The sequence below is a fragment of the Physcomitrium patens genome, chromosome 2 (assembly GCF_059467195.1).
Source record: "Physcomitrium patens ecotype Gransden chromosome 2, ASM5946719v1, whole genome shotgun sequence".
In the NCBI taxonomy this organism is placed as follows: domain Eukaryota; kingdom Viridiplantae; phylum Streptophyta; class Bryopsida; order Funariales; family Funariaceae; genus Physcomitrium; species Physcomitrium patens.
This window is the reverse complement of record NC_143411.1, coordinates 20,019,044-20,089,661: the sequence shown is the minus strand read 5'-3', so window position 1 is coordinate 20,089,661 and position 70,618 is coordinate 20,019,044. Positions and strand designations below refer to the sequence as shown.

The window sequence follows — 70,618 nt, the reverse complement described above, 5'->3', positions numbered from 1 at the left end:
TTTAAAAAGGTTATTTTAATACTATATTATACATTGATATAGTCTAAACAGTGATGTTTTACTTGTATGAACAACTTTATGATTCCATTGTTCTTTATTTTTATTGTATACAAAGAGATAGGATATTTAATGAATATAAGAATTTCCAAGAAAGAAGACATGATTTGAAGACTTGTAATAGAATCAAGAATTTTTAAGGAAATAAAGTAAGTAAAATCAGAAGTGACTAAAATAAGAACTAAAGTATGGATGCCATGGCCTTTGAGTGCAGCTTGTAAATAAACACACATTTGTATTGCTAAGTCAAAAAATGAAGAAAAAAGACAAATGCAACTAAGATTATAATTGGACAAAAAATAACAAAAAATACAAGAAGAAAAAAATACAAAATCTTTTTTTCACTATTTAGATTTCACAAGTATTGAAATAAACTAAATAAAAAATAAATTAGAATTGATGAGATAGGGTTCGTTGTTGGTGAATTAGGGTTTAGCCTCGATCCCCCCCCCCCCTTCAGGATCTGAGTTGTTTGCTGAGAGGTATTGAGTCCAAGTCGCATACGAAGTGCTTTCGTCGCTGACGACTGCACAGCTATTCCAATCGCACGTGGAGGGTAGCTCCATTCTGAACTTAAAACTGGGGTCTAGCAAACTGTGGCAGCGGAGTTTTTTTGAAAGAAAAGCTCTATTTTATGAACGGATTGGGTTTGGTTTTTGCTTGCTTGCAGGGAAAGACTAAGCTGATTAGAACACCACCAGCATGTTGGCTAAGATTTGCTATTCTCCTTTAAAAAGATTTTCAGAAGGACAGAATTTGTGGGAGGATTGGCTCAAGATCGTTGTCTTCCTGTTTGCCGACGATACCCCTGGAATATGCCTGTCTACCTAATGCTAATCCTCTTTGTCTACAACACAGCTCAATGTGAGATGACACACCTTGCACATCAGTCCTTTCTAAACTTGCAAGCAAAATTCTCACTAATCTTGTCGCAGGCCAGTATTGGTTTTGAACAGTCCAAAAGTGGGCAGTTTTGGATTTGGTTCTCTGCTGAGGCTCCTGCGATTCAGCGCGACGTCGTGAATGAGGGCTACTTTGCCCTCTCCGCGTTGTGAAGCATAGCTCAAGAGCAGATCTCGACTATCGAGCATGATGAGAGGAGACGATGGAAAGGTTATTATTCTGGAATAAAATGGGGCCTTCCAATTGGGCTTCTCAGAATTCAAGTCGACTAATAGATCTGTCTGTAAGGAGAAATGTGGAAAGTCATCGAAGTCAGTTCCTCTTAATGGTGCAGTAAATTCATTCAGATGAAATTAATTCTTTAGAGATTTTTTCAGAGGATAGCGATGGTGCAGTGCTCTTCACATCAGCCTGAATCTAATTCCCCATGTTAAATCCTTCGCTGCCTTCGATTCTTTCGTCGCACTTCCATCAACGCCCTCCATCGCCCGCTTCAATTCCTCTACATATCCTTCGCAACTGCATATTCCTTCTGTGGAATTCGAGCGGTTTCTGGTGTGGTGCGCAGTTCGTCCTTCGGTGCAACGAGGTGACTTCTTGAAAGAACTGATGTCTAATTAGCACTTACGATGTTTTTCAACCACGTGAGATTCTGTTTACTTTACATCTGAATTGCTAGTGTTGTTGGTGCAACGTCTTCAGATATGGTTTTCTTCTTTAAACATGAACATCTCGCTCTAGTGCTCCTGAGCTTACGTAAGATCCATTTACTCTGAAGTTCGACAATCCTTGAATCTTTGTATCCCATGAGAAAGGACGAACTATGTCGAGTAGCTTTGCTTGCCAATTCTTCTGTTAATGTTAAATTCATAGATTTGTAGAGAGCTCTTGGAAAAGAAATTGGCTTTTACACTGGTCGGGTTCTGCTTACCTGCGTATTCGTTCCATTGAAGACACTCACCATCCAACTTGTGAAAGTCGGTAGCAGTTTCATTTCTTCGATGTCCTTGTTGGCGTTATTCCTTTTCTCGAGGAATTTGCAAGAGGTTAGCCATCGGGGTCAATTAGCATAACTGATGCCACCTACCAACACCGAAATTTGCTTTGCTGCAACAGAAATGGCTCCCATCGTGACGTTCGGAGAACTTCTGGTCGATTTTGTGCCCACAGTAGCGGGCCTCTCTCTCTCCGACGCCCCGGCTTTCAAGAAGGCACCCGGCGGCGCGCCCGCCAATGTGGCCGTGGGGGTATGCAGACTGGGTGGGATTGCGGCCTTCATTGGCAAGGTCGGCAAGGACGAGTTTGGTCAAATGCTGGTGGATGTGTTGAAGGAAGAGGGGGTCAATGTCAGGGGGGTGCGGTTCGATCCAAACGCGCGCACTGCTCTCGCCTTCGTCACTCTCCGCACAGATGGCGAGAGAGAGTTCATGTTTTACCGGAACCCATCCGCCGACATGTTGATGGTTCAAGCGGAGCTCGACATGGATTTGATCCGCGGAGCCAGGATATTTCATTTCGGCTCGATTTCTCTCATCTCCGAACCGAGCAGATCCACGCACCTCGCAGCACTGAAACTGGCCAAAGAAAGCGGGGCGTTGCTATCTTACGACCCCAACTTGCGACTACCTCTGTGGCCCTCTCCGGAAGCTGCTCGCGATAGAATCATGAGCATCTGGCGTGAGGCGGACATCATCAAAGTCTCAGACGAAGAGGTAAAGTTCCTCACCAACGGAGGGGACGAGAAGCTAGACGAGGTCATCATGAGCTTGTACCACCAAGCTCCCAACCTCAAGCTCTTCCTCGTCACCGACGGCCCTGATGGGTGCCGCTACTACACTCCCGATTTCAAAGGCCAAGTCGAGTCGTACCCGGTACAGATGATGCTCCGTCCTTCCATCGCCTCACGAACCTTCTCAATTTGTGGTTTCATGTTGAATTCTCGTAATGTACCGACCTGAGTCAGTCGTGGGTTGGCCGTGAACAGGTCGAGACTGTCGACACCACGGGTGCTGGCGACGCCTTCGTTGCGGGCCTGCTGAACAAGCTCGTGCAGGACAAATCCTTGTTGACGGACGAGGCAGCGCTGCGATCGGCGCTGCAATTTGCGTGTGCGTGCGGGGCGATCACCACCACGGGTCGCGGAGCGATTCCTTCCTTGCCCGTCGTCGACGATGTTCTGAAGCTCATTAACAACGTCGCCGTTTGAGTGACGGACGCCGCGGCGAAGGCGACGCATCGGCAAATTAGTGTGGTCCAGTTAATAGTAAGGACGAAACTAATAATATACCCCAACAAATAACTGCTCCACTAGCTGTCTTGTGATAACGACGAGATAATGTATAACTTAGGTTACGGAATTAGTAGACAATTCAAATATTATATGGGGAAGGGGACAACTTCATTATCCGCGACTTTGAAGTATATGACGAAGTAATATTTCATTTTCTTTATTTAAATTTCACATATATAAATATATGTTCAAGTTTTGTTAACTTTTAGGTAGTTATTTGTCAAAAATAAATTGGTTTCATTGTGTCTGATGTTAATGGTTGCTGTGGTTGGAAGTCGGTGCTTTGATTATGTAACTTTGATTATGAAGGAAATCTCTTTATATGGTTTTGCAAGTACTAATATATTTGGTTTCAATTAATGTTTTGTTAGAGAATATATATATATATATATATATATATATATATACACGTACTTATAATAAATTATTACAATAATTTCATTTTTTGGTACATAGTTATTGAAACTTTTTAAAAGTTGAAAGAAAATTTTAATGTGAAAAATGGTTGAAGGTCTTTTAACTTTTATCGAATAAATGATTGCAAACTATTTTTAAAAAATATCTAAAATCAATCCAAACTATTTTAATTCCAAAATTTCCAAAGAAGAAGAAATTATGTAACAAATGTTATATTAGTAATATACAAGTCAAGGTTTAGTTATATGCATTCTTTGGTTAAGAAGCCGTTTAGTTTTGACAATTGATTTTTCATGAATTTTTCAAATAAGATGCTTGTAATATTATATTTCTAAACCATTCTTTATTTTATTTTATTTTTCTTCCAAATTCTTTAATATTCTGTGAATGATGTTCTTCTTTTTAATACTTTCAACAAAAAAGGAAAAAAATTCATACTGATTACCTTAAATTCTGTAAATTCCAATTCAAATTTTTTATGGTATTGTATCATTCACATGCATATGTATATACCAGAAAGCTTAAAGTTTTAAATATAATTATAATTATAATTATAGCATCTTTTGTTTATGTAAAAATAGTTAACAACAACAACAACAGTAATAATAATAATAAATACCATATGATATTTAGGCTATTATCATATCAGACTTCCTTTATTCTAAAGAAGTTTAACATACTTGTGCATATATTTACCCATACAAACAGAAGGTCATTAAAGTGAATTTTATTTGTTTGTTTGGTTCTTATACATTTTGTGAGCCTAAAAAGATTCATGAGAGCACAAAAGTATACAAGAGCAAAAGTATAGACAAAACCGTGATTTTTACCGCACAGAGATCGACAATTATAAGCTGTGAGAACTGGAACAGAAGAGAACCGCCATTGCAAGCATCGTTCTCCACGTAGTAATGATTTTCCAGTCTACGAGACAGTTCAACAAGACCTGAGCCTCGATCAGGTGGACTGCCGTGCGTTTCAGCAGCATTGATGCTTGATTAAGTGCTTCCTGTAGGGTTCCAAACGAAACCCTGAATTACATACTCTTGCGCAGTGACTCTGCAGATTCCATTCTCTCTCTCTCGAAGACATGATTTCCAATGACAGCGAAACTAATACAACCATGTAATTCAGTGTGCACAGACAATCTAATAAGTGAGCGACTGAGGGATTGATCTGGTGGGTTACTCCTCTCTGCTCCAGCATTGAGACTGAAATCACTGCTCCTGTATTAGCAAGATTGGCTTCCCGTTTGTCGGTGTCGTCAGAAAATGAACTCTCGTACAAATATTGCGTAACCCTAATAGAATATCTCGGTACCATTAGCAAAAACGAGTCCACAAGTCGCTGACAATTGGATTGATATGGTAAAAATATACACACATCACAAGAAGACAAAGAAGTTCAAATGAGGGAAGCGGTTAACAAACAATCCGTGATTGATCATGGATGAAATTCCAATTCTACAACAACGCAGTCGGAGACTGGCGATGTGGATTGGCTTCTTGCATAATGATACACTCAATTTCTGTCTCAATGCCTTTGAATAGGCACGGTTCACCTAAAACTCTTGAATGAAATAGTCTCCAACCTAAATTTCAATGTTCGTGAGGACTATAAATCGTATTGTATTGAAAGAGTATCAACTACCAAGAACTGGATTGAAGCATCAGAAAAGAAAAACAGAGCGAATAATGTTCAACCCCCAATGAATAATCCGCATCATGAAGCCGTCGAAGTCGGTTTCTTGGAAACCAGCGACGTCAAATACCTTTTCCATGGAGCGTCGTCCTGGTGTTTCACCCACGACAGAAAGGCGCTATCCAACAAGCAAAACACATTCACATATAGAAGCTGGTGCCTCACAGGAATCAATCGGAAATTCGCCACTTGCACGACTCCCCACCCTAATCCCTCCGTCATGTACGTGGGAATGAAGTCCCGCTCCACGTCGCGCTTCACCGTCGCCCATGGCACCCCCGACATCAAGCCCATGTACGAGAAGAAAGCTAGCAAGTGGATGGGTCCAAATACAAGAACATCACATGCCACTTTCGTGGCGATGAAGCTTACCGAGTTTACCCTAAGCTTTAATCCTTTCATAACAAATGTCTCTAACCCCTCATACCACAGGTGTCCAATGGGTCCGACAAATCCAACCCCGAAGGAGCTAGCAAGAGCAACCCTCTTCCAATCTGTGCTCTCCACCACCTTCTTCTCGCTGTCCACAGCAACCAGACCTTTCTTCACCACTTGTCGCCGCCCAATATCCCGACTAATCGATTGCGCACAATAATCCCCGGCTGCCCAAAGAACTCCCGACGTGATCATCTGAGTGCGAACAGGCGACTGCGCCAGCTTCGCCTGGTACCACCCCCAGGCTTGTCCTAATTTAACCAAAGCGCCCGCCATCGCAAAATGAACTCGCAAACAACCTGGAGCGAATGCCAAACCCTAACAAACTCATGTGAAGGAGACGATCAGGAAGGCGAATTGCTAAAAGTTCTCTGAAGGCCTGAGCCTCGGCGGAGGTATTTCCTGAAGCTTCAAGCCTCAGCCTCTGGTTCGATGGTTCACATGAAAGCGACACAAACAAACATAGGTCCTGAGGGCACCATGTGCAAACCGGTGCAGAGCCTGCAGAAGCGGGATGAATGCCAAAGCGGTGGATGAAGGCGTTCGCCTTAATCAGAGGTCGCCAAATGTGAAGCTTCTGCAGCTCCCCAACTCCAGTGCACATGAGCTTCCTTCCAGACTCACACGATCTCTACTTATTTAGAAACTCATTTCAGACTATTAAATACAGAGAATTGACTGTATCCCGCTTGATTCAAAGCCGTTGTGTGGCGCACATTTACTATTTTGACGAATATGTGCCACGCACGATGAGCACCAAGTGAGAAGCTCAGGGACGACATAGGGATGCCTTTCTTCAGAGCTTATAACTCAGATTTAGAAACTTGAGTCCTCAAATTTCAGGGGGTTGCGAGAAAGAGAGAGGGAGGTGTGCGGTGTAATTTGTGGGGTTGGAGCAGGAGCATCAGTAACGGAAGTGCGATGCGAGTTGGGGAATCAACATAAAGCGATTACGAGGAGCTGGAAAATAGCAAGAATATATGGAATCTTTCGATCTTGTCGTTTTGAAGACCAGAACTTCGATGCCGTGGCAGAGTATTGACCTTCATATCGGCGTGGTCTCTCGCTTCTCCGGGTGAATTAGCAGAAGCAGTCTGACGTGTTGCGGCGTAGCATTGTCAAGATGTGCAATCTCACACAGCTCAAGAGTATCGTCCACCGCTGCGATCACCTCATCCACGGAACAAACACCGTCTCGACGCTTCCGACGTGCCCCAATCGACGAAACATGTGGCTGCCGTGAATGTCGACGTTGACAACGAGGCCACCTTCCTCGAAACCGGTTAAACCCTAAATTTCCAGGTTTTTAAATCCTAATTCTAGTTTTCCACTGTTAATTGAATTAATCAAGAAACCATTCATTGCAAGATGTTGGGCTCCAATCCACCTTGTTGAATGTATGCCATTGAACATTCTTTGGACCTTATCTACATTTACTATGGAATTGAATAACATTCTTCTTACCATTTCTTAAGTCATTTATATTTCACTGATCTCTATCTGCACATGCTTATAGGGCCACCAATATTCTAACTTGTCAATTGGATTTGAGTTGTGAAGGCCATTTTTGTATTGACATTAATTATTGAAGATAGTGTTGTATTTGTGTATGAATGGTGGTGGTGGTGGTGGTGGTCTTATGTTTATGAGTAGAGCAATCAATCCTAGTACAACATTAGATCTAAAATTCTTATTTTCACATGTGAACTATTTAAAACAAACAAAAGAAATGTACAAATTTTAATGAAGACATGAACAAGTTACATAGAATACAATTGTAATAAAGATAAAGACCAATAAAAGAATGTAATAAATAGTTATGATAATTTTTAATATATATAATAATAATAATAATAATAATTATAAGATTCTTTTATAATAGCAATAATATATATATTTTTTCTTAATCTTGCTAAAATCAAAGTTTTGAGCAATCTAAGCATTGTCTTGTTTAAATCCTCTATCTAAACTTATTTTTAATCCAAGGCCTTGATATTAACTTGCTTTTATTATCTTATTTTTGTAGATTTTATAATTTGAATAGAAATAATTATTAAAAAATCTTAAGTTCAAAAAATCATAATATCTTTCATAAATTTGATAGAATAAGAATAAAACAATAAAGATTATTTAAGAAGTACAATTATTTTTATCCTTCCATTTTTTTTTTCACTTCTTGAGAAAATAAACACAAAATTATCTTTAAAATAAACATAGAAAAATTATATTTATCAAAATTTAAAAATCCATACAAATAAGATTGCAATTTTATCAAATTATAGATAAAAGCCATTGAAATCCTAAAAGGTTGATTAAAACAAATACTATAAGCATCTATCAAATAAGATGCATACATTACTATAAGACATGTTGATTTCTATTCTAATCATTCTAGAGATGCTAGAATAATGTCTCTTCTCTTTTCCAAAACTTCCATAATGGTAGTTTAATAATATGATATGCAAACCTATTTCAATACAAATGTAGATTAAGGCAAAATATAAGACATTTTTAAAACATGGATATCTCAATTAATTAATCCAAATGGGATTTTTAGTTGTTTGATTGATTAATTAATTAATTAATTAATTAATTATAATTCTTTAGAATATGCTTAATTTTTATTATTTATAAATATAATTTATAAAATTATTCAATAAAATTTGATATATATATATATATAAAAATTATCTTCTAATAATATCATATGTCTATAATTTAAATACATTATTCTTAAATCACTACATACATTGATCAATTATTCTGAAGACAAAAAGAGTGTAAATCCTACAAATAGATCTTAATTAGATTAATTGTTAATAGTATAGTTTATTTGAATTATTTAAATATAAAATATTAAGACTAAAGAGTGTGTTTGATTATTTAAGTATTTATTAGAGTTTAGAAGTCTATATAGATTACAAGAGTCTTATGAAAAAAAAAAAAAGTCAAAAAAATGAAGTCTTAGTATGTCTTTGAGGCAAATATTTTCATTGATTTAGTATTTTTTTATAGTGAGTATTAATATTCAGGTATTGAATGTAATATCTATATTTACCTTATATCTATATGTAATATTTATTAAAATCCTATAAAATTTTAATTAGTAGATAGAAAAAGTATAAGAAAAAATCTTATATATTTTTTATTATTAATATTAATAATAAGATTTTCAATTGAATTATTTTAATTTTATTACCATGAACATTCACCTAGATATGAAAAAATAGCTTTAAATTAATAATGGTATTCCAAAAATATTAGGTTTTTTTTAGAATTTTTTTAGAATATACTTTTTTAAAAAAATTAACGGATTTTTAGAGCAATTTTAAAGCTTTGAGTAAAAAAGAAAATTTACCACCTTCGAAGATCATTATGAAGAAATTGAGCAAAATTTGAAGGCTCACCTATGTTCATAACTAATTGGATATTTTGAAAACTACGATAAAGTCAAAAATATGAAACAATAGTTTTTAAATATAAAATAAGAGAATTTGTCAATGACAAGAACTTGAAGAATACAAATAAACAAATGAAATGTTCTTTAAAGAAAAATGATCAAAAAGAAATTAGTAAATATGTTTATTCAAGAAAAAAAAAAATGACTATTGTCAAATATAAGAAAACTAAAGACTTAAAACTAAATTAAAAGCAAGAAAGAAGCTGACAAGAATAAGGGAGGTCTCACATTTGTTTCTATATATACTATCTAACTAGGAACTATATGCTGACATTCTTTTTGACCTCTAATGTGTACATAACTTGTAAAACAAGTTTCTTACATGTGTACCATGTAGCCAACTTTTATCACAAGTGTCCAACATGTACAACATATGGCTAATTTGTTGGCTAAGATTTCAACATACAAATCACTTATAAAGACGTACAAAAGCAAAGCCACATCTCTGAAGCTTCTAAGAAACTTTTCTATAAGTAATTAGTATATTACATGTATAAAAAAGTGCAAAAGTTCCATATAGATTGTAGTACCTTGGATGTAAGTAAGAAGATAAGACTAAGGCCTTATGGCCTCTTTGAAACAGTTATATATACTACTTGTGACTCTGAATGAGATTTAAATCTTTGCTTTTGTAACCAAATTATTTTTGAGATAAAATATATTCATATAATTTTTTTGTTAATTAAATAAGCTCTTTCTCTCTTTCTTTCTATTTTTCTTTATATATATATATTTGTAGAATTGATACAATGACCAAAGTTTTCACAAAATTATTTGAATTTTGGTTACTTGACTTAAGTTTAGATATAAAGTTCTTTAATACATACAATAATGTTATAAATACCTTTATCAGTAATAATAAATAAACTTAAAAAAATAATATAATTGTGACTATGGTTACCAACGTTTCAAATTGCTATGATTAAAAATTATATTTTGATCATAGAACAAGATAATTGCAATAATCATGGTTGGTTCTACAATACTACTTACAATACATGGATTAGATATTCTAAAGAATGTATATAGGCAAGGCATACTTATTGATAATGCAATTGCATATGAGTAAGAAATTATTATTGTTGGTATATTTTTTGCATGCTTGAATTATTTTGTAGCTGCTTTCAAAGCATGATGTAATATTTAATATACTACTTTATAATACATAGAATTGGAATGCATGGCCAAATAGCATATGGTGATAAAAACAAGCTTATGTCAAACTTTGGACAATTGAGCATTAATGGCCAAACTAATCTTCTTAAATATATCTTTGTAATTGCACACAAATATAATGATTTGGTTTTTCATTGTATTATATAAATTTGCAATCTAAAATGTGATATGATAGCTATAATGGCAAATTTTATTAACTCAAAGTTTTAAAAACTTTGTCCAATATGGAAAAACTGAACAATATCAATGTATTTCATTACAACACTATTAAAAGTGTATTTGATGCCATTTACAACTTATTTGTACTCTATTATTGGTTGCTATGATGACTATGTTCCATGTATTTATAAGGCATTGAAATTAATAACATCTTAGATAATAGGCTTGATATTTGAGAATACATTCTTTTCAATGTAGTACAAGCAAAACAAGTGATGCGTGTAAGTATTTAAAAAGATAATGTCAATTATATGCATTAGTAATAACTTGTAGTTGGTGACAAAAATAAATAAGAGTGCTGATACAAAGACAATTTGTATCTATCGTAGAGCCCTACATGGTTGTTTTCTTTTTCTACTTGCAAGATTTAAAAACTTAATAAAAAAAAGTGATCTTTGCTTGTGCTAGTAGCAATATGAAGTAATGCATTTAAAAATAATTTGTCTTGTATGTTGTATTTAATAGGAAAACATCAAGTGCATATCTATATTAATATGCAAGTTAAATTTCCTTAGAAGGCACAAAAAATAAGTAAGAAAGCTTACCATTGTTGTACAATTTTTTTTTATAAAAGACATTGTTGCTCTCTAATTTATACGATAGTATTTCTAAAAGAATTTTTCCATCAAGTTCTTCTCTTCATAGGATATTTTGAAGGTTGTATATATCTCTTTGCATGCATCTATTATTTTCAAGGACAAGAATTTGATGAAAGAAAATAAACAAGTGAGACTTTCTCAAAGAAATATGACAAAATAAAAATAGAGAAGTATGTATATGTCATAGACAAACTCATGTAAGCCAATAATTACATATATAAATAAATAGAAGTAATTAAAAGTAGATAAAAGTAAATTAATTCTATAATATTTGATATAAAAGCTTCCTAGAAGCTTCATAGATGTTGCTTTGACTTTATAGGTGTCTTTAATTGACGTTTTGGATTAGAAACGTGGTCAACAAGTTAGCCATGTACCACACATGTTGTTAGTTTGAAGACCAAGCTAACAATGTAGCCTACACATAGAAAAACGTGCCTTGTAAGTTAAGGCATGTGTCCTACAAAGTCAATACTTATTGGAGGTCCTATAGAATATCGCCATATAGCCCCTAGTTAGATAGTATATATAGAGACAAGAGTGAAGCCTTCTTCACTCTTGTCAACTCCTTTCTTACTTCCAGTCTAATTTTAAGGGTCTCTAGTTTTCTTGTCTTTTGGCTATAGCCATTCTAATTTCTCTTTCAATATACATACTTGTTTATTTATATTTTGTTACCTTTCTTTGAGTGAATGCTCACTTGACTGAATTACTTTTTCATCGAGTTCTTATCCTTGATAGTATATGAAAAATGAAATTGGAATGGCTATTGCAAAAGACATGGAAATTAGAGACTAGAAGGAGCGGTAATCACATGTTGAGGAAGTCTAAGATACGACAAATTGTATTTGCTACATACTTTAATCTTTGCTCCCTTTGAACGTAGTTAATATGTCCTCTCAACTATTAATAATGTATCATTTCAAAGTAGGAAGATCATCCTATGATTTGATCATTGTTGAAACCTTGTAACTTCCTTCAAACAAAATATTTATAACACTATCAAGATTCTTATCTACCTCTAATAAAATCACTAAACATTGAGAGTCTCTTCTTAGATCATGATACCAAATGTGTTGTATCTTGCCATCTATTTGAAAAAGAACATATCGTTCTTGAAGGACTTCATCTCTATTATATTGTCTTAAAGGCTGTGATAATTACAATGTCTCATTTGGTAATTCAACAAATAATGGCTCTTAAATTGAATGTGTTGGTTGTTGATTCTTCATCTTCTTAATACCACAATCATACAAAAACTATAAAGAAAGATAGAAAGAAGAATGTAATCTTTCCTAAATTATATTTATTTTATAGTAAAGATTTGCTATCCTTCATTTTTATTTTGATGGATGTCATTGATGAAAAGCTTTGACCTTCTCTATTACATTTGTAAGATTTTTTGCCAACTTCCATGTATGTTTACAAATATTATATTTGCACTGATGAATAAGATATTCTAACCTATATTAGCATCACCTTGAATCTAAAACTTCTTTCATCTTGAATTCTTGATTGTTATCCATTTCTATAAGAGGCGGTAGTATTTGTCTTCTTTTCAGAATATTGACTATCTTATATGGCTCTAAAAAAGACACGTGAAATACAAGATGGATTTTCATAGACTTTGATAGATGTAATCGATAAGTGACTAGATTGACCTGTTCACAAATGAGAAATGGTTAAAGTCTATGATAATCCATCTTATCACAAGAACAAATAATTTTAATATTACAAAAAAATAACCATACCTTATCACTAATGTGAAAATGAGGTTGTTCTTTGTAATAAACATCTATGCTTATCTTTTATTGTTCTTAAGCATTTTTTAGTCATGCCTTTATTATTATATGTAGCTTAAGTAAATGATTTTTTAAATCTTTTGTTATATGATTATCAACTTTTTAAAAGTCAAAATATCAAGTTATAGATAATATCTATAATTTTAAAAAATATATATTTACATAGAAGTATGTATCATATTATTATAAATAAATTCTACTAATGTCAAAAGAATTGTCCAATCATCTTATTGATAGTTGATGATACATCTCAAATATTGCTTCAAAACTTAATTTATATACTTTATTTTTCCATCAATTTGAGGATAGAAAGCTGAAGATAGTTTAATTTTTACTTTTAAAATATTGAAAAGCATTTTTCAAAATCTTGATCCAAACTGAATTTGCCTATTTGATATAATATCCTTAGACAATCCATCATAGCAATAGATATTATTAAAAAAAAGCTTGGCTATTTTTTCACTTGTGATAGTTTTTGTACATAGTATAAAATATATCATCTTAGTGAAACGACCTACTATCATGAATATAGAGTCATAAGAACTTGAGATTGGAAGATCTCTGATAAAATCCATAGAAATAAAAGACCATGATTGTTTTGAAATAGATAAGGATTAGAGAAGTCCATAGCAAGGATGACAAGGAGTTTTTGATCTTAAACAAATGTAACATGACTGGACAAAGTCTTTCATTGCCTTTCACATTTATGACCACTAAAAATCTCTAGATAGAAGTTTTAAAGTCTTGTTGTATCCAAAATGTTTAGCCATTGAAAAGTTATGACTTGCTTGAAGAACACATAAACATGCTTCTCATTCACGAATGTATAGGCATCCTTCAAAATAAAAAATCCTCTTGTTCATGATATAAGGATTTTTTTTTCTAAGTCTCATCATACTTCTTTTTGCTTGACAAGGATTGAATCAACAATAAACGTTAATTTTATTGCTCAAAGATGAAAGTGCTCTAACTTCAAGAGAATCATTCTTTGTTAATGAAAAGATACATTTCCTTCTTTTGGTGCAAGATAAGAATATTTAAAAAAGACATTTGACAAATCATATTATTTTTCGGATAAATAAGTGATTTTAAAATCAAATCTTAATAAAGACATGCTCTAATGGGCTTGGCGGTGATTCAAATTACGTGCTCACATAAAATATTTAAGTTTCTTGTCATTGATATAAAAAATAACTAGACTAGAAGCACCTTTTAGATAATGGGGCTATTCTTGAAACAAATCCACAATTACAAAAAGTTCTTTATTGAGAATCTCACAGTTGATCTTGGCTATTCAAAGCTATCCAACTCTAGGATCAGAAATTAGATTCATTTATATATATTTTTTAATTTTAGCATTATCATAATTTTCATCTTTTTTTGAACAACTAGATCTAATATTGGATAATTTAGAGGCTTTTTTGGTGGAATTTTGATCTATGTATGAAAAACATGATGTAATTCATGTTACAACCAATAAAATTTATATTTTGCAACAAGACAATCAATTGATAATATTATATGCTTCATAATTTTAATACCTTGCAACTAATATCAAGTGAAATGATATTGCATTTAATAGCCAATTTCTCTATTGATTACAATACGAGGTAAAAAAATTGATGCTCAACTTACTTGATCTTCAAACATTGAGTCAAGCAATTAATTTTGCTATGAAGTTTGATAATTGACTTTTTGAATTTCAATATGAGAGTCACACAAGTACATTTCAATGCTACTATAATTCAATGACAATGCCAATGTCTTTTCAACATATGAAATAGATAAAAGACAAAGCTTTGATATTGTGAGTACATTCTTGTCAATCTATTAAAGACAAGAACTTGATGAAAGCAAATAAACAAGTGAAATCCTTTCAAAGAAATATGAAAAAATAAAAATAGAAAAGTATGTATATTAAAAAAGAAATTAGAATGGCTATTGCCAAAAGACAAGGAAACTAGAGACTCTTGAAACTAGACTAGAGGCAAGAAAGGAATTGACAAGAGTGAAGAAGACTTTACTCTTACTTTTATATATACTTATCATGGATATATGTATCTACTATAATTATTACCTAAGTAATATGAATAGATAAAATTAGATAAAAATAGATTAATTTTATAATATCTTTTAGAAAAGCTTTTTAGATGCTATTTTGACTTTACATATATTTGTAGTTCATTAGTAGGTTAGAAATTTGGTCAACAAGCTATCCATGTGTCATATATATTGATAGCTTGCAGAATAAGCTAACTATGTAGCGTCTATATAAGAAACTTGCCTTGTAAGTCAAGATATATGTCATGCAAAGTCAACACCTTTTTGGAGGTCCTATAGAACGTCGCTACATAGATCCTAAGTAGATAATATGTATAGAAGCAAGAGTGAAGCCATCTTCACTCTTGTCAACTCCTTTCTTGTTTCTAGTTTAGTTTTAAGAGTCTCTAGTTTCTTTGTCTTTTGGCAATAGCCATTCCAATTTCTTTTTAATATACATATACATATATATATATATATATATATATATATTTTTTTTTGTCACTTTTTTTTTAAACAAATTTTCCAAATTTATGCATCTTCTTTTAATTCATTTTATTGATAGATTGATAAGAATGCACTTATAATATTAAAGCTTTGTCTTTTCTTGATTAAGAGTGGATTATCCCTTTTTCTTCATGAGACATAAGCATATTAAAAGTTATGGATTGTCTTCTTCTAAACAAATATTATACTTAGTATTTTCTTTATTCTCAAGTTCTTTCTTTTATTTATCTTAAGTAATATTAGATTTTTTTTATTTTATTTTATTTTTTAAGTATTATCATGGCAGATTTTCTTGAAATGAAAAGTGCAATGGCATAAATTTAAGAACAATTGAGAGAGTTGATGTTTGTGATGCATCAACTCAGTTTATTGCTATCTGGAACAACAAAAAGGATAAGAAATGAAGATATAGACATGATTGTAGCTGCTTTAATATCTACACCAAATCACATCTCTTTTCTTATAATAGAACACACTTTCAGTATTAGAAAAATTAGACTTGTCTTATCTAAGAAGTTTGATGGCACAAAATCTAAGTATTGAAGATTTATCAACCAAATACAACTTGTGATTGAACTCCAATCTTAAAGCTATCCAATCTCGAGATCACAAGTTAGATTCATAACTACACTTCTTTCAAGTTTGATATTATTATAGTTTTTATGTTTTTTTGAATGACAAGATTCAATATTGGATAATCTAGAGGCTTTTTTGATAGAATTTTGATATCCTCAAATATTGAGTCAAGCAATTGATTTTTCTCAGAAGTATGACAATTGATTTTTTGAATTTCAATCTAAGAATTGTGTAAGAAAATCTCTATATTATTACAATTCAATGATAATACCAATAATTTTTTAATCTAAAAATTTGGAAGTAGAAGACATGCAAATTAATGCAGTATGTTTTAAATCTCTTACTGAACATGAAAAGACTTGCCATTGTCAAAAAAGACAGTGTTTATGTTGTAGAAAAGTTAAGCACAATACTCAATATTGTCCAAAGAAACGATGCAACTATAAAATGAAGAGTAAAACTATCAAAGATGAGAAAATATTGAAAAATAAATTTGTCCAACTACAATAAGGACCATGCAGCTAAAATCTCATACAACTAAAGGTCCTATCTTTGCTTCAAAATTCTCTTATTGTTTTACAATAGATGTGTATTTAGGACCTAATAATCACAAAGCCTTTGCCTTAATAGATTCAAGAGCCTTAGTTTATTTTTTAGATGAAGTATTTATTAAAAGCCATAAACTACCATTAATACAAAAAACTAAATCCGTACATATAGAAATCATAGATGGCCATCCATTATCTTTTGGAGATATTACTCATAAAATAATTTTTATAGATATAGCAATAAATGGTCATAATAGCTGCATAATTTTTAATATAATTAGATCTCCTTTTAATCTAGTTATTTTAGATTTATTATGGCTAAAAAAGTATAATCCTCTGATAGATTAAATTTCTTATAAACTTGACTTTTTTTAGAGCATTATTAAGAGTTTTATGGAAAGCCATGAGTCTAGTGTAGCCAAATCTATTCTTGTAGGAGCAAAAGCTTTTTTGCATACTGTAAAAAAAAGACATGACAAAGAACTACTTGCAAACTTAGATTCTTTTCAAGAATGGCATCATTATCTAGAAGGTGCTTCCAATCTAATCACCATATATATAGATCACAAGAATCTTGATTATTTTATGTCAGCATGTATTTTGAATCATTGCCAAGCTTATTATAACATATTTTTGTGAAGATTTAAGTTCAATATCACTTATTGGCTAAGAAAATAATAAGATTTGTCAAATGTTCTTTCTATACATTCTTATCTTATAGCAAAAGAAAGAGATGCAGCTTTTAATTAACAAAGGATAATTTTATTGAAAGCAAAATAATTTCATCTTTGAGTAGTGAAATCAATACTAATATTGATTTAACTTTTTTCAAGAAAATTCAATCAAGTATGTCCTTTAGTCCTCTTATTAATAATATTAAGAATACTTCTTCTAAGTTTCATGATATTTCTAAGTTCAAGTTTAAGAACAACCTACTTTATTTCAAAAGACACCTATATGTTTTAGAAGAAGAAGATTATTTATATGTTCTTCAAGTACATTGTAACTTTTCAATAGGATGATATTTTGGATACAACAAGATTTTGGAGCTAATATCTAGAGATTTTTGATAGCTACAAATATAGAAGGTTGTAAAAAAATTTAAGTAATCATGTGACATTTGTTCAAGGTCAAAAACTCTTTATCATTGATCTTATAGACTTCTTCAGCCATTACCTATTCCAAAATAACCATGGTCTTCTATTTCCATGAATTTTATTATGGATCTTCTAATCTTAGGTTTGTACAATTTTATATTTGTGATAGTAGATTGCTTTACTAAAATGACATATTTTATATTATGCTTAAAATTTATCATAGGTGAAGAAACTACCAAGCTTTTCTATGACAATATCTATCAATATCATGGATTGCCGACATATATTATATCAAATAGAAGGACTCAATTTATATTAAGATTTTAAAAAATCCTTTTTAAGATTCTAAAGGTGAATACAAGGCTTATTTGGTATTTTATCCTCAAATTGATAGTCAAATAGAATATATAAACCAAGTTTGAGAGCAATACTTAATATGTACCATCAATTATCAATAAGAATATTGGATAATCCTCTTGCCATTGGTAGAGTTTGCTTATAATAATACAATGCATTCTTCTAAGCAAAAAATATTTTTTTTTATTAATTATGATTATCATCTATGACTTAATACTTTTGACTTTTCAAAAGTTGATTATCTTGTGGTAGTAGATTTGATAAATTATTTGTCAGAGCTACATGCAACAATAAAGGTGCAATTAAAGAAAGTTCAAGAACAATAAAAGATGAATGATGATGCCTATCAAAAGAAATAACCACAATTCAACATAGGTGACAAGGTATGGTTACTTCATCATAATATTAAGAGTACTTATTTTTGTGATTAATTAGACTATTGCAGGCTTAGACCTTTTCCTATTTGTAGATAAATAAATTCAATTGTTTATTGATTATATCTATCAAAATCAATGAAGATCCATTCCATATTCCATGTGTCTCTTCTTGAACCATATAAGAATGTGAATACACTAAGAAGAAGACAAGTCCCACTTCCTTCTATAGAAGTAGATAATAATGAAGATTTTGAAGTGGGAGAAGTTCTAGACTCAAGGAGGCACCAAAATAAGTTAGAATATCTTGTCCATTGGCAAAGATATGATATTTAGTGAATGCACATGGAAATTAGTAAAGAATCTTGCAAATGCAGCAAAAGTGGTAGAGGCTTTTTATCGATAATGTCCATCAAAATCAAGATAAAGAATAATAAATCTTTGCTATAAAAAGAATAAGATCTAAAAAAAATTACATACTACCTTCTATCATTGTTTGTAGTTTTAGTATTAAGGAGATAGAAAACCAACAGCTAGCACATTTAACTCAAGAGCCATCATTTACTAACTTATTGAATGAGACATTGAAATTGTTATAACCTTCAAGTCAACGTAATAGGGATGAAGATTGGCAAAAATGACATATTATTCCTAAAATAGATAGCAAGATATAATGAATTTAGTATCATGACCTAAGAAAAGTCTCTCAATGTTTGGTGATTTTATTGGAGGTAGGTACAACTCTTGATGGTGTTACAAATGTTTTGTTTAAAAGAAGTTATAAAGGTTTTAACAATGATCAAATCATAGGGTGGTCTTTCAATCCTGGAATGGAACATTATCAATCGTTGAGAGAACCTATCAATTACTTTTGAAGAGAACAAAGATCAAAGTATGTGGCAAATATAATTTGCCACATTTTAGACTTCTTCAACATACAATCACTGTTCTTTGTAAAACTCATTCCTTAAAATGGAGAATAATGTCATTGATATATATCTACTATAATTATTATCTAAGTAATATGAATAGGTAGAATTAAGCAAAATTTGGTTAATTTCACAATACCTTCTAGAGAAACATCCTAAAAGCTTTTTAGACAATATTTTGACTTTACATATGTTTATATTTGATTGGTAGGTTAGAAACTTAGTCGACAAACTACCCATGTGCCACACGTGTTAGTAGCTTGCAAAATAAGCTAATTATATGGTACCCATATAAGAAACTTGCCTTGCAAGTTAAGATACATGTCATGCAAAGTCAGCACATTTTTGGAGGTCCTATAGAATGTCACCACATAGATCCTAATTAGATAATATATATAGAAGCAAGAGTAAAGCCTTCTTTACTCTTAACTCCTTTCTTATTTCTAGTTTAGTTTTAAGAGTCTTTAGTTTCTTTGTCTTTTAGCAATAGCCATTCCAATTTCTTTTTAATATACATACTTCTCTATTTTTATTTTTGTCAATTTGTTTTACATAGATTTCTTAGATTGATACATCTTTTTTCAATTCATATCCTTAACAATGCTATTCAACTAGGATCTATGTGGTGACATTCTATAAGACCTCTAATAATAAGTTGACTTTACATGACATGTATCTTAACTTATTTGGCAGGTTTTCTATATGAGCGCCATATGTTTAACTTATTCGATAAGCTATCAATACATGTGGCACATGGTTAGCTTGTTGACTAGGCTTTTAATATATCACTCAACTACAAATACATGTAAAGTCAATATAGCATTTAAGAAGCTTTTAGAAAGTTACTTTAAAAGATATCATGAATTTAATTTATTTTTATCTACTTCTTCCTATTCATATTATTTAAATAATAATTATAATAGAGATATATATCCGTGACAATTAACCAAGTTCAATTGCATCATTTCAACATGAATAACTTGGAAAGAAGTACCAACATTAATTTTGTTGGTTGTTAAGATCCTTACTAACAAATAGCTTGTTGCATCAACTATTGTATTCTGGCTGTTGTTTGCATTGATCACATGGCATGTCTATATTTGCATTTTCTTCTTATGAAGTATATCATAGTTTGATCTTAAATAAACATTGATATTTTTTGGATGTGATGGCTCAACTTTTAGTATTAGTGATTTGCTCATTTTTATAAATACAACAAAAGAAAATAGTCTATATCACTTTGTATTAAAGAACGTGTAGTTGTACAATTGTTGAAGTACAAATCTATAACAAAGAACAAAGTCTTTCAAGTCCTTCTTCTAGTGTTGCATAGATCCGCTTAATAAGTAGTTGAATTTGTTGTTGATATTGTTGTTGAAGTTGTTATAGTTTAGTAGTTATAGATATCTAAAAATAAAAATAAAAATAAAAATAAAAATTCTAAATCTACTAATTTAATTTATACTAAATTAGCACTCTTCATGTAGGAATGGCTATAAAAAAAATTTCAAGATCAACAAAATATTCTAAATAATAAGTAGCATATAAAAATTATAAAATCAATATGCTAATTCTTTAATTTATCATTCATCTTTAAGAAGATTCAAAAAACCAATTTTCAAATACACTTTTCTAATTTGGAACTTGCTTAGTTAATCCATAAGTCGTATATAATTGATTTCTTTTCTATTGGTTATTGCTACACTTATAAACAATTACTTAGATGAATATGTGATTTTTAGTAGTTTGCATTGTATATAATTTAGCAATAATCTAATAGCTATAGATTTAGGGTTGAAGGTGGCATTGAAGGTGGCATTTAAAAGTATTTTTTTTGTTGTTGGTGAAAGTAATTATAATATTATTGAATGTATTAAAGAATCTCTATATCTAAATCTACATTAGTTTATCAAAACCTAATAAATCTTATAAAAAACCCTTTTCAACATATCAATTGCCAAATATATATTAATAGATAAATATAAATAAATAATAAAATATATTACATAATATTGTTATAAAGACTAAATCTTTAATATATAAGATATGATATTAATTTATAATTCTATCTTACTAAAAAAAAGTTAAATATCAATAAGAAATATAAAGTAAAATACTGTTGTATTTTTATAAAAAAATAAATTTCTTTCTATAAGTTAAACCTACATCTTATTTAGAAATTCTTTTATATTTTTAAAAAAACAACATAGAAAAATTTAAATAGAATAATTTTTAAAATTAAAATTGATGATAATATTTTTTTAATAAAGGCATTTATTTTATAGTTTTAAATATATTTATCAATATTTATTTGAATTTTTGAATTATTTTATTATAAAAATTATAAATTAATATAGATCCTAAAACTTTAAATTTTTTAAAAAAATATTTAAGATATAAAATAATTTTTTAGAGTCTTTAAAATTAATTAGGTTCTTTATAAAATATCATTATAAAATTAAAACCTTATTATTGAAGTATATAGAAAGAAAAATTAAATTCAATAACAATACTAAACAAACTTAAATTTAGTGAAAGAAGTTTTTACACTACTATCATTATTTACTTATAAAAATTATTAAAAAAATTCAAGAAATTTTACCAATTTTATAATATAGCAACAATAACAAGCCTCAAAAATTTAATGTAGCTATCAAATGTTTCATTTTAGAAAAATAAATTAATTTGAATTTAATTTTAATTGGTAGAATTATTAAAATTATAATTTTAAATTATTTCATTATAAAAAAATTAGGATTAAATATTTTTATATTATTTAAGAGTTCATTAGAATTTTCAAATGTTTATAGGCTACATAAGTCTTATTAGTAAAAAATTCATTAAAATAGAGGCTTGATAAAATATGATAAGATATTTTTAAATTTTTTCTAAGATTAATAAGGTTTATATAGTATAATTAGATATTTAGTTTGTTAAAGAATACCTAAAATGTATTTCTAAACACATTGTGTATTGTTTTTGAGTTGTAAATCTACCTTCAAGATAAGGTCAAATGCTTCTACAACCACATGTCTTTTGCTTTGTAAATTTGTTTTTATATAACATGTCATTTTATTACTTTTTGAAATTGGACCATGTTAAATTGGTCTTTCTAGTTCTCATTATCTTTGAAAACTTGAACAATATATAAGATCTTCTAATAATCATTCAATTTGGTGAATATTTTTTATTGTAGTAATCAATTTAAAATTTATTTCTATAAATGGTTAAAATTATAATATTCAATATTAAATAAACTTCATATTTGCTATTAGTGGCTTGTTAATATTTAATATTTAATATTAATATTTAACTATAACCTATTCATAGTTCGAAGCTTAAAACTAAGAATATATCTAAATATATGTCTGTCTATTTGGATGATTTTGATAACAACTTAAATTGCAGTTAAACAACTCTCGAATAATATCCATTCATGTGCATGTACTCCAATGAATGTCTACCCATTCTTTAGATTTATAATAAACTTTGGTTAAATCTATAATAAAGTTAAAAGATAAAATTGCTTCTCTCCAAAAAACAATTAAAAAATACAAATTTGGTGTCAAAATTAATTTGTCTTTAAAACTTTGAATACAATAGCAATCCATAGGGCATTTTTTGCCAATACAAAAATAAACTTCATTGCTATTACTTCTACTATCTTTGTACAATCACCTACATTATGAATCAACTAAAAGCATAATTGGTATTTTGAAAAAGCTATTAATTAAATAGATCCATACTTAGTATTGTTGATACATCCTAAACCTGCAATGTCTAATGATACATATCATATAAGTCTATATTATTAAATTTGGTGTATATTTGTTTGTTGTTTATTTGGTTAATCACAAGTTTTAGATCACTTGTGACTAGAGCCATATTTGGTATTGTTAGAAAGCTCTTGGAGACCATGAGTGTGCACGGACTTGGTCTCACATGATTCAAAGCTACGACGACAAAAACGTTATTGAATTTTAAAGTATTGTAAAATCAAAAAGAAGTTGAAACTGTGCTGGAATTGCAGCTTCGACACTTCTCGCTTCAACAGTCTGTGACCCTGCACCACCAAATTATACAAATCATAATAATCAACAACGCTCATGCAACTAACATCCAAATCATCAAACAATGAACCACTTATGCAACAAGATGGAGATGCACCACAAAAGGCAAACCATGATTCATATGAACACAAGGAACCTAGACAGATTCACAACATCGTAAGCTTATCTGTTTCTCTTGACATCCCACTATAGTATCATGAGAGAAGTCCCTGCACGAGGTACACTATTCCAGCACATTTTGCATCCATGAGGTGCAGAATAAGATCAAGACTCATCCACATGGTCTACCTTTATGATCAAGAATCGTCCGGAACCTTGTGGTTAAGTACACTAACATGGCTGCTGCGCACTCGCCTGTATCCACACTCATAACGTTCCAGCTGCAAAGTCTTGCAATAGTCCTTACTTCACATGATTTGTCACCACTGTTACCTCTGTGTCATAGGTCGTATGTCGAACTGATATTGTTTGACAATGATGGAGTTCAGCTAGGCTCTTCCGTGGCATTCAAAAATTTGCTTACATCCTCAATTGTTATCTCCTGATCTGGTTTGTGATCTGCAAATGAATATGTATGAACCTATGGATTAGTGCATTCTCCTTTGCATAAAAATCCACAAAGTGCATCAAATATGTAGATGTTGACTTCAACTCAAGCAAATAATGGTGTAACCGAAATTTTACAAATATAATGAACTTGATCAAGTTGTCAGCTTGAAACGTACCTGGAGTTAGGCAGCTGCTAACGACAACCAAATACAAGAACACTGGTTCGCAGGCATCTGCTGGAGCCTACTGGATCCTCATCATATTGTTGTTTACAAGGAAAAACCCTTGCCCCACTCCTGCAATGACCAAGTATGAATGTAGCCAGGTGTTAGTCAGATCAATAAGGCAAAATTTGCACTAGATTTGTCATTAGATTGCTTCCGAAGCTGTATATAATTGTAAGAGACTTGCCTGCGCGAGAAACAGTTCTCTGCTTCGCCGTCGTCCAGCATCACTAGAGGGTAAATGAGCTCTGGTTTGGAGCATTTCATCGATTCATCCACAGATATTACAGAGAAGTATCTTGCCATGTCACTTCAATCGTAAGCCGGACGCTGGTGTCATTGTTCACCTCATAACCACCTACGACAATATTGCCTCGACCATCCAGGTCTGGTTCGAATGCCATGTCCAATGGCAGGTGCAAGGCCCACAACGACTCCCAGTCAATTCAGCAATCTCAACCTTCACTTTGCACTTCTTGTCGCGTCTAGTCTTCATGGAGAGACTCTTCAGTTTGGAGGCCAACGGGTCCTCTCTCAATATCTCAACGCCAGGCTGCCAAATGAAACAACCGAGTCTATATCTCCACTGAAGTCTTAAAATCCACAATGCAATGTATGATCTATCTTGCTGCAAATTCTACATTAACTTCACTTGTCTGTCAGCAATCTTTGATACCTAAGTGACAAAGCAATTCACTGGACTTCAAACGATCAACAACATTTAGTAAATTTGTGTTAGTCCTATATTCCAGATTTGATGATGCAAAAGATAATACACAAAGTCAGATCAAAACATGACGCTTAACCTTTTCTCACTTACCGGATACGTTCGGTCATAAACAACCACATTCTTAGAACTGGCATGATCAACCAAGTCTGGAGGCAACAGGATACAAATGCTTTGCACTATCTCCTTTCTGTAAGCCACCTCCGTCGTTGAATGCTTGCCAAACACAATGCCATTCACAATGCCATTCACCTTTCGCAACGCTCTCACAGCCTCACACCATTTTGCCACATCAATTCGTTTGTCCTCGCTCTCATATTCTTTCCATGTAGACATCCACCGCTCCTTGATAGCCTGATCATCAAGATCGTGAACTGATGACTTGAAGAACAGTGGGAGCAAGTTCAACGCTTGGTTTCCTGCTTGTTCAGCAGCATGACACTCCGACAACTCTATCATTGGCCACTTAGAAATTAAGTAATCTTGAGACAACACTATAACAGCAACATGACAATGTTGGGCTGCCTTTAAAATCAGAGGCGCAAATTCCTTCCCTTTAGGCAAACTGTTGAGTCTTCCATCAAAGAATGGAGAATAACCTTGAGCTTCAAGATCCACACAGAGTTGCTCTACAAAATCCTTCTGCCCTCTGCTATGACTTAAAAATATGTCATGCTTGCTGAGACCAAGCTTGATACTTGGGCTGCAAACTATGCAAAACGGTGAAAACCCCACAGCTTAGGGTGCAAAACCCAACAACATAGTAGGTGAAGATTAAATCTCTGAAAGAATATTGCATGCTACACTAGTAAAATTGGATATTGCATCCAGTGTTGTCTCGAGAGTGCAATTCAACAGGGGTGTCACATTAACCCATCCTCTCAATTCCTCAAATTCCCCAAACTTGGGGACTGCTCATAATCCACCTACAGAGGTAGATCGTGAGTTGTTTCCGACTTACAGGAATGGGCTATTCTGACCAATGGTATTCCTGCTCTGCTGCACTTTGAAATGCCACACGTAGGGGGTGTCACACTCGGACTTTCATTGAGTTTCATAAAAAAAGTCGAGGAATGCTCATTATCTATCTGCCCCTAATTCTATATGCACATTCTGTATCACAATTTACGGTCCCTGCGCAAGAGGTTCACCAGGCATGAGAGAGAGTTTATCTCGAGCCAGCCATGCCCTAAGCATACAGATGAACTCTACAACTCCTCGTCAGATGTGCTCGGGTTGGTATGATTGGAAACCACTGCCAATTATAGGTATGCATCGGTAGTTTCTCCACAAAGGCTTGAAACTGCCCAAGTGAAACTAGTAATTCGACCTAAAACTTCTCGCACTTGACTTGTCCATCCGCATATATAAAACTCCCAACCGACTACTACATACCCTTGAATTCACAAATGTTTCAATACCCGTCTTTCTCAATTCAGATATCAAATTCAACTACAGAGCGGTTTGACGCACCCACAAGATGTGCACAGGACCACGACAGCCTTAAAGTGTTGCTGCTTATTATTATGGGAAACCAGTGAATGGAGATCGTCTGGAATTCGGCTCCACTTCCTTTGAGATTCCCACCATGAGTGAGAAGGATTGTCGCAAACATGACGAGGAAAAGGGAAAATGGGTGAAATACAAGACGAAGGAGGTCTTTGAAGACATATGAAAATAAGGTGCATGCAAGGAAGCCCGCGAACATGGCCAACCGCTCTGTGAAAAGCAACTCTGGTGAGCAAAATGTTGATGCTGGGGACTGGGTTCGATACTGTTCTTTACCTCGGCCTTTGGGTGTCCTTGCAGATGACAATGTTCAGCCCCCAGCATTCCATCCAGTCTCTGTGTCTGAAAAAAAAACCCTTTGAACCCATGTCAGCAGGGTGTCTGTACAAAAGCGTGATGGTTAACCATATACATGCAGAAAAGTCAGGCATTAGAGAAGAATTGGTTGGTGAAATTTCAAAAAATAACTCAGCATGTGTTCATGGAAAATCTCAACCGGGTTGGGTTCCCTGCTGCAACCTGAATAGATACCGTACGAACGGTTGTGCCTAGTGACAAAATTCTTCACATTTGTTGAAACAACGGGACGACACTCGCATTCTTTAACCGACGACGTTTAGTTACACACTTTCTTTTGCATGTTTTCAAATTTAAGCCCATCATATAGTTTATCCCTGCAATGATACCTCTGACTTCTTCCTTCTTGGAAAATCGGTATGTTGGGTAAATAATCATCCACTCGTGTTGCAAATGTCCATTCAAGGAAAGTCCGCTGAGTACGGAAACATTGTTAACAACGCATTTTCTGTTGAAACCTGTCTTTGATACAAAGACAACGCTCTAGATTTCATGTGATTCAGAGCTATCTGAGTCTCCAACAACGATGGATGCGATGCACGGACAATTAAATGCAGAGGTTGCAAAGATCCGAGATTGTCTAATCGGAGAAGAAGAGAAGCAAGCCATGGGTACTCGCAGAGCAACAGGAGTTCTTCGAGGTGGATCGTCACGCAAACCAAGCTCATGGGTACAGACAACCCAGACTGTGGAGAATACTTGTACAGACAATCCTCCATTCTCTGGGCTTTATGCAAAATGACCAAAGAAATCCATGCAATCCTTCATTCTCTGGGCTTCGGATATCCGCTTGAGAAGTATATGGTCCGGACAATTTGATTCGATGTGAGACCCAATCAACCAAGGAGAAGTGGACTTGCCAGAAAATAGTGGTTCAAAAAGTAGGCCGGGGAGAATGCCCCACTTAGCAAGTTCTAGAGGTCAGTGAGTTAATATTGCAAGTGGACATTAGTTTAATTTAGTACTACAAGAGAGTTGGTTTCAAAAGTAATTGTATTGATTTTTGGAAGTCACTATTAGTTATTTTTTGAAGCTATTATTGTAAGTCCAACTTATTCAATTACCTAAAAGAATATTAACTAGAATTGTAACTACCCAAAACTAAAAATTGTGCATGTCTTACTACATCTAAGGAATTGTATCATCCTCTTCATAGCAGTAGTCAATGATGCTAGCCACAACTACTATGGATCAAATATTGGTGCTCATCTTCAAGGTAATAACAATATGAATAAAAACTTTGTTATTAGACCTATGAAGCTCAAATTTTGAAGCAATATGATGCTACAAAATCTCCCATCTATAAGATGGAAACCATCTTGTGCAATTGTTTTGAAAAGAGTGTAATGTAACTTATAGCACAATTTAAACTATCACAACTAACTTCAATACTTGTAACACTCAAACTCAAGTAAATTTGTCAATTGTCTTAAAGAGTGGAGGATATACCTTGTCCATGCTACTTCACTCGGGCTTGAACATGCAACTACAAGTAAGCAGAAAATCATCTTTTTTGAACTAAAATCAGATACACTTATGAAATGTGACTCATTCCACAAATGATTCTTTATTTCTTTATTGCTCTGGTGTAATCAAAGAAAAGGGAAGCACTCCCTCAAATAGTTACTTAAACAATATGTATGAAGAAGATGATATAATTTCTTTGATGTAAAAAGACGTGAAGATAATTTCTTTTTTGAGCAATTTTGATTTGAAGAAGTGTAAATAGATGAAAGAATAGAAAGTGCATACATATATATATATATATATATATATGTACAAACATAAGTAATGAATTTATATTTGTTTGACTTTGATTTTTTTTAATTAATTAAAAGTATTACAAAAAAAATCTAATAATAAATTTATATACAATATGTATGTATATGTATATATATATATATATATATATATATTCAAATATCTCTATATATATCCTACTCATGATTTAAAATAATAATTTATTTTTGTTGCATTATCAATATTATGCATTGTATCTTCTTATACATCAAAGACTTACTTTAAGATATTATTTTTGAAGAAGAATACAAGATTTTTATTCTAAGATATGTAAATATATATATATATATATATAAAATTATTAATGCCATATCTTCAATTGATACCACTACATCCTACGTGATTAGGATCTTTTATTATTATTGTTAAATATATAGACTAATTTTTATTTTTATTTTTTAGAAAAAAAAATTAAAATATAATTGTGTGTATCTATAAATATAACTTTATATATATAAAGTTATGTATACTTTATAAATCTATTTTAAAGTTAAATTATCTTTAAATTTAAGTTATATTATATTTATAAAAAACAATTATACATATTTATAGACTAAGATATAGATTTGATATAATTATGAATTTAATCTTTAAATTTTTTTTATCAATTATTCTTATGTTATTCAAAAAGAGAATCAAATAAATTACATATTCATAAAAATTATATATCTTTAAAATTTCGAGTAAAAAATTGAAAAAACGTTATGACACACAAGAAAATAAAAAGAAATTTATTGAAATTAAACCTATTGGATGATTAAAAATCTCATAGTTAGCTACATATTATTTATTTTATAAAATATATATATATATATATATATATATATATATTTGGTTTTTAATTTTCTATTTTTTTAACCATTTTTACATCTTAGAAATAAAAAAAACTAGAATAGGTATGTAATAACTTTTAATATTAATAAATTTGAAGAAAATTATTAGATAAATATACTTATATTCCTCTTTAACTAAAAAATTGTTATTTTTGAGTTAGATTTTAATTTTGAGAGAGTTTTTTTCATGATATTTGGGTATATATATATATATATATATATATATATATATGTTTGTCACTATTTTTTAAAATTTATCACTATTTGATAGTTTGAAAATTTATTTAAAAAGTACAAAATAGTGTAATTATGGATAATTCCACGCACTTATTGTTCTTGAACAACATTGAACAAAATTGAGATTGTTATTATGATTGTCAAATTCTATGTCATTGTTAATAGCAGGGAATGTTGATTCTAGTTGCTAGAGATACTTGAATTAGTTGCATGGTCCTAAGATCAAACATGGTGGCCTGCTCAATCATTTGTTCATACCACATACATGTTTTGACCATAGCTTGACATCCATTCATGGATGAAAAATAAAAATTCCCATAATACAATTTAGGTATCTAATCCTCTCAGACCCTCCTTGCCTATGACACGTTTCTTGCTCCAAGTTAGTAAATAGATAAACAAAACAAGAAACAAGAGATTTACATAAACATATACCATTTTATCATCTCTAAATGTCATTTGTAGTAGAGCCTAGGTTTATGGTTACAGTCATAATCTAGAATTGTGAAGTTTAATATTCAAATCCCGAAGTTACTAATGCAATTCATTTGTTTTTAATATTCAATTCTTCTCTATAGAAATTTTATGTTACCATGCTCTTCTATCCTCAATTGGGTTGTAGGTATCAACCCACATTCTTGTAGGTTGATCTCATTGACCCACCTTCCTATGGGCAGCATTCATCATTCTTTTGTAGCTAGTCTGAACACACTAAATGTTTTTAAAGTTGGTCCAGAAAATTTCAAGTCTACCCAAATTGTTAAGTCAAAATGAGCATCCTTTTCAAAAAGTAATATTTTTTAATTACCTTTTCTGGGAGTTATTTCTTTGAGGCCCACCATCTCCAACCACCCGCTCTCCAAGTCTCTCCCACCCGCTCTCCAAGTCCCTCCCACCCGCTCTCCAAGTCCCTCCCACCCGCTATCCAGGCTCCCTCACCCGCTGTAAATTCTGCCACCCGCTGAGCGCCGAGCAAAGGGATTAACCAGACGCGACGATGCAAGGATTTGCTGAAAGATCATTGACAGATCATTACAGCGCAGTCTGGCTCTCGCACCCACACAGGGCCAGTCTGCAACATGTTCGTTCATTGGAGCTTGAGAATTATGCGACACCCACACTAACACTTGAAATCGAGTTGCGATCTTGAGCTCTGACTGCGGTCTTGTTGAACTCTCCAGGTTCGTTGCTTTTCAAGGGACAATCGGAGGCCACTCACCATGCGGACAGGTTCGAGCGGCTGTGTCGGTGCCCCTTCGATAGGTTCGCTGAACTCCACCGAGAGCTTCAAGGCCATGTCCAGGTGGAAATTGTTGCGGAATATCTTCACTTGTACACGAATTTTGTGGAGGTTTTTGGGTCAACAAGCTAAAAACATTCGAATTCGACTAACTGTGGGTCAACGCTTAGGTTTTGTTGAGAATCCTATCGTTGCAGGTTCTAATCCAAGTCCAGGTTCTGATGGTGTACCAAGTGGAAGAGCTGGTCTGGAGGGTACGAGGCGAACTGATAAGTCGCGCCGCCCGGTCGATTGTGGGGAGCTACCAGTTGTTTATTCGGACGCACGCCGATCTGCGAAGACTCATGTCTCACAGAATTCGAGTAGTTCTGAGAGGCAGCATTGGATGCAACGCACGCCTCCTCCATGGGAAACATTTGCTTCGCAACAATCTCCTGTGAAGATTGTTATTTATAATGTTGCGCTGTGGTCTTTGGTCTGCGACCAGCATTCCACTGACCATGTTGACTGGGGGGACTGGAAATTAACCATTGACAGCTTGTCAGGGACACAGTCGCAGAAAAATGTGACATATGTCTCCATCGTGATGTTCCAAGCTGCGTCGATTGTGCTGTTTCGAGCCGCCTACTTCTGGCTCAAGTTTAGAGAAAGCGTGTGTTGCAGTTCTTTCGAATCTCGGAAGCGAAAGTTGAACGAAGTGCAAGATGAGGTGAACGATCACTTGTTAGCTTCCAAAGTCATCTCGAAAGGAATATATTGCAGATCCAAAAAACAGAAGGATGGCACAACAACGTACATTTATGAGCCACGATTCAAGCCCCCTAGAGAGAGACAACCACACAGTGGCGCGTCGCAGCAGTCCGGTTGGATCTACGTTGGTCAATACGACTCTCCTGAGGAAGCTAAAATTGTTTACGAGATAGCTGCATTTTTCTACGGGAAACCAGTGAATGGAGGTCGTCTGGAATTTGGCTCCACTTCCTTTGTGATTCCCCCCATGAGTGAGCAAGATTGTCGCAAATGTGATGAGGACAAGAGAAAATGGGTGAAAGATAAAACGAAGGAGGTCTATGAAGACTTCAAGAAGTTCAAGACGTCCAAGCTTGCGAACATGGCCAACAGAATTCTGGGAAGCAACTTCGATGAGAGAAATGTTGCAGCTGGGGACTCAGATGACGACGCTCGTTCACCTTTTGGGGCGTCGCAGATCCTTGCAGATGACAATGTCCAGCCCCCACCATTGCATCAACTGTCGGATTCCATGCTTGAAGATATAATTGCCGATCCTATATCATCCCAGGCTTTGTACCGCGAAACAGTATTGCGTCTATTAAATTCGAGCGACACCCAGGCAAAACAGTTTTCAACTGCTGAACCAGATTCAGTTCCGGCTTTGTCTTGGGCAAAGATTTTACAGCAACTAAGCTCTGTCGAAGACCAGACAAGTCATCTTACAATTGATGAAATACTCGAAAATCATGGTCCACAACCATTTGAAAGCGCAGGTCATGGGCCTCAATTGTTGAGCCCTATTCTGACCGCTTTTCAAGCAACACCGCTTGGATCGATCTTGGGCCATGCCACACCCTGTGACCAATTCAGTTTCCACCAAAGCAATCCACAAGAAGATGCCCTTCAAAGCCAAGTGAATTGCTTTCAACAATTGGTTAATTATCAGAAGCAACGGCTTGAAGATTTTGCCATCCAGAAGGAAATTTTGCAGCAACGGGTCGAATATTTTGCTAATAAAAATGAGTCGCTCCAGAAGCGGCTCGGAGAATTCATGACACATATTTTACATCTGCAGCAACGTCTGAGTGAAGCAGAGGCACACAATCAGGAACTGCGATGTGAGATTAGGTGCTTGAGATACGGTGGTGCAACGAGCAATGCAGCCTGAGTTCATGGAATATCCGCACCGGACTGCGTTCTCTGCTGCCACTTGAGTAGGTAGCAGACTAATAGTCGTGACCAGTGACAGAATTCTTCATTCATGTACTGAAAAAACGGAATAGTACTCGCATTCTTTCACCGATGACGTATTTTTTACTCACACTTTCTTTTCAAATATATATTTAACTTCAAATCCATAATGTACCTTTCCAATGCAATGATACCTCTGACTCCCTCCATCTTGGGAACAAGATGCATCGCGTAAATAACCAACCACTCGCGTTACGAATGTTCATCTCGAGGCTAGTCCGCAAAGTACGTACACATCGTTGACGACGCATGTTCTATTGAAATCCGTCTTTGACACAGAGACAACGCCATGGTTTTCATGTGCTTCAGGGCTCTCTGGGTATCCAGCAACGATGGATCCGAGGCGAGGACAATAGAATGTAGCAGTTTGACAGATCCGGGAGTGTCTAATCAGAGAAGAAGAGGAGCATGGTAGCTAAGAAACTGGATGGTCACGGCGTCGGAGAGCAACAGCAGCTCCTCGACAGTGGATAGTCACGCAAACCAAGCTCATGGGTACAGACAACCCAGCATGTGGAGACAACCCAGCGTGTACAGACAGTCCTCCATCTTCTGTGCTTCGTGCAGAAAAGACGAGCTTCGGATATCCGCTCGGGAAGTAAATGGTACAGACAATTCGATGAGGGACCCAGTCGAAGATTCGCCCTGGACTGGAGAAGAAGTTGGCCAGGAAACCACCGGACATTGGTATCTAAATTTTCCTAGGAAATGTTTATCTAAATTTAGGTGGATTCAATTTTTTAAAGGTATGATCACTTGTTTCAGTAGTACAAGAGTAATGAGGGTAACCCCAAGGGTGGTGATGGTGATGAGCACAGGTAGAGAATTATTATTTTAAAAAGGTAAAGGAAACATGTAATAAATTAGTTAAGGATGAAAAAGAAGTCTTTTGTCGGTGTGAGGTTTTGAACTAAATACCTTACTAGTGTTTAGAATTTTACTTGTCATTTACAATAGAGTATTAACTCATGTTCTTCTCTTGAAATCTAAAAACAAAAATCTAAATAATGCTTTTATTTTGTACATGTTGTTTTCTAGGCTTAAAGCATGGCAAGCAAGGAACAAAATTCTTTCCACTAATGTCATTGTATGGATGCTGAATTTAATGATGGTTTTACCTACAAGATACGAGTCTTAGGAATAGTTTTGCTAAAGTGTCAAAAGTATGCAACGTTAAGCATAGCCAAATGATAAATTGTTGAAGTTACTATTTGTTGGTTTTTATTCAGCAATCAATTGGTTGTACAGACTTTTTATTAAAATTTCAACTGAAAGTGTTTTTTTACATATAAAAAAATAAATAAATAAATCTTAAAATAGAAGTTTTTTATTATTTATTTTTAATAAAATTAGTAGTAAAATTAGTAGTTTGTCAAACTTACATTATTTTATTTATTAATTTTTAATATAACTTTTAGAAAGAAAAATCAGTTCCGTTTGGCGGTTATTATTTTTTAAAAATTTATTAAAGATAATTTTTGTTTTGCATGATTTGAGGAGTACTATGCAAAATCTTTTTATTCCAATAACTATCACTATCTCTCTATTCTAGAATTTTAATGCCAATGTACTTGCTCTTGTTAGTTTGACAATTTTATCTTTTCTAATTTTTAAATGTTTTCAAAATTCATTGATATGCTTATTTTCAAAAATATTATTATATAAAGTACATAAAAATATAAAATAATAATTCTGTAATGTATTATTGTTTTAAGACACGCTTACACTCGTAATACTGAAATCAATTCAATTCTGTTAAATTTTTTTTTTTTTTTTCTCAATAGCAATTCAAAGTTTTAAAGTAAGACCAAATTAAAATTAATAACTTCTACAAAATTTAAAATTATACATTCTTTTGAATTATCTTAGTTTCTTTAATATAATCTAAACTTAGTGGATATGAATATATATATATATATATATATCTATATATATATATATATACATTTTTTTATAAATAATTAGTTAAAATTAAAATAAAAAAATGGATAATTTTGAAGAATTAGCATTAATATAAAACAATTATTTTTATTGTAAAACAATATTTATATTGTAAAACAATATTTATATTGTAAAACAATATTTATATTGTAAAACAATTAGTATTAATGTAAAACAATTAGTATTAATGTAAAAAAATTATTTGTAAAACATTAATGCCAATTAGCATTACAAATAATTGTTTCACATTCTTGTTCTCTTCAAAAATAATTATTTGTAATATTTTAAGTACACTCTTTATCATAAGTCTTTATTACAATAATAACTCTTTATAATTTTATATATTTTTACAAAAATATATTAAAATATGAGATATGATAGTAAAATATCCAATTTCTCTTCTATATAATATAATTCTTATATATATATATATATATATACATATATAATATTAAATATCATGGGTTCATAAAAAATTCATTATAATTTCTATATTATGTTATTAAAATTACATGATATTGATTATAATATAAAAATAATAATATTAATAATACATATGTATAGATACATATATTATGATAAATAATCAAGTTTTAGTATAAATAATAATACAACTTTGGTTTTGATAAATAATCAAGTTTTAGTATAAATAATAATACAACTTTAGTTTTGTGAAAGAAATATGTAAGATAAGAAAAAAAATTATACAAAAAAACCAAAATATTTACAGGTATGTGTATATATATATATATATATATATATCTAGAAATATGTATATTCATAAGATATTCAAATTAATAAGATATTAAAAAATTCATAAAGCTATTTAAGATTTATTTTTTGTTTGTGAGATCATAAGTTTTAGATTCTTTTATCACATTTTTCAAAACATCTATTTAAATAGATATGATTGCCTTTTTTACTTTACTTCAAAAAATTAAATATTTATATTCTTAAAATATAAATTTTATATATATATATATATATATATATATATATTATATATAATTTTTATATTAATTTTTTTCTCTAAATATGATTTAAATAAAAAATAAAAATAGAAAGTTTTTTGCAACAAACATGTATTAAATATATTTTTTCACATTGCATATGTTTATTTTTTATATTAATTTTAGAATTAGTAATATTTTAATCTTTTATATAAAATATTTTTCTTCTAGTATTTCGTATATTCAAAGTCTAATTTTAGAATTATTTTTTTTTCTATATACAAAAATTATATTTTAAATATGTCCAAGATTGATTAAAGTATTCTATGAAACTATTGGCTACATATAACCTCATGTTAAATGAAGTGCCTCTAAAAAATAGTTGATATTATATAGCATCATCCCTTGCTAAATAAATCTGTATTAATCATTTATGAAAATTCTATATTTTAACAAAAATAAATTTGGAGATATATAAATTAGTACATTTTTTCCACAATTAAGGTTTTAATTTTATGTTTCTTGAATTAAAATGTCTAAAATTGTACTTATTACGAGATAAAAAAAACATGATCAAGTATTTTTAAGAGTAACAACTTTGTTATAGAGTTACACTTTGTTGTTATAGAGTTACATAGATGCTATGATATTTATTCTTTATTCTAACATAATTATCATAGCCTATCCTTAAGTTAGACAAAAATCCTACTTATTTCTAAAAAATATTTTAAAAAATACAAATAAATTTCAAATTAATCTTAACCAAATCCTAGCTAATTCCAAAGAAATCCTAAAGTAAATCCTAATTGAATCCTAATCAACTAATAATCAAATCTTTAGTAATATTAAATTTAAATTTAAATTTAATTTTTTTATTAACCAAATCTTAAGAAAATCCTAAAATTTCTAATCAAATCTTAACTAAAACTTAAATAAATTCTAATTAAATTCTAAATAATTTTTATAGTAGATTAAAAATTTTAATAATTATTATTTCATTTATTTATTTTAATAAAAATCACTTAAACTTCGTAATTTTTTAGTTAAAAATAAGTATATAAAATTTCAAGATAACTAAAAACTGAGAGAATATACTCAGGTTTTATTAATTTTCTTTTCCAATCTTAATATCAACTTTCTAGCAACAATAAATCTTTTAAAAAAATGTAATTGCTTTCAAAATTTTCATGAATTTTGGAAACTAAGTCAACTATTAAAATGCAAAAATAACATTTTAATCCAATTGGATTTTTTTTCAAAATTACAATACTTCTAAATGATCTTCAAAAATCAATTTCTAAAAGTTTTATTCACTTGAATTTCAATTACATTTGATCTGACCTTCTAGCTTAATTTAATATTGTAACATACATCAAACATAACTAAATTTATATATTTATAAATTTTACTTATAGATCTCCTATAAAACTTACACAATACACTAAAATTTAATCTTTTTTCATTCTTAATAATTATAATTTCACCAATGACAATTCTAACTTTGCAAAGCTCTTATACTATCATTGTCCATTTAAATCTCTTTAAAAAAATATTTTAAGGAATTCTATCAAATTTGGTTTATAAATTCTATTTTTTAATTAATAAAAAAATCCTATTTTTGTCATAGATACACAATCTTGTGTCTTAAGATTTCGTTGTAACTTTAATTCACAACTAATCTCTATCCAATATCAATCTAAGGCTTTATTTGTAACTTTTGTTGAAATCTAGACTTTGCTTTTATCTATATATGTCTCTATTATTATTTTTGTTAACCTACTCAATTTTGTCTTTCTTATAATCTTAAAAAATAAAAAATCTTTTAACAAAAAATATTATTAGTACTAAATTATTCTTATTACCTTCTTAATTATTATCTATGATTCTAAAATAATTTGAAATTATAATTTTAATTAAGCTCTTTAATAGTATAATCACTTTTTCAAATAATAGCCATATTATAAGAAGTTATCAGTTGTAAATTAAGATTGAAAGTAAATATTAAGACATAAAGACTATGCATTCATATGTATGAAGTTTTTTTGTTGATTGTGAAGTAAGTATCAAGGACATGAATTTCAAGTAACCAAAAATTCAATATATTCTTATGTAATTTTTAAAAAATAGATATTTACTTAAAGCTAATATAGTATTGAAATTGGAATGACTAGTACTTAAGTCAAGAAGATTAGAAAGTCTTGAAACAACATTAAAGACTAGAAAGGCATTGATAAGAATGAAGAAGGCTTCAGTCTTGCCTCCATATATACTATCTAACTAGGAATAATATTGTTGTATGGCATGATTTATAATATGGAAATATATTGAGTATCTAGCTATAAAGAGTTTAGCTTTTATTTATTTTCCAAGCTTCAATAAGTGCTATATTTTTATTATAGAAGAAAAGTAAATATAATAATATCAAAAGATATTCTACTAATAAAATCCTTTTATATTTAATAAGATTTGTATATAAGACTTTTTAGAGCATCTAAAACTTTCTTAACATCCTTTACCATATCAAATCATAACTAATCATTCGCAAGTAGATTAGATTTTCAATAATTCCAAAGAAAATCCATAATCTTCTTTTAAAAATCCATCTTCACATCATAATTTTTTCATAGATTCATATCTCCATCTTCAACACATATATAAAGTCTTAGCTCTTAAAAATTCCTTTATTTTATATAAAATGTTCAAATTGTAGCAAATCCTTTCAAAACATTTTTTTTCTAGTAAAAGATTTTTTCCCCAAACTTTAGAATTTTATATCTCTTAATTCAACTATTCAATTTTTTTTCAAATTTCTAAATAATGTAGTATTTATTCTTAAGCTCAATCCAAAAGTATTGTCTTTAAGCAATTTTTGCTACTCTAAATCAGCTCCAAACCTTTTGCCTTTTGCATACAAAATGTAGTCCTTTAAACCAACTTTCCAACTACACAATCTAATCCTCAAAGGCCCTTTTTATGCATATAATATGCTTCAAAGAGTGATAGTACATACAAAATCAATACCTTGACTTTGAGTGCTTATATCTCCTTCACAAAAATTCCAAATCATTTAAAATTTGTACCAAAACTATATCTAAAATCTTAAACTTCTTGAATTTAATCTCTGATGTTTAAATGTCCTTGAAAGAATAATTCTAATTCCTAATAAGGCCTTAGGCAGCTTCCCTAAAGTCCATTGGACATGACTTTTGGCCAACAAGAATGAAGATTTTCATCATCCATTTCTATTCATCCATATGATTTACTTAAGTATCCTTTTTTATACAAAAATCTTTTTCTAATCTTTTTTTTTTAATAAATTTTATATAGTATGTATCCTAAACATCAAATAAAATAAATAAAAAAAAGATTTTATGAATCACTAATGATTAATAAAGGTAGCTTTAAATATATAAAAACTATTATCAATATGAAATCAATCTTAATAATAGCCTTTTTAAACTAACTACTTCAAAGTAGCAATTTAATCATATTTTGTAACCACCTAAAATCTTATAATGTGGCTCTTATTATATTATATAATAAATTATATATTTAATATATATGTGTATTATTTTTATAAGATAGTCAAACTACAACATGACATCTACTTCTTCTAAATCTAAACATCTTTTGATATGCACCAAGAAGAATCAAAGTTGAGGTTGGTATCATACTACTACTTCAACATTGTCTTTTTCATGATCCATTTTTTCTTCTTTATTTGTACAAAAATCAATGTATTTTCCAATACCTTCACCTATTAAATCTATTCACCTTCAAGTCTATTTCTTTTAACATCACAATTGTTTTTTCTATATCTTTAGATCTCCTCTCTAGTTGATGAATTCAAAATACAAAAAATTCTTCTTTAGACATATTTTCTTGCCAAGGTAAAACACTCTAAGTGAATATTTGTTCTTCAATTGGCATAATAAGTTTTTGTCCTTGTATTAATTTTTTTGGCATATATCTAATTATTAAACTATGAGTAGTACAATCAACTTATAGAATAAATGGTAATAATCTTGGCAATTTTTTTATTCTTCCTTTGTAGACTTTAATAATGACTTTAACTATTGAAAGATGACCTTTCTTATTTTTGGCATTAATTTTAGGATTATATGTCATTATAAGTATAAGCTTAATTTTGCATCCTTCAAAAAACTCTCTTGCTTCTTGTGCATCCAATTTTCTACAATCAATTATAATCTTTTTAACACATCTATATCTACAAACTACATCTTTCAATAGAAATCTATCTAAAATTTTAAATTGCTTATGTATTCTTTTTTTTCCATTTTAATTTTTTTATATAAAAAATTATAAAAAAATACTACATATGCATAATAAAGAATCCACTTACAATAAAATATGCAAGCTCTTGAAAATCTCTAAATCTTTGTTTGTATATTAAAAACTTCTTTCATCCATTGTATAGCATCTACTTTATTGAGGTCTTGCTTGCAACCAAATCATTTATATAAATGTCCCATAATAACAATCTCTTAAATTCCAAAAGTAGATTTAACTCCTGATAATGTTAAGTAAATTTTCTCAAGCCATGATAAAATCTTATTTCAATCTAAAATATAATTAGATACAAATTTACGGCACCTCTTTAATCTATTATTTTATTTTTCTCTTTTTCTATACACCTTTTATTAGAAATCATCCAAAAAAGGCATAGTCTTTTTTAAAATAAAATTTCAATTAACCTTATTCATCCCATTCATTATGTGAGCAATTGAGTTGTTGCACCATGTGGTAATGTATACATCTTTATCAATCCTACGGGTGTTCTCATAGAAGTAATATCTTTGCTTCCTTTAGCTAGTTGAAATGGATCATATCTAGAATAAAAATCTCCAATAGAATAAATGGCTCTATCTACAAATGCATTAGCAAATTTTCTAATAATTGATCTAATCATTGTATTTCTAATAGTCACTTAATTTACTAAGTTGCATATTCTAAATAAACCATAGTGTTCCATTCTTCTTTGGTATTATGAACCAAGAATCGGAATATGGTGCAAATGATGGTTCTAAGATCTTTATTTATATCTTTTTTTTCAAAAGTTCCATAAGTTTGGATAGATGTGCTCAAAGTACTGAAATTGGCATTAAATCCTTAAAAGTATATAAAATTATTAAAATAATGATTGGTGCTATAACACTTAGGTGTATACACCAAATTTCTAAAGATTCAAAAGCAAAAGCCTTTCCAAGTCTATTTAACATGTTTCTAAATTGATCTACTTCAATAGGTAAAAGAAAATTTATAAATCCTATTTTGAGTTTTTTGAGTGTAATTTCAATAAACTTGTAGCCCATTCATTTCGAATTTCTTAAATTCTTTTCTTTTGAAGCTTGTTCAACTTCAAGATTGTAGTTACTAGGCAATGGTATATGTAGAATAGATATTAGTTCGTTTTTATAAGATATTGGTAAAATAGACTAATAGTCCATAGAATAGTCATTTCAGGAGAACGGATGGTTAACTTAATTATTAAAAGTAATTAATTATAAGATTACAGTTAGAATCTGGGAATAGGGAGTAAGTATATAGGAGTTATAGAAGTTAGTTTGAGGCCCAGATTGTGATAGTCATAAACCAGGGTAAGCTTGGTGCTACCTCTTTGTTTCTTTATTGTTGAAGAGTAATGGATAGTTTTTGAATATTATGAAGTAAATTTGTGGAATAAATCAGAGATTGATTTATGAATTATTCATTATGTAATTGGAGTACTATGTAGTTGGATTATTGTGAGAAGATATTGGAAGTATGTTATCAAATTCTGTAGGAGATCGTTAATGGATGGAAGATTATGATTATTGTTTATTGAGAGTTGTGTGTCTTTCGACAGAAAAAGTCTGTGCTTATAAAAATTGTGTGAAGACAAATTTTTTGGAGTGGAAGTTTGTTATTTTTGGTGTTGGATGGAATTTATGTATTTGGAGTGGTCTTTTAAGACAGTACGAGAATTGTGTTTTGTTGTTATCAATGATTGCAGAGTACTATTAGGAAGTGGAAAGCATTGTAGTATTCTTTAGTGATTTCAGTGATTCAGAATACGATTAATTGTGTGATCCTAAGAAATAGAACTCATGTACTTAGTCTTTCCATGCGTTCGAATCCTCCTATACAGGTTAATACTGAAAGGAATTTGTAGAATAAGTAAAATGACAATTACAATATAGCTACATACTTTATTTTTCTCTCCATAGTCTTTTACTCGGTCTTAATTAACTTCATAATCTTAAAATGCATGTATAGTTGAGTAGAATTCTCTTGAATATATTTGTACTACTTGATGTTCATCTTCTTCTCTAAATTTTGTAAGTTCTTTCAAGAAATATTTTAAATCTATCTCCATATATATACTTGCTATCTTATCATCTTTATCAAGTACACCCATTCTTTTTAAGTCTTTTTTTTTTTAAAAAAAATTACATCTTTTAATTTTTATTTTCATAAGTCATTAAATCATGTATATATAGCAAATCTATTCTAGATAATTTTACAATACATATACAAAATTACTTTCTTTTCTATGTGAAAATACCTCTTTTTATGTATGACTACATTCCTATTCTATAGTGGTACTCTGTAAAAATCCTTAAATTCTTTATTAATCCCTGGTAATGGACTACTTTGAAGATAATCTCAATTATGCTCATAATTAGTAAGTATAGTTAGAAATTATACTGCTTGCTTGCCATCCAAGCTTTTAATATATGCACATGCAAATCCATCATCTAACACCTTAGTTTGTGTTTTACAATTATAATATATAGTTGTTCAAGAATCACTACATATGAAGTAATATCTTAAATTAAAAAAATTTGTTGAATAGTTACATCTCTAATTTTCACCTTTATATTAGAACAAGCACCTTAGAGGTCTCTCTGTAAATTATTTGCTATCCAAATCATTCAACCATATTTAATGTCAATAGACTACCTTCTGCATTTGTAAATTTCTTTTGATATAATATTAATTTCACATCTATGGTCAAAAAGAACAATTATTGGATCTATCAAGTCCTCCATCTTCACCAAAGTCTTTGTTGTGGCTTTGGCCTAATGACCTCTAGTGTAGTGATCAAGGCTAAGAGCTGAAATAAATCTTCATTAGTTGGAAGTTTATTCTAATTTACAAGGAGTGAGTTAATCTTATGAATTTTACTAGTTATAGCTATTAATTAAATTTTAATCAAATCACTCTTTATTCTACTTATTCAATCTAAGTAATTAAGCCAAAATCCTACAACTAATTTATCTTTATCATATTAAATCATCCAACAATTTAATTCCATAATTATTATTAATTATTATTAATTTTTTCTTAATTTTATATTTATATTTATATTTATTTTATTTTTAATATATATAATTATTTTATATTATTATTATTATTATTATTTTATTTAAGTCAAAATTTATCTATTAATAAGAAATCATCCTTAAATAATAATTCATCCACATATTTCATTTAGGTTTAAGAATTCATCTTAAAATAATTTTATCCAATTTAATTATTCATCTAATTAACCTTATTAAACCTAATCTTAATTTATCTACTATTACTAGAATTGATTTGGCAATAATTCATCAACCTAATTAATCTTTTTTGAATTCTTATGGAGAAGATTAAAGATGTGGCCATCAATTGGTTTTGAAGCAAGCTTCTCTACCTAGTAGCACTACCTTCGTCTACCTTTACAGAAGTGATTCTAGCTCAAAGATTACCGAGCCTCAATATGACAAGCTTACTCCTCTACCATTGTACTTCCACAGCTTAGAGTCACCACTAGTAAAGGATGTTGCTTGAATTACTAATATGCTTTCTTAAATAATGCTAAAATATTTAGAGTAACTCAAAGCCTCCATCCATCATAATTAGTTGTGACAAAATTTCAATCCAGCACCACCATTATACTACTTGATGAATCCTAAGTGACCTCCATTCTTGGTAAATTTTTTTCAATCACACAAATTTTTAAGGCTTCTACGATTCATATCTATAGCCGCAAATCTATTGTAAGATCAAATTGCTTTCCATGCAACTGCTTTCCATATTTTGACTTAACAACCAATATTAATAGTATGACCTTGGAGTTCATCTTCCACTATCATCTTTAACCATTGTTGCTGATACAAGCTTATTACTTCTTTAGCATATATTAATTTCCTTGTAAAAATTAATGAAATACTACTACATAGGTAGTTGACTACTTATGGCCATAATCATGGCTGATAGAAGAAAATCAACTCCTCCTTGATGACCTTGCTACAAAATAGTGGCAGTTGACAATTAGAAGAAAGTCTAAACTATACAACCTCTACTTCGACATTGAGATGCAACAACAAGTGACATATATGTACTTTCTTCCTAAACACCAAATCAGCTAGTCTAGAGTCTCTTCTTTATCATAAGATCATTGCAATTATACGTAACTTCAACATATCTTTAATGGCATTTAAAAACAATCCTATATCTTCTTGATGTGTTCCAAAAGAGGAACTTGGTTGTGAATATCCATGGCTAGCTAACATAAATTATAACATCCATCGAACAAACTGCATTGCTTTGATTTATGTATTCAGTTGGAAAGTTGGTTACTATTAAGGCTTGACCATATTGAGAACTTGTAGTTAATAGATCCTTCAATATCCTTGCCTTTGATGCCACAAAATCAACTAATTAATCAAAGTGTGCCATTAGTCAACTATGGTACCTTTGCCACGTCCTTGTTTAGTAGCAAAATTTATAGCCATATTGAATTAAGAAGTAACAAGAAAAAATAGATTAGGATTAATATCCCTTGCTATAGCCACACAATCTTAGCTCTTCATTGTAGCACTACTATTGATACCAAAGAAGAGAATGCAACTAGATCTAGCACTAGAATGCATTGTGGCACCTTACAAAGATATCTAATACTGAATTTAATAATAATAATAATATGTAATTGCCAGCACTGTTGGATAGCATTTACTAAGAAGTATAATTGTCATACCTTCTATTTGCCTAGAATAACCATTATAGAAAATAAAAACATCTATTTATTGATACTATCAAATTTTATTAATACCACCTTTAGTATCAATGAGCGCTTTAGTACTTATAAATTCTAATATTGTGCCTTGACTCACCGAGCGACCAATAGAAAAAATGGAAAGAATTTTTTCATAGTAATATCCAACAAGGGAGCACAATCCGTACTTCTGGATACAATTATTGGATAAAAATAGTAGCTACACTTTATAGGTATAAATACAAAAAAACATAAGATCCATTCCAGAGTATTACTTGATGAAGGAATATAAAGAGATAGAATTAGGAATAAGAAAGTAAAGAAATATTACACCACAATACTTTCTATCAAGAAGCACTTACAATGTTTTATGACCTTGATGTCATATTATAATTCAACTATATGGTGAAAATATAATCAAAAATGAATTTCTAATTCATATGTGATTATCTTAGTTCCATAGTAATTCAAGATATTTAAACATGGCTTTTATAAAAGCCTCATAGTTTATTTTCTTATCTTAATAGTTAGTAGGTTAAAAGTTAGCTAGTAATTTTACCTTCTAGGATGTAAAGACTTTTTTATTACCTTAGAAAGACCATAAATTGATAAAATCAGGTTAGAAGAGGTAAATAATTAGCATGATTGATACTAGGATTAAGTTGAAAATAGAGTTGGACTAAAATATCCCTAAGATAGGTTAGATTGATATCTAAGGGTTGACTGTTTGTGAGACATGGTTGAAATCAGACCTCCAACAATTAAAATGACCACCTCAAACAAAATATGAGGGCATTCAAAGATTGGCAATTAAGGTTGGAGAGCTAGCTTGGAACTTGTTCCATAGACATATTGAAAGTTGGCACTTTGGGATTAGGTAAGATTTCTATGATATCTGAAGATCTATCAATTGGATCAATGTGAAACTTGACATGATATTAGAAGTCTTAAAGATCAAGCTACATACCAATTTTGAGTTGAAGTTTACAATTAGAGAAGGAGAAATCACTACTGGAACATTTGCATCAACTTTCAAGTTTGTGGCTAAGTAAAATCAATGTGGTTTTTGGGCATTTTTTCATGATTTGTAAGTTGGATTGAAATAAATTCTTTTGAATACATAGAAGACTTATAGTGGCATTTGTATGCAAAAATTTTCTCTAAGTGGATGTTTAGATTAAGAACTATAGCTTACTAAATCTTGTTGATTAAGATTAGGGCTTGCAAAGAAAAATCAAAATTGCCTAACTATGAAAGTAATAAGACAATTGGAGTTTATGTATGATTGAAATTACTAAGAAGAGTGTTTTTGAGCACTTTTGAATTAAAATTCAAATTGCATTCTTCTTATAAGGATAAAACTTATTAGAATTTTTAGATACTTGTAAAATACAACCTTATCTTCTATAGCTAGATCTTGGTACATTCTCAAACAGGACGACACACGATACAACATAAGTGGTGAATCCAATGTAAAAGTTTGAGGTAGAAGGTATTAGATTGAATTTATAGTTATTTAAAATTAATGGCACAAGAAAGCAAGAAGATTGAATGTAGAATTTTTGATGGAGTTTTGGGTGGAGCTTCAAGTGGATTTTCTATTGGTGAACAAAATATATATTGTGATCCAAATACTACAAAAAATTTCAAGTATTTACATTATTTATACAACAGTAACAAGGCAATGATCACAAAGAAGCTTTGGCAATTAAAACATTGCAAGTGGTGGTTAACAAGATTGACCAATTTGATGGGAGGGATATTTCCAAATATTTAAGATGTTATGTGTAAAAAATAGAATTGAATCATGTTTTTGAAGAGAAGATGATTCTTTTATTTGAACTTGCTATGGTATTAGAGATAAAGGAGCATATAAGGTCTATTAAGGGGCAGTTTAGAAGTTCATGGGAGGTGTTTTTAAATGCATTGAAGGATAAGTATTTTTTGGAAGATACTAATTGAATTACTAAGAAATCATTCTTGAAATGGATTAAATGACCTAACAAGACTTTGCAAGCTATAGAATTGTTAAAAAAATATAAAAGGTAATTTTTAAAACTTTTGTTCTTATCTACTTCAAATTTGTTTTCTACCACATTATGATATAAAACAACCTTTGAAAGTAAATTTTGATAAAAACATATGACTTTCTGGCTCACCATTTATACCTTCGTGTAACATTCTCAAAACAATATACTCCACCTTTTTCTTGTCTACAAAGAAAACTTTATTTTTCAGCAATTTATTGTGGCACTTTATATTGATATCTCAATCTTTCTGATAAATTATTTTTAAAATTTCACCCACCCATTCTCTAATGCCCGAGTTGTCTGCATGTATCTAGGTCCCATCACTCTTTTGTAGACACCCCGCAATGGAACCCTGCTGACAACACAGTGGAAAATGCCTCTCTATCTTGGTGACGCGATCTCTGCAGCATTCTTCTATAAAAATCGGTGACAATTGGCCGCATCCTGAAACCCATACCGATAAAAATAAAAAAATAAAAATAAAAATAAAAATCTTGTGCGCCTCGGGTTTCAGTCCTAGACTGACTCGGGTTTATCGTTTTCTGTGCAGCAGATGAAGAGAAAAGGTGAGTTGTCGGCATTAAACTGCGCCACCAATGCAGTTTGTGATTAGAACGACGTGAGGCGTCGGTGTAAACGCACGCCAGCGAAGCAGTTTGCATGGAGCGGAACGTGGGAAATACATGATACTTGTTATTTAGATGTTGGCAAATGGCAGACTGTACACAAAGCAGCTTCGTTTTACAAATTTCTTCGCTCTTCTCTCTTGTTACAAACCCCTTCTTGGCTCAACTCCATTTCATTCAGATCATCAAGGTATGTTGTTCGGCAAATGGTGTCTTTCAAAAGTGGTTTCATTACTTGTGTATTTGCTTTGTTTGTGTAGTATTGGTCACAACTTATGGTTCGGATGAGGAAGGTGATAGTGAAGTAGGGCATGTGGATCAACTGGTCGATCCCACTGATTGTAAATCTGGTCATTTCAATTCTTTTTCGAGTTTGCTCTTCTAGCCGGAAGGATAAGCGCGGGTTGTACATGCGACTATGTTTCGTTGTTGACGATGCATCTGACATGAAACTGCCAGTGGGTATAGCTGAATCCTCACATGTTCAAGGGTAATATTGTTGTTCAGAGTTGGAATTCCAGAGACTCGAAATTTTCAGAAGTTAGGTTTACGAAGAGTTCACGTTACAATCAAGATGTCTGGAGCGCAAGGTGCGAATCCCCCAGGGAGTTTCACCGACACAACTTACAGCAGCGGGCCAGTCGCAGAAACACATGCCACACAGCACAAGAACGATTCCACTGACGACGACAAGGGCATCCCCAATCAGTTTGCTGTAGACAGTGCTCCCAAGCCCAATGCGGCCGCTGGTCTCGGCGGTCCCGTCTTCGGTGGGAACGAGGGTGCTGACAAGGGTGTGACTGGCACCGGCACTGGCGAGTAAATACCGATGGGCTTGTTTGCGAGGGGTGGTGTACATATCTGGTAACAAATCGGAATCTAGGTGCAACATAGTTGTCAGTGCTCGGCATGGCGAGTTCGGTGTGCTTTTTATGCTGCGGCGTAGAGCAGCTCCTGTGTGTATATTGTAGTTAAAATCCTGCTCTTGAAGTTCAGCAGGAGGAAAATATGTACACTTCTTAAGTTTTCACTGAAAGTTAAAAACCTTTCTGACCACCCATTTCTGCTTGGAGCATAGTTCTATGCCACAAAGGACATGCTGGACATGTAAGAGTGACCAGGAAAGGGAGATAATTTTCCATGTATCGAATTGTGCTGCCGTTACATTTGCGACGATATATTCCACGCCTTAACAGTGAGTACTGTCACTGTCAGACTTTCTCCTTGATAATGATCCTTGCAACAGTTTGCCAATGGATCGGCACGGCCTTTACTCTTGTGCAACGATCTCACGGTGAAGAAATGGGGCTACATCTCGACACGCTTCCAAAGTGTGAAGAGTACAAACCACAATCTTGAAACTTCGATTCCACGCGTCTTCACCATTCATCTTACAGAAGATGTGAAGAAACAGATCTAAATCCGGAACCTAGACAGAGATTTCCTCAATACCGGAGTTGGGCATGAGAAGGGTTGCGTAGGAGGAGACGCTAAAGGCTGCTCAAGTCGCTGCTTCTAAGGCAATGAATTCGAGATATGCACACAAACCTTTCCGATGCGAATGGTTTTCCATGCTGTTTCTTGTATATCCGAGTGATTGATTCCAACATAGCTCGCAAGATCTATTGCATTAAAACAAGCATGATGCTCGCTTTTAAGTGTGAAAGTATTTTTGTCTAGGGTTTTCCACATATTTCATTCGTGGGTTTCTAATCTAAGGGGGATTATCCCATTTCGCAAAACAGGCACCAAGCTCAAACTCTGACCTTTTTACGTTCTGTTTGTGGTGCATGTGTGTCTATACACACAATTGTTGGGTAGCTGGCTCAGATTTTGTAACCAGCTGACTTACTAGGATCCAATTGTTGGGAGTTCTTCATAAAGACGCTACATATCTCGGAGGGGTTTTTACAATGAGGTGAGTATAAACATTTGTGCACACATACTCACCTCATTGTAAACCTCTTAAGTGTGAATCATCTTAACCATGCAATCTGCTTGAAATGCCTCCGTCTTCTCCGTTAAAGTCAACGACAATCCATCAAAGAACACCAAATTGGGAATAAAAGCATTAGATTCCTTTGTAAAAAATTCAATTTGCATGTTCCAGCCAAAAGTCCCATCTATCAAAAAGTCATGAAGAAACAGCACTGCGGGCTTCTCTGAGGCGCCCGCGGACCACACTTCACTCTTGGGTTGCTCTCACGACACCTAGCAGCAAACCAAGGTGGTGCTAGTGTCTACTTTTACAAACTAGGATTTTAGTCCACAAGCCTAATATTAGTGCTTCAATTGGCTTGTCTATAATCTGCAAACCAAAGCTTGATGCCCTCTCCATCTCAAAAAACCCCGTCCACATCTCATTGCCTAATATCCCATGCCAAAATTATCCACACTTCATATTCAAAATCACTAATGCAAGTTTTAGATTCAAAACTTTCATGTAGAGTGGTCTTGTCCAAGCTCTATCATACCTGTGAAATCAAAATTTGCAAATATCTTGATTTCAACATAGTTTTTGGTTGTATAAATTTGTAGTGAAACTTCAAGCAAAGTAATATAAGCCTTTTTAAGAGGCTTATGATACACAACAATTGTACAATGGTGGAGTCAATTAAAAACACAGTGCTTAGTTGGCAAGATTGATTAGAACATAGTTGGGTTAGTGCAGAAAAACATGGTCAATGTAATGGTGTTCAAATATAGTTTTTGATGAATTGTAAAGGTAATGTTGAAGCTAGTATTGTTATTTAAAGTTCAAGGTGATGTGACAATCATGGATCTCCAAATATTGTACAACTTGTCAATATAGTATGGACTACATATTTCAATCCAAAGCTCACTCTCATATTCCATATTCTTAAATTCATATCAAACATTTGAATTACTACCAATGACAATGATTTTTATGTCATGGAGGACAATTGCTACAAAGTGATATAGCCAAGAAGTTGAGTAAAAGATTATAGAACACATGCATGAGAACCAACTCCTCTGTTAATTTCCAACCCACATTTCTCCATCTAGCACCATTAATAATGAGAATCTCTCCTTCTAGTGTATAAACTAAATTATGTTTGCAATATTCATTGAAGTTGCAAGTTTGAAAAAAAAAACAATTTTGATTTAGAATTTCTTTTTTATATTTATGATGTATTTTAAGATATATTTAGTTATGTAAAAAATTTAAAGAAATCCATAGTTTAAAATGTGCTAAGTAATTTGATAGGTATTAAATTTCTATTATTAAAGCTGACATACTAAATAAGTAATAATTGTAAAAAGTTAAAAATCAAGACCTATAAGATTTACATAATAAGAAAAGAAAATAAAATTTAACCACTTTCAACTGAGATCTCTACATTTCTCCCTGTATAATGAAAAAGTTGTAGTTATTTACAACTGAAACATTTGAGTTTTTCAAATCTGAAAAAAGATATAATGGATAACAAAATTATCGCCAGTGTGTGACACTCCTTCTCTTGAAATTAGATGAATATTTTGGAGTGAAACTCACAAACAAATTACAGAAACATTGCACTAAACAAGACCATTTGATAAAACTAAAGAGTACACACACAAACAATCTTTCATTTTGCAATAGGAGAAGTTCAGCAATACTTGAAAATCACTGATTTCCAAATCCAAGCTACGTTACTCAAAACCGCCTTGCCCCCAGATTACAAATTTATCACAACATCCTCGTGTACATGTTTCCCCTAAATTGCAACATGCTCCAATACATCATAACAGATGAATAGTAGAAGAGCATGAGCAGAGTGAAAAGAAAACTGTTGCAGTAATAATACAAAAAAGAATAGAGGAAAATAGATCCTCTTTCGTTGCTTGAAGATTCACAGCCAAGAGCCGTAGCAAAAACCTAAACGTCGTGTCTGGACTAACGACTGTGGAAAAAACACCGATGCGCTTCGGTCAGCGGTGGCTGCGCGCATCGATTTGCGGTGTTTTGCGTCGTGTCGTGGTCGGAAAGGATATATAGAAACAATACTTGGATTACCTTCCAATCTGCTGGGTACACACGGCATTTCATGGGGCGCATGAGCCGGCATCTCTCAAATCTCTACACTCTGCACAAGAAGAAAACCTCAGACCATTTGCAAATGTTGAGAGTAGAAGTGCAGAGTAGTATGCAACAAACGTCACAAGTGACGGGTTAAGAGATTTTTGAAGACCTGGGAAGACAGTCACGGCACCTGCAAGCGCAGCGTAAACTTAGCCCACCCAAGGGCCTTGAACACACAGCAGAACCAGGAATCCGCACAGGGCGATGGTTGCTCGAAGTACAGGATTCGCTGTTGCCGCAGCCCTACGCTCCAAAACATCCAGCCATGGCGCAAGCATCGCCCAACTCATGTATCTACCGGGCCAGGTCACAGCTAGCGCCACAAGGATCGGACCACTCAAAATCGCCATAGCTGCTTCAAGCTTCCGAATCTGAACCAGCCTCTCGTCCCCGCAATCCCAACTCGGTCCTCAAAAGCTAACTGTAAATCTGTGAAATTCGCAACAAACGACGAACTCTAAGACACTCAGACAGACATTCTTCTCAAGCATCGCATCCTCTTGAAAGAAACCATAGTGCGGCTCCTGTGCATCCAAATCACTTCGCAAATGGAAACCGGACCAAAGTTCCGCTGCATCTCGCACACAATATATTCCCAGCTAGAATTTTCGCGCGAGTGAAGAGAGTTCAGACTGTCAAATGAACAGTACCGCAGGGAAGGGTAAAGTACACGATGAGATGTTGAACGAGCAAGCTGGCCTGCCTGGAGGTGCTTCCGGGGCACGGATTTGGACGCTCCCTCAAGCTGCAAATTGGACCACAGGCTGTAAAAGAGGAGCACATAGGATTTCTTATAGTTGATGCTCAGGAGACGGAGCGCCAAAGTCGAAAAAATTGATTTTGTAGGTGAGTCCACATCTCGGTGGTCGTGCAATAACCTAGAGTTTGCCAGATTCCCGCGGTCGGGCAGTTCAGTTCTACACCGAAGCTCGGACATTTTGAAACTGTGACGAGAGGTATCTTCCACCAAGACCCAACAGATTATCATGTCTATAATTAGATTGTCGTTTCCAAAAGCGCGACATCTCAAAGTTTGCGTGGCTCCCTGAGTTCCAAAATCACCTTCACGGTAGCGGACATTGTATTCCCGGAATCATACTCCACCCTCTATTGTTACCCCGGCGTAAAGGGATGTCAGAGGACGAGCCAATCGACGATTGGGATTGCCAGTGCTCGATTGCGAAGCTGACAATAAAGCACGGAACATCCCAGAGCACCGATCTACGCCAGAACACGAATCCTTTGGGGAAGAATTGAAAGCCAGGATTGAAAGCAAAATCCTTGCCCTAATTTCTAGCGTTGGGGGTTTTTACAATTCCACTGTTCCAGCAAGAGCAAATTAAAAGAAGAGAAAACACAGACACAAACTGCGCTAATTTTCTAACTTACTGCACAGTTCTTGTGTGTGAGTAGAGACGAGCTGCCAATTTCTTTCTGCATTCTTATTGACTGCATACCAATGTTCTCTTAACGAGGTTGCTTTTTTGTAAAGACGATGTGGGTGACTTCTTCACCCATTAGGCCCCTTTTGGACTGAGTCAAGCTGGAAGTGCTTGGCATAGTTTGGTATTTGTAAACTCCAGTGTTGAAATTTCTTCGAAGAGTGGGTTGAATAATAGGGTTAGAGGCAATGGAGTTCTATGGCTTCTTGTAATATATTCCTACCTAGATGTCTCTGCTAATCTTTCTTCATAGAAACACCAGTTTTTAGCAGATTTTCTGTATTTGGGTTTAAACTTTATTTTTCTCTTCATTGACTTTCATTCCAAGTGAATAATTCGACAACTACAACAAGAAAGAGCCTTAAACCAAATTATGCTAGGTTTGTAGTAAGAAGTCTTCTCTCAATAAAAAAAACAGGCTTCAATAAGGAAAGGTCTTTTTAAAAATAAAAATAAAAATCTTTACCAAGGTTTTTGTCAAAAATTAACTTTGTTTTGTGTGTTCTTGTATATACAAAATTAACACAATTTTTGCAATTTTGTTCTTAACATTTGAGTTTTAAAAATCCAAGACTATGCACTCATGATATTGTTTTTTCTAATAAGGATAATTTACAGCTATATATATATATATATATATATATAGCTATTACATACAAAGTCAAGTTTTTTTTTTGGTGTAATATTTTTTTTGATGTAATATATATATATATTGGAGTTTAATTTTATTTTGATTTTATATTTCTTTCTTTCTGACAACTATTTGTGTAACCAACATAATTAAACAAGTAAGGAAAACGAAATATTTTTTAATTCAAACTTAAACCAACTCTTTCTAGCATATTATCTTATATTTTTTAATATATTTTGAAGAAATAATACAACAATTTAATTAGAGGAAGTACAATGTATTAATGCCTTACTTGACAAATGTGGGCCATAAACCTTTTGATTCTACAACCTGTTAATGTCTGTGTATATACATGTACATACATATGTTTTCACATTTTAATCAAGTCAACTGAATGAAAGTCTTGCAACACAAAGCAATCTTGTAAGGAACGGAAATTGCTTTGATTAATACAGAATAGTGTACCTGGTACAGAAAAGACTTGACGTAGTTCAACAATACTATTCATTATAGTATTACACAAAGGAAAGATGATGTCTCTTGCTTAGACTTTGACCTTACTTACCAAAAAGACTTGTGCTTCACAACATCGCAACGCTGTCCTCCCCCCACAAGCTTTAGTTATGCCCAACCTTACGTATCAGCAACTGGGTCTACCTCAATCTATGTCCTCACAAGAGCAAAATCATCGCCACATAACGCATTAAAAAAATAGTGTGGGACCACAATGAATGGTGTTCGTGATTGTGGCTGAATGAGAGGATCACATTGACAGTAAATTAATGAGTTTGGCACTGACTGGACTCAGATTGTGCTGTAAGTTTTTTTTTTTTTTTTTTTTTTTTTTTTCTCTTAATTTTCTAGATGGAAATATGATAATTTTCCGTTAGGGCTACAGGTATTATTGTGGACAGACATTCTTATTGAGTCCTCATTGGATTCTTTACTCTTTTGATGTCTCGCAGGGAAGGAATCGAGATGCAATTAAAAGTGAAACGCAACGAAGTGATTGCACAGTGAATTGTGTGTTCGCTTTCCGCACAAGGAGGTTCGACTCATGGGGCGGAGCTGGGTTGTGAAACGTGAACGAATCTGGGGCATTGAAGAAGAAGGAGAAGAAGAAGTGAAGAAAGAGTGAGTCCACAGTTTATTGGACAATGATATGCAAAGAAACTCGAATGTAACTCCCAGATGATGCCTCCGCAAGGGCAGCGGCCCCCATTACTTGATCAGACATTCGTCCAAATTCCTACATCTCGTTGCAACATCTGTGACAAATTATCTCGGACAGGAACGGCTCCAATGTGGAGTTTCCATGTCGGTTGTCTACTATTCACCACTACGTACCACACGCACGCTGTAGTCTACATCGTCTGATGCATCCTGAACATACCAAAATGGAAACGGCGATGGGTGAATCAGCAGCGGTTTCCGGACAGCAACCTAAGAACGCCGTCGGAATTTGCAGCTACCAATGTACAGTCGTCCGGCTTCGCTCTCCAACAGACCGCGCTTACGATGAGGCTATTTGACGAGTCATCTTCAGAAAATTCCGAATTCCCCTTCGAAACCAGTCGGTCGGCACTCCAGGAGCTCCCAATAGTGTTCAGGCGCAACACAGCCGGATTGTAATAATCAAAGCTGTGTGATAAGATGGGACTACACTTCTGGCTATCGTACACGAAAGCTTGATTGGTTTCCGAGCCACAGGCGATGAGCCCGTCTTCGCCTCTGACAGACAACCCCGTGAAGTTCCGCACATTATAGTGGCTGTCAAACGACTTGACGGGCGCATTACAACGTTGGGAAGCGACGGGAGCAGTTCTGCAGGATGAGCAGCTCATGGATTGCACGTCCCAGAGCTTCACAGAGCTGTCGATGGAGGAAGACACCAACCTGTGGCTATCCAAGAATCTAACGTAGCTAGTTGCGCGCTTGTGGTGAGCCAGTGTTAGAAGCGGGGTTGACAGCCACCGGGTGTCGTAGAGATACACATTGCTGTCTGCGGAAGCCAGGGCAATGAGCGAGGACGATGCCGGACCGAATTCGGCGCAGCAGATAGGGCTGAAGGTTGAATGGAAAATAATTGCCACACTCTGTTCTGAGCTTTGGTCCCACATGCGAACCGTTCCGTCATCGGAAGCAGAGGCGATGAGGTCGGGAAAATCCTTGCTGTAGTCTATGCTCCATATTCTCTGGCCGCCGTTCTCATCCCTCTCACAAATGGCGCACATTCTTTCCACGTCCCACTCGGCAACAACACCGTCATAATCGCCGCAAGCGATGACATTAGGCCTTTCCTGATGCCATTGCAAGCTGCTCAGCTTCGCAGGAGTACAAACCTCCTGAACACAGCACCGCGCATGGTCGATGTCAATTGCCGAAGCTCGCCATTTTCGAAGCCGTCGCTGCTTCAAATACTCCACAGATTCCTCTTCGTCATCGTCTTCATCTTCATCAGCTGAACTGAGCCCTGACACAAGTGGTGAATAAGCATAGACACGAATTTTCCGGGCGATTCCACCAGTCGCGAAGTACTCATGTGTTTTCTCAAATGCAATAGTGCCTATGATATCCGTGGATGTTAAATTCTGATTTTGGGTTTTGATCGATGCGACGACTTTGAACTCCCACGAACTTCCACGGGCCTCCCCATGATGCACTTCACTCGGCACGTCATCCGGTTCCTCCTTATTGCAGCCACAATTCAATGGAAACATGGACGCGTCAGGATTTGAAGCACTCGACATGACTGCATCGTTGCCTTCATCATGTAAAGGTATGTATCTACTGATATCCTTTGCAGATTGTGCTTCGTGAGAAAGTTCGGAGGAAGACCGTGTTATCCTTAACTCTTCATGAGGCAAATTCGGCAATGAAGCCGGCCTAGTGAGGAGACCCTCCTCGTGTTTGATGTCCCCGTACAGAGGACTGGTCCCGGGAAGCATAAGAGACTTGGATTCCTTCCCCTGCTCGGTGGTACCTTCTGAATCTTTGCTGCCTTCCGGAGGACATATATGTGTCAGCTCATTATCTACAACTTCAGATACAGAACTCTGCTGCGCCGTCTTCTTATAATCATGTAAATCCTGGATGTTGAGACCCGGAACCTTCACTTCGATATCGTGAACAGAAGAAGTTAATCCCACCGACTTCTCTTCCAATTCAATTTTCCGACGCTTGTGTCGGTTCACCGAAGAGCTAACTCCAAGTCGAGTTCTCTTAAAGGAAAAGCGACACTGATTATTTAGGCTTGACCTGAAGGAGTCGTACAGGGGTAGTCGAGGAGTACCCAGGAATGAAGATGTTGCGCTGACCACATCATCTCCTGACGATGAGTTCGTGAAGAAATGATCTCCTGAAGCCTGGACGTAACAGGAAACTAACTAAGGTTTAGCCACTACCCACAAAATTACAAAATCACAAAAACAACCTTCAAAATTCTCTTATAGGTTCTCACAAGAAAGACAAGGTTTGCTTCCGTGTGACTCCGAGAGCTGTTGACTTCAACTAGACGGACGATTACTCTCCTGCTTAGAGAAAGGGCTTGCTAAACAACCTGGAGGTTGAATATGCTATTGCAAGAATTGTTACATATCTCTTGATACTCTGAGTAGATTGCAAAGGATTCAACGAACTTGGATTGTAGAAATAGTTACATCACTGCGAGGTAAGAGACGGAAGATATGTCATACACTAGGAAGAGGATAGAACTTTCTATACCACGATTTGAACTGCAATCTCTCCCCGACAACTTCCTCCCAAGCACGATACTGATGTCCCACATCTTGAATTGGACTCAACCGCCACCTTCTGACCTTCCCCGATGATGGCGATCATGAGTAGCACACAAGTAAGCACGAATTCGACGATGCAGAATTCAACTCCCTTCTTGGCTCACATCCAGAATGAGGTATTCTACCCAATCCCAGCCTTTAGCTCCTACTGAATCATCACAATGCTCATTGAAAACCCGTCTTATTGCTCCACGGAATTCGCAAAACCCGAGAGAGCGCAGTTGTCCGACTGATTGTGAGCAATTACTGAGCGCATTAGCTCAATTCGGTAGAGTATCTGTTCTCCCCTGTGTCAGAGACGACCACGACCGCCCCCCGCGCGCCTCACCGACGCCGGCAACGCCCCCTGATGACAACTGAGCGACAACTTGGGAGGATGCAAACAGTGGAGTCTGGGAGAAACACATCAGTAAACATTTACACTCGAGTTGAGTGCGAGTCCCTGCTGCCCCCACTATCAATCAGACTCAAGCAACGCGCACTCAATCTAGCCATTCCTTCACCACTCTCCCCGCGAATGATCGCTCCAACCGCTCCACCAGCCTCCAATCCTCGGTCACTCACCGCAGATTACCACATTCAATCACCTCCTGCTACTACTAATTTTTTCCTCGTCACTGGCTCTCCGCCACGACATCCTAAGATTGAATTGACCGTTTGTGGGCGTCACCCTATCCCAGACAGTCAGGCTAAGACTGCTTGTTGATGATTGATTGGGGAGTTTAGCAATGACGGGAGCCAGAGATATCGTGGGGGAGAGGCGGACGAGCAATTTATGGAGTCTGACCGAGAGACGGAAGGCGAGAGACTGGGAAGGAGAAGGCCACGACACAGGCAACACGGTGGCCGCTTGCAAGCCTAGCACTCAGCCCATAGCCACGTTCAACCGATTTCTTTCCTGTGTATGTTTCCTTCGCCTCTAGTTCTCGTTCCTTTCTCTGGCAGTGAGTGGGCCCTTTTACTGCCGCCATAGCCCATTACGGTTCCTACGCTGCTGCGACACGCGAGAGATTATTACACTCACCTCCAGCCCCGATTTTGTACGCGCGTGCAAGCCTCCCTTTCCATTTTTACCGTTGGGGAGTGGGGTGCACTCAGCGTGGGGATTGTACCCTCTCTCATGTGCGAGTTGCGCTGCAAAAGTGCATCCAGAATCTGATAACGAACGCGGGATTGATTCTGTTATGCTGGAAGGTGGCGCGGATTTCGTCACGGCGCACGATCGACGCATTGCTTCTTCCCAATCGGGCCGCGGCAGCAGCCGCGGCGGTGACGCTCCAGAACTTGCTCGCCCGGCAGCCAGCTCCGCACCACCACCGGAATCTTGTGCGTCGCAATTTTATAACGTGAATTAACAGAGTTTTACATTTATCTAAATAATAGTACTATTATTTTTCATAAAAAAAACTTGTGTAAATATGCATATTATTTATTTATTTTAATTTTAATTTTAAATGTATACATATTTAGGGGAATATTAAATAGACCCATGTTTTTTCTAAATCAATCCACCCATTCTAACCATCATGAAAAAAATAATGATTTCTAATTTCATTTCTCCAATATTAGATCTATAACCAATAAAAACTGACCACATTCATCAGGATTAACATATTCTTCATTAAGAGTGGATCTATTTAGTAAAAGCATGGGTCTATTTAACATTCCTCTATATTTATATTTATATGTTACTAGTGGAAACACATGTAAGGCTCACAATAGTTATTTATAGATAATAAACTGGAGGTTATGCAAGGTTTTGTGTTGGTGGTCATAACAACAATTTCTTTGATTTTGACCAATGCAAATGTTTCTTTATGTCTTTGTTTTATATCTAAGCTTTCTTAATATATAGATGTCTTTGATTATGCACCTATTTGTGATAACATTGTCTTATTTGTATTTATTTTATTTTACTTTATTTTTCTTCTTGTGGCATGTGTATCATTACACTAGTTGTTTACGTGTATATATGTATTTTATGTATTAGGATAGTATTATTCTCTTTTGTTGACCAAACTTGTTGTTTAATCTTTTTATCAGAAAATATAAGTTGTTGATGGGTTGTGGGAATAATAAGTACATATTGCATTATTATGTCATCAACAAAACAATTTGTCAAGTGTTATTTGATTTTTCATCCAAATTGCTTGAAAAATATTCAATCAGTTCTGAAATATACAATTTCATTCCTCCACTTTTCTTTGTTGTAATCTTCAATTTTTCTAAAATCAAAGATTTTCAATTTATGAACAGATAGCTATTAATCTAATTTTGATCCTTATTTACAATGAGCATCTCAACCAAAAAAAGAAAACAAAAAAAACTATAACCACACTCTTTTGGCACTTTTTATTACATTGTTTGCAAATCTCTATTATTTTTTGTTTGATCGATAATAAAATGGTGTATTCTCTCTACATACTTTTTTTTTTTAATATTTTTTAAATCCTTCAAAATTTTGATTACGATGATAAAATTTTAGGACGATAAATAATTATCAGAAATACACATAGAAGACAATTGACCTTAAGATATTTTAAAATATTATCATCTTTTTAGTTTTTTTTTATTAAAAAAGTTGAATCTTCACTATAAATCAGTAAAAAAATTTGATAAATAAAATTTGAATGTAATAAATATAGAAAAAACAAAAAACCAAACCCAAAAAGTCATATAACTTTATTTGACATCCCTTACTATGATGCATACATACATACATACATACATACATACATTTATTGTTTTTTGTATATGCAGTTTTTAATTATTTTGCAGATGTATGTGTTTTCTTTAGATTATTTGGATTAACAACTGTGTTGTATTATTGCAATATGCACATTGAATATGTTCCTGGAAACCAACTTGTGCTAATCATTAATACCTTATTACCTTAATTATATATATAATATATGGCCTAGTAGACATATTTTAAAGATTTCCACAATCAAAAATAGTTTGATTCACTTGTAAGTTAATTCTTCCTATGTGAATCATGCATCCATTTAGTGGTAATAATATTGATTAAATGTCTTGTGACTTGACCACATTTATAGAAAATGTAATTATAAAAAAATATCATTATTTTTATTCTTATTTTTCTTTATAATAAAGGAATTTATTGTCCAATATGAAAAACAAAAGAAACCAAATTCCTCCCACCTACCCCTTGTAATGCTCAACCATAATAACTTTGCAAAATACAAACTCTAATATAGACATTTAAAATTACATGTTGGAATAACAAAAGAGTGACATTAGACAAACCAATCAAAATCAATAACAGACAAGTGATTACAATCTTTAAACAAAACACAAGACTCCTTTGGGCAATAATTCTTTGCTGTTTGTAGCAACTATTCAACTTAATGAAGAATGTAATTTGCATAAATTTTGATCATGACAAATCTCCTTAAGCCGCACTATTATATCATTTATAAGATACTCTACATCAAATTGAGTCTTCAAAGTTCACTTTGTTATTATAGAATTACATAGATGCTATGATATTGATTCTTAATTCTAATATAATTACCATAGTATATTCTCAAGTTAAGAAAAAATCCTAATCAATCCTAAAAATACCTTAAAAAATTTGTAAAAGAAACTTCAAAAAATCTTGCTAAACTCTTAGCCAATTCCAAAGAAATCATAAGTAAATCCTTATTGAATCTTAATTATCTAATAATTAAATATTAATTAATTATTTTAAAAATTAAATAAATAAATAAATATTATAAATAATAAAATTTTAACTAAATCTTAAATAAATTCTAAAAAACATTAATAAAATCTTAAGTAATCTTTGTAGTAGATTTAAAACTTCAATAATTTTTACTTTATTTGTTGATTTAAATTCAAAAAAAAATCACTTCTCAATTTACTATTTAAAAAAACCATAAAAAATTTGAAGTCAACTAAACTTATAGATTGAGAGAAAAAACTCCTAACCTTTTTAGTCCTCCTTCTCCAACCTTGGTATCAATCTTTCAGCAACAATAAAACTTTTAAAAACTATTTACTTGTTTTAAAAAATTTCCTAAATGTTGAAAACTAATTAAGCCATTAGCATAAATAATAATAATAATAATCTAATTGAAAAAAAAAATAGTAACTCTCAATGACCTTCAAAAATAAATTTTCAAGACTTTATTTCTCTTCAATTTTAATTTTGTTTGATTTGATCTTCTAATGTAATTTAATACTACAACATTCATCCAACATAACTAAATTTATATATTTACAAATTTTTACTTATAGATATGGTACAAAATTCATACAATTCATCAGAATGTAATCTCTTTTTTATTGTAGAAAAATACAAAGTTACCAAAAATAATCCTAATTATGCAAAGCTCTTATAATGTCATTATTTATTCAATTCTATTTTAAATAAATGCTTTAGAAAACCCTTTTTAGTTTGTTTATAAATCCTACTTTCTAATTAGTAAAAGAAGATCCTATCTATCATAGGCATACAATCTTGTGACTTAAGATTTGGTTTCAATCTTGATTCACAACCAGTTCTTATTAAGTACTAATCTAAGGTTTTATATGTAACTTTTGCTAAAAGCTAGTCTTTACTTTTATCTAAAGATGCCTATAATATTATTTTTTTAACCTATTTTTTAACAAAAAATAACATTAGTACTAAATATTTTTTACTAACTTCCTAATAATTGTCTATGTTTCTAAAGTAATTTGCTACTATATTTTTAGTAAGCTATTCTATAGTATATATATATATATATATATATATTTTTCTTTCATTCATTAGTCATGTTATAATATAACATTGATTGTAAACTAAACCTCAATACACAAGTTTGCATACTCAAAATAAATGTAAATATTTTTTCTTGATTGTGAAACGAGTTAGGTAGTAAACTTGATAAGATTTTTGTAAGTGTGGTTTTAAAAAAATTTGAGTAGATGATAAATTTGTAAGAGCCTTACAAAGTTTGTATTGTTAAAGATGATTATTTTTTTGTAACACAATAAAGGGTTACATTTTGATGAATTATGTGAATTTTATAGCAGAATGATAAGTAAAAATTTGTAGATTTGTAAACATAAATGTACTAAATGTATGTTTTAAAATGAGATTAATTAGATAGTTAGGTTAAAGGTTTTTGAAATACAAATGAGGTAGCATCTTAAAAATTAGATTTTGAAGGCTAATGAAGAGTTCTATATTTTAAAGTAATTTGCTCATTGAATTAAAATGATTTTTTTTGCAAGCTAATAGTTGACTTAATTTTAAAAGTTTATGCAAAGTTTTAGAGTAAGTGAACCATTTATGTATGAGCAATTAATGCTGGAATATTGATATAAAGATTGGAAAAATATGATTGCCAAGACTTGAGAGGATTACAAGATTTTTCTCCCAATTTATAAATTTGGGTTACTTCAAATTTTGTGCACTTGTTATAAACAAATATGAAACTTTTGAATCAAGATCAAAATGTTGAATTGATACTTATTGAAGTTTCAAATCAATTATAAAGCTTGATTTGGATAAATTAGGATTAATTAGAATTTGATTAGGATCTAATTAGAATTTACATAGAATATCTCTAAGATTTCATTAGATTTTACTAAAATTTGATTAGAATTTATTGGGATTTACTTAATAATTAATTAGCATTTATTAAAATTTTCTTAAAGATTTTTTTGAGGTTAATTAGAACTTGATTAAAGATATTGAAAGGATTTTTTTTAAGGATTCCTTATATTGTTTTAGTATTTTTTAGAAGATTTATCTAACATTGGTTATAATTTATCTATAATTTATTTTTATTGATTGTGAATTCTTTAGGATTTAATTATGGTCATTAAAGATTGAATAAGGTTTATTTGGAATTGAATAGAGAGTGACAAGATGTTCCTAGGATTTATCTTAGGTTGATTTCTACTACCAAATATTGAGTGCATTTGCAAGCTGTTTTTCACACAATACAACATTACTACAAGTTAAAATGTTTAAATTTATTACAATTTTTTTATTTATAGAAATATCTAAAAATTTAAAATTACTCAAAAAAATACTAATAATATTAAAAAAATCCATACAATTTTTCTAATATTTTTGGATGTCTTAAAATAAATATTAGGTATTTTTTGACCATTTTGGTAATAAAGTGCAATATCTATCCATTGTAATTTGCAAGGACAAAAAATCCATAATAGTTAAATTTTACATTTGCCTTTTTCAAAGAAAATATTTACAATTTGCATCAAATTTTTAATGGGTAAGAGCAAATCAAAATATAATGATCATTTATTAGGATATTAAAAATATTATCTTATTGTATTTTCCAAATCCAAAAACCACAACTTGATAGCAATTTTATGTACAATCATCTTATCCAAAAGAACATGCTCAAGAATATAATATAAACTAACTTGACATAGTTGTGATGAAGGCCTTAAAAGATTGTAAAATAATCCTTGATAAATAAAGTTAGTCTAACTTCTTAGCCACTAAACATCTTTTTTAGAGGCAAGGCTAATAAACACTCTTTCACGAATCTTCATCCTATACTCATATATAAAATAAGACCACAAGATGCCATATCTATAATATTCTTAGAATAGGGAGGTCTCATTATAGTTATCCGTTTATTGAACTCGCCCACCTCTTGTTTTCTTGTAAATAGTAATCCTCGACAATCTCATACACAAGCACCAAAGCATTTCCGACTTGGGAGAAGGACTCAGCATCTTGGGCAAACCAAGGGTGGGTTCGGAGGAGCTCGGCCAGCTTCGGGGACGTCCAAAGTTTGAGGCTCTCTGATCACATCCCGACATCACATGGGCACCTTATTGGCTGATCGAAAACACAATGCATTGTTCGTTTTCGTGGCAAAAATTGTGTTGAGCAAATCTCTAAGTTTGTTCTGCAAAACTTTCATCTTTGGGGATGGGGGAGGACTTAACGTATAACTCTGTCATCTCAACATTGCCGAATAATCCAAGTGCATTGAAATTGGTGTTGAACACCCATGTAAGCCTGAGAATGACAAGCTCTTTTCAGGCTTGAATAATTGCAGAGTTGGAGAACCCATTATTGTGAACGGTGCCCAGTGCTTAACGGGGTGGTTATGGCGAATCATGAAGAGCACCACTGTCCGCATACATTCGCTCACACTCCTGCCCTCCGACTCGACACTGAGCAACTCTTTGAACAGTTCTGCACAATGCACAAGATGGTGAGAACTTTAACATAAACATCATAGAAGTCGTAAACTTGGCTAGTTGTACAATTAGATGGTAATTAGACGCTTAGTAATATCATACTGTTTCTAAGCATTTGCTGCAGACGACAAGCAACGACTTGGCTTTCATCATCATAATGATCACACTAAAAAGCAGGAGAGACAACACTTCAAAAACTCAAGATGTCCCCTAAATTTTGTTAAAACGGTTGCATCAAGCACTGGCTTATTATTTACTGTCGTATTATTTGAGGCTGGAACATTTATAACCAAAGAATTTCCACTGGAATGTTTGACTGATCATGACATGAATGGATACTTACTGGTTACAAAATCACAAGTGAACGTATCATTCACTTTCCACAGAGTGAGGATTGCAGTTACTCCTCCCGCTTGAAGAAGAGCCCTTCCCAATCCCAACAGGCCCTCCCCGGAAGTTGATTCGCCCAAACCTGACTCACAGGCACTCAACACTACCAGTCCAGCAGAAATGTCTCCTTCCAAACCGGTTATCTCCCCAGCGGTGAGGATTTGGGGCGTTTCTTCAACCCTCTTTTGTTTGGAATATTCACCTAGGACAGCTTGCTTGGTCATATCTGTCCCAACACACGGCTTGATTCTGAAAAGTCTTGCCACGTCCTTGGCTTCCTTCTCAGCACCAGGTAGCTGGTTACATCCAAGTCCCATTGGCATGGGATTGCCGGCCATGAAAGCTACCTTCCTCGGGAACTGGCCATCAAATTCATGGGCTTGGTCCAGGCCATGGGAAGATTCAGGTTCAAGTGAAGGTACCTGAAGCAGAGGACTCAAAAACTCCAAACTTGATAAAAACTGCCTTGGGCACTCCAATCGTCTGCAAGGTGGCAAGTCTCAATTTGCACACCCAAAATGTATTCGTCAAAGACACCGCAGAATCTGATTCAGCTCGCACCCTGCACCTCAGCTGCAGCTGTTCAACTTTGAACCTTACAAAATTAAATGTAACCAAGAGATTACCAAAAAGCAATCTCTGCGGGCTCCAGAATACTTAGAAGCCTCTAAAGCGCAGCGGCCATCAATCCCAAAATTGCAACTCAAAAACCCACTGTAGCACAACATGGTACCATCTCCCTTTGTAAATCGGTGAAAAGTCCTCGCCAACAACACATCTTGTACACACAACATAGGTCTCGACCAGCACCTGACTGCGCTCCTGAATTGTGAGCGATTAGCGAGCGGAGCAGGAACCCATATCCTCATGTACAACTGCGTCACAGTTGGTAGACTAGGTATACCTCTCTCGTGTCTCTTTTGAACAGTCCAGGCGGGAAAGAGAGTCAATTTTTGTAGTCAATACTTCACTCTTCGAATGTTTCAGACGTGCTGCGTTAAGTTACCTAACTAAAATGTCGCTCAGGATCACGACAGTCTGAAATTGAAGTACTTGACACAGGATATTGGCTAGCGTGGATTGATTTTGGAAGAATGCTGGGTACTATGGTTTGAGGCCGTTTATTTGAGGCTGTCGTGGTCCTGTGCACATCTTGTGGGTGCGTCAAACCGCTCTGTAGTTGAATTTGATATCTGAATTGAGAAAGACGGGTATTGAAACATTTGTGAATTCAAGGGTATGTAGTAGTCGGTTGGGAGTTTTATATATGCGGATGGACAAGTCAAGTGCGAGAAGTTTTAGGTCGAATTACTAGTTTCACTTGGGCAGTTTCAAGCCTTTGTGGAGAAACTACCGATGCATACCTATAATTGGCAGTGGTTTCCAATCATACCAACCCGAGCACATCTGACGAGGAGTTGTAGAGTTCATCTGTATGCTTAGGGCATGGCTGGCTCGAGATAAACTCTCTCTCATGCCTGGTGAACCTCTTGCGCAGGGACCGTAAATTGTGATACAGAATGTGCATATAGAATTAGGGGCAGATAGATAATGAGCATTCCTCGACTTTTTTTATGAAACTCAATGAAAGTCCGAGTGTGACACCCCCTACGTGTGGCATTTCAAAGTGCAGCAGAGCAGGAATACCATTGGTCAGAATAGCCCATTCCTGTAAGTCGGAAACAACTCACGATCTACCTCTGTAGGTGGATTATGAGCAGTCCCCAAGTTTGGGGAATTTGAGGAATTGAGAGGATGGGTTAATGTGACACCCCTGTTGAATTGCACTCTCGAGACAACACTGGATGCAATATCCAATTTTACTAGTGTAGCATGCAATATTCTTTCAGAGATTTAATCTTCACCTACTATGTTGTTGGGTTTTGCACCCTAAGCTGTGGGGTTTTCACCGTTTTGCATAGTTTGCAGCCCAAGTATCAAGCTTGGTCTCAGCAAGCATGACATATTTTTAAGTCATAGCAGAGGGCAGAAGGATTTTGTAGAGCAACTCTGTGTGGATCTTGAAGCTCAAGGTTATTCTCCATTCTTTGATGGAAGACTCAACAGTTTGCCTAAAGGGAAGGAATTTGCGCCTCTGATTTTAAAGGCAGCCCAACATTGTCATGTTGCTGTTATAGTGTTGTCTCAAGATTACTTAATTTCTAAGTGGCCAATGATAGAGTTGTCGGAGTGTCATGCTGCTGAACAAGCAGGAAACCAAGCGTTGAACTTGCTCCCACTGTTCTTCAAGTCATCAGTTCACGATCTTGATGATCAGGCTATCAAGGAGCGGTGGATGTCTACATGGAAAGAATATGAGAGCGAGGACAAACGAATTGATGTGGCAAAATGGTGTGAGGCTGTGAGAGCGTTGCGAAAGGTGAATGGCATTGTGAATGGCATTGTGTTTGGCAAGCATTCAACGACGGAGGTGGCTTACAGAAAGGAGATAGTGCAAAGCATTTGTATCCTGTTGCCTCCAGACTTGGTTGATCATGCCAGTTCTAAGAATGTGGTTGTTTATGACCGAACGTATCCGGTAAGTGAGAAAAGGTTAAGCGTCATGTTTTGATCTGACTTTGTGTATTATCTTTTGCATCATCAAATCTGGAATATAGGACTAACACAAATTTACTAAATGTTGTTGATCGTTTGAAGTCCAGTGAATTGCTTTGTCACTTAGGTATCAAAGATTGCTGACAGACAAGTGAAGTTAATGTAGAATTTGCAGCAAGATAGATCATACATTGCATTGTGGATTTTAAGACTTCAGTGGAGATATAGACTCGGTTGTTTCATTTGGCAGCCTGGCGTTGAGATATTGAGAGAGGACCCGTTGGCCTCCAAACTGAAGAGTCTCTCCATGAAGACTAGACGCGACAAGAAGTGCAAAGTGAAGGTTGAGATTGCTGAATTGACTGGGAGTCGTTGTGGGCCTTGCACCTGCCATTGGACATGGCATTCGAACCAGACCTGGATGGTCGAGGCAATATTGTCGTAGGTGGTTATGAGGTGAACAATGACACCAGCGTCCGGCTTACGATTGAAGTGACATGGCAAGATACTTCTCTGTAATATCTGTGGATGAATCGATGAAATGCTCCAAACCAGAGCTCATTTACCCTCTAGTGATGCTGGACGACGGCGAAGCAGAGAACTGTTTCTCGCGCAGGCAAGTCTCTTACAATTATATACAGCTTCGGAAGCAATCTAATGACAAATCTAGTGCAAATTTTGCCTTATTGATCTGACTAACACCTGGCTACATTCATACTTGGTCATTGCAGGAGTGGGGCAAGGGTTTTTCCTTGTAAACAACAATATGATGAGGATCCAGTAGGCTCCAGCAGATGCCTGCGAACCAGTGTTCTTGTATTTGGTTGTCGTTAGCAGCTGCCTAACTCCAGGTACGTTTCAAGCTGACAACTTGATCAAGTTCATTATATTTGTAAAATTTCGGTTACACCATTATTTGCTTGAGTTGAAGTCAACATCTACATATTTGATGCACTTTGTGGATTTTTATGCAAAGGAGAATGCACTAATCCATAGGTTCATACATATTCATTTGCAGATCACAAACCAGATCAGGAGATAACAATTGAGGATGTAAGCAAATTTTTGAATGCCACGGAGGAGCCTAGCTGAACTTCATCATTGTCAAACAATATCAGTTTGACATACGACCTATGACACAGAGGTAACAGTGGTGACAAATCATGTGAAGTAAGGACTATTGCAAGACTTTGAAGCTGGTATTGGAACTTATATGTAGGGTTTATATTAATCGTTAAGTGTAGTAGTGAGTAATAAACATTGTTATTGTGTTCTGTGTGTTAACACATGTGGTTATGCTTTCGAGGAAGGTGCACCTAAACGGGTTGCACCTCTTTGATAGGGTGTGACTTTGGACGTTTATCATAATTTGTTTATTTGACAGGATGTGACTTTTGATGTTAAACATAATTTGTTTATTTGATGTATGAATTCTAATACGCCCGGTTAATCAAATTGATGAACAGGTCGGGTTCTCTTCCAAGAACGGCAATCAGTGGTAAGTGAGTGGCGAGCTTTGGACGTGATCACAATTTTGTAGAAATATCAGCCTGAATTGCATTAGTGGATCAATATTTGAATCAATTTTATTGAATTTCAGCAAGTTGTTGTAAAAATGATAACAAACTGCATTGTGTTATTGAAGCGAATAAAATTTGGTTGTATCCACAAGGGCAACGGTTGATAGGTTGTCACAAAGAATTAGGGTTGCCTGATTTTTGTTTGTTTCTTGATGTAGATTGTAAAGAAGATGGCGCAGCCAGATTGCCTCGGAGGTGGAGGTAGCTATGGCCATGTATTTCACTGTTGTGTTGGAAAGTGGCATAGTCCTTTGGTGCGTTGAACACCAGCTGATGGCGTTTTTAGAGAGAGTGAATATATAGTTAGTGGTAGAGTGTCATTCGTCCATTTCAGTCTATTTGGCCTCCTTCTAACGAAAAAGAGAACAGAGTGTAGATGTCGATTAGCGACATTTCAGTACATAGGTCATGGTTCCATTGTCATGTTACAGATCATGTTATATTTTAATATGTAGATCATGGCCATTAGATAAAAGAGCAAAAGAAAGATTATATTATAAAGGAGTTTAAATGAATATATTTTAGGAAATTATTGTAAAAATATAAATAATAGACAAGGAGGTAGTAAAAATTAATAAGTGCTAATACTGCATTTTTGTGAAAAAGACTTCTATTTATTTTGGAGAGTCATAAATGAGATAAATTAAAATAGATAAAAAATTAGTATAGATATCTTTAAAAATAAATTGAGAGTATTTATAGAAAAAATTAATTTAAGTAATCAAGAATTGATACTTAGAAAGGACTAGTTATAAATAAGGTCAAAATCATACTCCAACACACAAAATTGTCTACCTATGGCAATTTTAAAGTACTTAAGTTGATTGAAGAGTGGGATTTGATAGCTGACTTATGAAAGCTTTTTTGGACATTGATTTTGAGTGATTTGAATTTGTATTGATTTTGTAAAGGCTTTGCAAAGTTAAAGTTGTTTTAGAATTACTTTGGATTTTGGAAATTATAAAGAACTTATCCTTTTAAGAATTATTTAAGATTTATTAATGATATATAAGTAAAATTTTGGAATTGTGTATTTGATGTTGTTTTTAATCTATGTCATGAGTTTTAGCTTAATCTAACAATTTATTTAAAATTTATTGGAATTCAAACACAATATCTTGTATTTAATAAGTTCAATCTTCTTTACATTTTTTGTGCTCGTTGTCATCTTCATAATTAATAAGTATAAAAATTTTGAGTTAAAATTTATAATTAAATTATTAGTTATTAAGATTATAATCTATTATAGAATTAGTTAAGAGTTTATTAAAGATTTAAGATTCAAATAAGATTTCATTCTAATTTGGTTTAAGATTTAAGATTTAAAATTTTAATTAA

At 33.2% G+C, this 70,618-nt stretch overlaps 8 protein-coding genes and 1 long non-coding RNA gene across 31 annotated transcripts; 3 read left to right on the top strand and 6 right to left on the bottom strand.

Annotated features, from left to right (window-relative positions):
- The first annotated feature begins 1,214 nt into the window (after positions 1-1,214).
- Positions 1,215-3,452, top strand: LOC112273179 (putative fructokinase-6, chloroplastic). 3 transcript variants are annotated; one of them, XM_024501667.3, is made up of 4 exons: positions 1,357-1,549; positions 1,663-1,716; positions 2,077-2,831; positions 2,945-3,452. In XM_024501667.3, exons 2-4 carry the CDS (start codon positions 1,665-1,667, stop codon positions 3,164-3,166), a joined length of 1,029 nt encoding a protein of 342 aa, XP_024357435.1. In that variant the 5' UTR covers positions 1,357-1,549; positions 1,663-1,664; the 3' UTR covers positions 3,167-3,452. The 3 variants fall into 3 exon arrangements, with proteins under 3 accessions (XP_024357440.1, XP_024357435.1, XP_024357447.1); XM_024501672.3 differs by lacking the exon at positions 1,663-1,716 and having other exon boundaries at positions 1,215-1,549; XM_024501679.3 differs by lacking the exon at positions 1,663-1,716 and having other exon boundaries at positions 1,433-1,604.
- A 926-nt stretch (positions 3,453-4,378) lies between these two features.
- LOC149989783 (uncharacterized) lies at positions 4,379-4,990 on the bottom strand. The gene is made up of 2 exons (XR_016501801.1): positions 4,856-4,990; positions 4,379-4,676 (listed from the first exon to the last, which is right to left on the bottom strand). It is a non-coding gene; the product is annotated as an uncharacterized LOC149989783 (long non-coding RNA).
- An 86-nt stretch (positions 4,991-5,076) lies between these two features.
- LOC112294986 (protein SYM1) lies at positions 5,077-7,164 on the bottom strand. The gene has a single exon (XM_024546033.3). The coding sequence runs from the start codon at positions 6,077-6,079 to the stop codon at positions 5,390-5,392; it is 690 nt and encodes a 229-aa protein (XP_024401801.1). The 5' UTR covers positions 6,080-7,164; the 3' UTR covers positions 5,077-5,389.
- A 15,927-nt stretch (positions 7,165-23,091) lies between these two features.
- On the bottom strand, positions 23,092-27,416 carry LOC112272816 (toll/interleukin-1 receptor-like protein). 9 transcript variants are annotated; one of them, XM_073530780.1, is made up of 8 exons: positions 27,253-27,416; positions 26,843-26,908; positions 26,019-26,056; positions 25,151-25,767; positions 24,518-24,883; positions 24,283-24,402; positions 23,846-24,115; positions 23,092-23,550 (listed from the first exon to the last, which is right to left on the bottom strand). In XM_073530780.1, exons 2-5 carry the CDS (start codon positions 26,893-26,895, stop codon positions 24,689-24,691), a joined length of 903 nt encoding a protein of 300 aa, XP_073386881.1. In that variant the 5' UTR covers positions 26,896-26,908; positions 27,253-27,416; the 3' UTR covers positions 23,092-23,550; positions 23,846-24,115; positions 24,283-24,402; positions 24,518-24,688. The 9 variants fall into 9 exon arrangements, with proteins under 9 accessions (XP_073386881.1, XP_073386883.1, XP_073386879.1 ...); XM_073530782.2 differs by lacking the exon at positions 27,253-27,416 and having other exon boundaries at positions 25,151-25,476; positions 25,657-25,767; positions 26,843-27,238; XM_073530778.2 differs by lacking the exon at positions 27,253-27,416 and adding an exon at positions 27,086-27,235.
- A 20,301-nt stretch (positions 27,417-47,717) lies between these two features.
- LOC112279110 (uncharacterized) lies at positions 47,718-48,659 on the top strand. Its single transcript, XM_024513237.3, has 2 exons — positions 47,718-47,793; positions 48,111-48,659. Exon 2 carries the CDS (start codon positions 48,178-48,180, stop codon positions 48,424-48,426), a length of 249 nt encoding a protein of 82 aa, XP_024369005.1. The 5' UTR covers positions 47,718-47,793; positions 48,111-48,177; the 3' UTR covers positions 48,427-48,659.
- A 2,515-nt stretch (positions 48,660-51,174) lies between these two features.
- Positions 51,175-52,798, bottom strand: LOC112279111 (uncharacterized). 9 transcript variants are annotated; one of them, XM_073529906.2, is made up of 3 exons: positions 52,358-52,798; positions 51,797-52,116; positions 51,175-51,691 (listed from the first exon to the last, which is right to left on the bottom strand). In XM_073529906.2, the coding sequence occupies exons 1-2, from the start codon at positions 52,673-52,675 to the stop codon at positions 52,105-52,107; spliced, it is 330 nt and encodes a 109-aa protein (XP_073386007.1). In that variant the 5' UTR covers positions 52,676-52,798; the 3' UTR covers positions 51,175-51,691; positions 51,797-52,104. The 9 variants fall into 9 exon arrangements, with proteins under 9 accessions (XP_073386007.1, XP_073386001.1, XP_073385999.1 ...); XM_073529900.2 differs by having other exon boundaries at positions 51,818-52,116; XM_073529898.2 differs by having other exon boundaries at positions 52,338-52,793.
- Positions 52,799-54,884: 2,086 nt separating this feature from the next.
- LOC112293552 (protein SPA1-RELATED 3) lies at positions 54,885-57,618 on the bottom strand. The gene is made up of 2 exons (XM_024543110.3): positions 57,484-57,618; positions 54,885-57,125 (listed from the first exon to the last, which is right to left on the bottom strand). Exons 1-2 carry the CDS (start codon positions 57,598-57,600, stop codon positions 55,179-55,181), a joined length of 2,064 nt encoding a protein of 687 aa, XP_024398878.1. The 5' UTR covers positions 57,601-57,618; the 3' UTR covers positions 54,885-55,178.
- Positions 57,619-63,977: 6,359 nt separating this feature from the next.
- LOC112295735 (uncharacterized) lies at positions 63,978-65,734 on the bottom strand. Its single transcript, XM_024547642.3, has 2 exons — positions 65,098-65,734; positions 63,978-64,749 (listed from the first exon to the last, which is right to left on the bottom strand). Exons 1-2 carry the CDS (start codon positions 65,480-65,482, stop codon positions 64,508-64,510), a joined length of 627 nt encoding a protein of 208 aa, XP_024403410.1. The 5' UTR covers positions 65,483-65,734; the 3' UTR covers positions 63,978-64,507.
- Positions 65,735-65,913: 179 nt separating this feature from the next.
- Positions 65,914-69,865, top strand: LOC112295747 (toll/interleukin-1 receptor-like protein). 5 transcript variants are annotated; one of them, XM_073530441.2, is made up of 7 exons: positions 65,937-66,815; positions 67,067-67,683; positions 67,951-68,316; positions 68,432-68,551; positions 68,719-68,844; positions 69,167-69,198; positions 69,439-69,865. In XM_073530441.2, exons 1-3 carry the CDS (start codon positions 66,719-66,721, stop codon positions 68,143-68,145), a joined length of 909 nt encoding a protein of 302 aa, XP_073386542.1. In that variant the 5' UTR covers positions 65,937-66,718; the 3' UTR covers positions 68,146-68,316; positions 68,432-68,551; positions 68,719-68,844; positions 69,167-69,198; positions 69,439-69,865. The 5 variants fall into 5 exon arrangements, with proteins under 5 accessions (XP_073386552.1, XP_090104398.1, XP_073386542.1 ...); XM_073530444.2 differs by having other exon boundaries at positions 65,938-66,815; positions 67,067-67,177; positions 67,358-67,683; positions 67,951-68,551; XM_090248272.1 differs by having other exon boundaries at positions 65,925-66,815; positions 67,067-67,524; positions 67,951-68,551.
- The last annotated feature ends 753 nt before the right edge of the window (positions 69,866-70,618 follow it).

Excerpts from the sequence above, each read along its gene's own strand:
- LOC112273179 (XM_024501667.3), top strand. The coding sequence starts at position 1,665 with ATGGTTTTCTTCTTTAAACATGAACATCTCGCTCTAGTGCTCCTGAGC. Across the intron at positions 1,717-2,076 it reads TCTAGTGCTCCTGAGCTTAC|AAATGGCTCCCATCGTGACG; the intron begins GTAAGATCCATT and ends TTGCTGCAACAG. Across the intron at positions 2,832-2,944 it reads GCCAAGTCGAGTCGTACCCG|GTCGAGACTGTCGACACCAC; the intron begins GTACAGATGATG and ends GGCCGTGAACAG.
- LOC112294986 (XM_024546033.3), bottom strand. The coding sequence starts at position 6,079 with ATGGCGGGCGCTTTGGTTAAATTAGGACAAGCCTGGGGGTGGTACCAG.
- LOC112272816 (XM_073530767.2), bottom strand. The coding sequence starts at position 26,997 with ATGCCTGACTTTTCTGCATGTATATGGTTAACCATCACGCTTTTGTAC. Across the intron at positions 25,768-26,018 it reads GGTCAGAATAGCCCATTCCT|TTTGCAGCCCAAGTATCAAG; the intron begins GTAAGTCGGAAA and ends CGTTTTGCATAG. Across the intron at positions 24,884-25,150 it reads TTTATGACCGAACGTATCCG|CCTGGCGTTGAGATATTGAG; the intron begins GTAAGTGAGAAA and ends TTCATTTGGCAG.
- LOC112279110 (XM_024513237.3), top strand. The coding sequence starts at position 48,178 with ATGTCTGGAGCGCAAGGTGCGAATCCCCCAGGGAGTTTCACCGACACA.
- LOC112279111 (XM_073529898.2), bottom strand. The coding sequence starts at position 52,675 with ATGATAATCTGTTGGGTCTTGGTGGAAGATACCTCTCGTCACAGTTTC.
- LOC112293552 (XM_024543110.3), bottom strand. The coding sequence starts at position 57,600 with ATGATCGCCATCATCGGGGAAGGTCAGAAGGTGGCGGTTGAGTCCAAT. Across the intron at positions 57,126-57,483 it reads AGATTGCAGTTCAAATCGTG|GCTTCAGGAGATCATTTCTT; the intron begins GTATAGAAAGTT and ends TGTTACGTCCAG.
- LOC112295735 (XM_024547642.3), bottom strand. The coding sequence starts at position 65,482 with ATGGCCGGCAATCCCATGCCAATGGGACTTGGATGTAACCAGCTACCT. Across the intron at positions 64,750-65,097 it reads CACTTGTGATTTTGTAACCA|AACTGTTCAAAGAGTTGCTC; the intron begins GTAAGTATCCAT and ends TGCATTGTGCAG.
- LOC112295747 (XM_073530441.2), top strand. The coding sequence starts at position 66,719 with ATGAAACTCAATGAAAGTCCGAGTGTGACACCCCCTACGTGTGGCATT. Across the intron at positions 66,816-67,066 it reads GGTCAGAATAGCCCATTCCT|TTTGCAGCCCAAGTATCAAG; the intron begins GTAAGTCGGAAA and ends CGTTTTGCATAG. Across the intron at positions 67,684-67,950 it reads TTTATGACCGAACGTATCCG|CCTGGCGTTGAGATATTGAG; the intron begins GTAAGTGAGAAA and ends TTCATTTGGCAG.